Here is a 52,905-nt window from a genome sequence, read left to right as displayed (position 1 = left end):
ATATATATATATATATATATATATATATAAGAGTAAGAAAGGGAAATTATTACAAACTTGATTTAATGTGAAAGATGATGATGAAGAACTCATAAATTTTGGGCTTTGATTCTAGGGTTTTGTTTTTATTTTTTAACTTATTTTTGTAAATGCAGAAAATTTAATTTGGAAAGTGATCACTCAATATTCATTAAATATTTATCGGAGTTTAATTCTCGTGTTTGACGAAGAGATATTGTAGATAATGAATTAAGAAAAAATCGAACATTTTAAGATAACTTCAATGATTTCAATGAAAACCCTAGACTGTAAATTAAGATAACTTCCCCTTAATTAACGTTAATTAATAGTTGTAATCGAAATTTTCATTTTCCTCGTCTTTCTTCGTGATTAATTGTTCGAAGGGTCTCTTACTAAACTTCGTAATCTGAATTCTGCACACGTCGTGTCGTATAAGAAGATTAAAAAGATTTGGATCCAAATATTGAAGAAAGAAAGATGAAAGAGCTGTCACAGCAACCATTTTGGGAGAGGGGCGTTGCTTATGCCCATTTATAGTATTGCAGCAATTTTACATTAAAAGTCTATTGAATAGGTTTCTTTATGAGTTTTTCACCGTTAGGTTTCAGAAACTGATCTTAAGTTCTTGAAACCTCAATAAATCTGACCTCGGAAGAGTATATTGATTTTGAAAACCATTTTTATGTGTAGGAGAACAACCAAGTTGACAGATTAAAACCTATTTTGATGCATAGTTTAAAGTACAGCCATAAATGGAAATAATATGTTTCCATTTTTTCGAGTTGAAGAGAGGACTTATCAATAAAGTAGTCCCAGAAATTAAAAACGCACGTGAAGGCCAACGGACAAGAAGAAGATGGAAATGGAGAGGAATGCATTTGCGTAGTTGATTTAAATCCGCACATTTTATTCCTTATTATCTGCTAAATACTTAGCTTAAGACAGTCTAATATCTCCCTATGATGTAAGATTGTTTGAAAAATTGTTTTGAAAGCAAACACACAGGAAGTTAACTGGTTTAACGATGCTCTAATTAATTAAAATTGATTGATTATAAGAAGAAGATAGAGCAAAAGCTGGTGAAGACGACCAGAATTTTGTGAATTGGTAGTGATTTTAAGGGCATTAGAGAGTGAGAGAGGTGTCAAAATCAGTTTTTAATCTTAAGGATTAATTCAAATGGCGTGTAAGTATAGCATCAAGAAAAGTACTTCCAAACCGTCTGCCTTTGTTTTTCATTCTTCAATTCCATGCAGATGGCAAGTCAAATGAAACATTGAAACATACAGTGAAGTAACTATTATTCTAATGTGTTTCTTAACCGATTGAGATTTCATACCCCACGAAATCAAACACTTATCTTGATCCCATCAAAATATGAATACAGTTTGTCCATAAACATCAATATATATATATATATATATATATATATATATATATATATATATATATATATATATATATATATATATATATATATATATATATATATATATATATATATATATATATATTTTGAAGATAAAATTACCTCACACAGTTGTAATTGGTAGGTCTATCCATCCAACAGATGAATTGTATATCTTAACCAAATTGTCTTCTTTCTAATAATTAAACTATAGCGTATACAGAAATATAAACAATGGAACACTTCAATAGCAACACATTTCATCTGAAAAATCTAGGGATTAGTTCAACCCTCAAAGGATGAAATAGAGCTCAATAAATTCACTGAATCGTAAAACCCTAAATAGATCTGTCTTAACTTAATCATATCAGGTTTGAGTTTAGGAAAGGCTATTGACTATTTTTCCCCAACATTAGAATTGTTTATTATCAGTTAAACTAACTGCATATTCTTTAATGATAAAATTACTGAGTTGAGCACAAGGTGTACTCAATTGAAGACACTCATTCAATTGCTTCTAAGGGTTTACTACGTGTTGGAAGTGAAGATTTTTATTGTATAAATCGAAATATCATTGGATGTTTTCATTATCTCATGTTTTTATATAGTTTACATAAAATTTCAGCCAAACTCTCGTATTGTTAAATTATTGTTTGTGTAAATTTATTTTTAAAGTAAGAAAATAAAACATATGTAAAAGCTAACCAAAACATTAAAGACTGAGATGGATGCAGTAGTGGTAAATAAATGTTAGATCTCTGAAGGATCGATATATTACTTATATTGTTTTACTTGAAACTGTTTTGTTTTTTTCAGATTGATTTAACGAGATACCACACATCTGCCAAAACAAGAACGCTTATGGTGTAAACCATGGATATGGATTGCTGAGAAGTTTTACTCACCACTTTTTTTACTACTGTTTTTATAACTAAGAAGAGGGAGAAAAAAAAGAAAATGGCGAAAATTATGAGATAGAATAAATACCAAAATAAAATGAGATATAAGAGAAAAATAGATTATAAAAATGCTTCAAACAATTATACATGCGAAAAAATATATAATTAGCTCATTATAAAAACTATTTTTGGACTATGGTATGAAAATTACCGGTTGATTTTGACGAAGAAAAATGGGAACTGTAAAGGGGGAATAAATTATTTAATAGAAATCCTAGCTACAAGCAATTATTTTCAGTAAAAATGTTAGAAAAATGATTTTGGTCTTCCTCTGTCATTATTACGAATTGAAATGCTGCACATAACTAACTAGTAATAGCTTATGCCTGGTCACAAGTAAGAACAAGTCCAGTCACAATGTATTAATAATACCAGTCATACTGTAATAATCCTGCAAACTTTTAATATATAATAATTATAAATTAATCCTTTTTGTAGCCTAACGCGACTTTTCATGAAGATGAGACTGTCAAAGCAAAAAGATTGACCCCTTTCACCAATAGGATTCTTGCATATATATACCTGAAGACTCTTCAACTCAAAACATTTCTTGGTGCATGCAATCTTGAATGAGTAGTTTATTTATTTTTTTTCTTTTACAGTTGAAGACGTCTTAATAATAGTCTATATTTTGCTGCTCAACAAAGATAATAAAATCAAACCTAATGGCATATTTAAAGATGACCCATCTAAATTAAAGGGGTGTGGTAATGTTAGCTAAGCAAAGTTTTAAGAAAGAAGAAAGTGGAAATTAAGTTGAGGTGGTCTCTCAAATTTGAAAGTGACTACAACAGAACCCTGAAGGTTGAACCCTCATGAATGAAATGCATTCTTAAACCACCATAAAAAGGGGATTGAGTTAATTAAAGGTGGTTACACGACAACGCTTGGTTTCCCAAAATAATCTTAATTAATATGTACTCATGTTGTGTGTTTGTTCCACTTCGCAGTGATGATTTAACAGATATAGTAGTATAGGAGGATTTTTGGTAATACTTTTGTTAGCTGTCATCGACGGTGTATATATATATATATATATCAACTTCAAAACAAGGGGGAGCCAACTTTGAGAATTGGCTTCATTTCAATTTACACTGCAAAACTATTTATTAAATAATTAATCCGACAAGCATTCAATGAAATAAACTTTGTGGTTGAATGTTGTAAATGTCATGTTAATAAGGTAGAACGTACTATCGTGCGACATGTTGTAAAAGTTAACTTTAATTTGTGCACCAGGTCTTTCACAGAAGCTGTTTGTTAAAGGAATCATAAGAAGGTAACATTGTTTTCATGAATTGTTTTGTCAATATATATATTATATATATATATATATTGTTGCTTGATTCAAAGCAAAATATGTAGCACAACAACAGAGAAATAGACCGTTAAAATGATGGTAGCAGTTCTACATCTATCTCTTTTCTCCATGCGTGGTGCGAGTGTGGGGAGAAGCAGGAATAGAAGGGTTTGAAATAGCTTTCAAACAGTGAATGCAAACTTGCATAGGCAAACATCCATTTCCTTCAACTGTCTCTATATGAAAACCATAACACCTTTTCTTTCTCACTCACCTTCCCACGTAACCTAAGCAACCCACCATTTTCATAATCATAACCCACACCCTATATTTGACATCAACACTCCCTCAAAATCCTCAACAAACTACTTTGACTCTTCCCATCCAACTCTTTTTTCTACTCATTTATGAATATAGATAGCAAATACCTCTCTCTCTCTCTGTATAATAATATCATCATATACATATATATATATAGAGAGAGAGAGAGATAGACTCATTTTTGTGCAGCTTGCAGACCCTAACTTTCCTCAGCTTCCCCTTTTTGTCATTCTCATTAAATATATTCTGTTACAACCACGCTAGCTTCATTAATTCAAATGTTGCAGAAATAGTATGCCAAAGTTCATCACACCCCCCATTGGACTTTTTATAAACTCAAGAAGGTAGAGTTAAAAAATAAATGACATAAACTATATGTGGAAATAAAATGAAATCATACCCTTAAATAACCATACCAAACTCCAATATATTTTTTCTCTCTCTCCTTCTCTTGGACCTATCTATTTGTTTTTACATGTTTTCCTGCATGAAGAAATAGCTGGTTCAATCTGAATTCACTCCTGCAGCCATAGATTTACATCAACAGGTTCATGGAACACTTTGCCGTGTAATCCGACATGAGTGAAGTAACCCACAAGAATGTACTTTTGTCATAGACTTCAGTTTCTTGCTCTCGTAGGCATACAATATATGTATATATTATAAGTATTGTATTTATTATTATTATTATTATTATAAGTATTGAGTGTGGAATTTTATTTTATTATTATAGGCCCACTGAGGTACGGTTCGTTGGCAAATTAGTGGTGTTGTTTCTTGAATGTCTCGCAGTTTCAGCCAAAAGCGACGTCCCCATTCTGCGCTGTGATAAACCTCCAAAATGTATAATTAGTGGCATCAGACAATGACACTTCACCTACCTACACAGCTACCCTGTTCGTTGTCCGTTTTTACTTTATCAACGCTTAAATTCCCTAAACTAATTATGAACTTATGTTAGTCCTACATATGCTTAGAGTCAATTCCTCAAACAATATATGTGCAAGTGCAACTTCCCCCATGGCCTTTCATGAGCCAATTCAAATTTACAATTAATTAGGGTTTTCCTACACTGTGTTAGTTTAGAACCTACCCCTTCATCCTGCTTCATAACGTTTTAATTAGTTTTGCTCATTTTTTCATCTATTTTATCTCTTTATTAGTTAAATAAAATATCTTGTCTTGTAATTATATGATAAAGTTATGTAAAATTGAGTAGAGATATTATTTTTTCTCTTTAGAAGGTGATGGGATGTTGAAATCAAAGTCGGTGAAGACTTGTACTATTTGCCGTCATTGTGTAGAACTAAGGATACTACTTTATCATTTGATTGAACAATTTTTTAGTATTGGTTGGTTACTAGAAACAGATCATGTGACTGTGTACACCAGGCATGCTGAATGCCTTTTCTTGCTGTCAACTTGGCACAGAAAAATTATTCTTGCACTCGTCTTTTTGTTTTTCTGAAAATCAGGGCAAAGAGAAGTAGTATTGTCATAAAAATATTGAGAAAAAAGAGATTTATACATTCACAGTATCCTTTTTTCACTTGATAATAGACTGCTAGTGTAAAGATTTTATATATACTGTTAAATAGATCAGTATTAAGATGTTGTTGTGTTGAATAGAGTGACATCTTACCTACCGATTCTAAGAACCACCCTTTTAAGAACGCAAATCAAAACATAGTTCTCTTCTGACATCATTAATGTACGCAGAGTGAGCTTTGATATATAGTGATAAATATTGTATGTATGTGTTCATAAAACTCTTTAATCAACCTCCCACTTACTCAATGGATATCGGTTTATTAATCTCATATTTGATTATTTCTGCTGAGTCATATGTCTGTCTAATCATTTTCGGTAAATTGGCAGATGGAGCAATTAAGAACAGGTTAATGGGACAAGTCTTTGTAAAGCAATAGAATCCAGTTTTTAATTTTACCTGCTGGTTTTCTGTCAAAACAAGTTTTTCTGGGAATTTATTCAGTTTTAATGTCCTTACAGTATTTATCAAAAGCTGTCACTATTTCATGTTAAATTTCATAACTTTTATTTGCTTCAAAACCATGAAAGCGATACTTTAAGAACATCAGCTTTGTATATGTGCCAAAATCGAAGAGGACACGAAGAGCATAATCATAACAATAGCTGCATAGACTTTGACAAATCATGATATTATAAAGTGAACTAGTGATCTTTTTCGAAAAAAGTTACAGTGGTTCGATGGCGAAACTATCCTTGGTCAGGAGAGGAAGAGAGGAAGACAGAAAAAAATTACTTCAGATTGATGATATAGATAACAGAGGTAAAAGGAAAATGTCAAATAAATATTTATTCAGTATCCATATATAATTGATTTTTCATATATATATATCATGAAATAATTAAAATATTTAATTAAGTATCAAAATTATTCTTTTAATTGAATTCTTAAATTTGTATTTGTTTTTCAATTGGTCTATTGCTACATTCCTGAACCTAATTAAAAGTAAATACGAGTTCATCGACTCAGTTAAAATTAAATAGTTCAGAGACTTCATTAAAAGAATTCAATAGTTCAGGAGCTACTAAAATAATTCTAAAAGTTAAAATCCATAAAAAGAGAAAACATATTTTTGTCAATTTTATCAGATTATAAAGTATAATCTTTATCAACTATTATGCCATCATATCTCTATCAATAAATATTTTTATTAATTCATTCACTAAATTATAAATTTATATTATCTTTACTTTTTCGGTTAGGTTTGTTAGACTTAAACATCTAAGTGTATTCCAAAGAAATTATATTACTTTAATTTTAATCTATGACAATAAATTACGTATTAAATACTCTTTGATTAATATAAACGTAATATGCATAGTTTATATTATAATATAATTATTTTATAAACTAATTTATTCGCATACGGTTATAATCATACTATTATAAATATGTTAAAATTTTAGATGAAATTCTTTATTTTTTTTTTAATTTTAAAAGTAAAATTTATGTGAAAAGGATTAGAAATGTATTTAATACTTTAGGAATTTGGGAAGATGTACTTAAGCCTTGCTTTATAATTTGGATTTTATCATGAGTTTTAAACCCAAGTCTATTCCTTTTGGATTAACCTCGTCAAAAGTTTGGGTTTCATTATATCAAAGATATCTGGGCCTTAGGGCCCACTTTTATTAAAAAGAATAAAATTGTCTTGGTGTTATAGCACTACGGAATTGAAGTTTTGTCATATTTATAGCATGTGTTTTGCTATACACAATAAGGATTCTAGATTTGCTGACCACAATTACAAATTCTAATCAAAATTTAGGGTTTAGAATTTAATTAAAATTCTATTTTACGCATATTAAAGGTATAATAAAAATTGGAGGTCTGGAAAAATAAATGTTTGAGTAAGAAGTCATATTAAGTGTTTAATTTATATTATTTTAAAATATTGATAAGTAAGATATTTATTTATAATCATTTTTTCGTTTGAATATAAATGAAAAAAATCGGACAAACACCAATTTTGGTTAAACGAGATTGGAATTTTAGTTTTCTGTTTGAAACCTCAACAAATTTAAATGTTTTGTTTTTTACAAGTTCACATTTTAAGCCTTATTTTCTAAAACTTTGAAAAAAAAAATAATACATATATACTTGAAATTATGAATTTTAATATTTTTTAAGGGTTATTTATAGTTATAAGCTTTAATGTTAAATTAAAATTTGTTTTTGTCCAAAATTTTAATACATTTAATCTTCAAACTTAAAAAATAAATAAATATAATCTTTTAAAACAATTAGCATTTGAGTAATTCACACATTTTTACACATGTTGGCTTTAAAGTTAGTTCAAAAACATATTTGACACGTAAAAAAAATTAACGTCATTTAATTTCAAAAAAATTATTCATTTATTTTAAAGTTTGAAGATAAATTAATTATAGTTTCTGATAAATTTTAATTTTATATCAAATTTTAGAAACTAGAAATATATTTAATTGTTTTTTTTAATTTTGAACTCATAAAAGTTTACTTATGTCAAATAAAGATTGTGTGGATATAATTGTTTGAACATTGATCTATTGAATGCGTAAATTTAGTATATTTTATTTAACACTGAATGTGTAAATTAGTTTTATATTACATTGAGCGAACTCAGATTTTTTTTAGATTCAATAAAAAAAAAAATTGTTAAATCAACATATGTAACCTAACAGTTTATTTTGAATTTTACTTTTCACTCATGATTTTTTATGTTTTTATGAGACTTTTACTATATTTTTTCATTAGACTATATTATTGAGGAATGCTTTATGTAATATTGTTGATTATAACTAGCTATACAATAAATGTCATATACACGTATTGCTTAATTGAGATAAACAATAAAAACTAATTGTTTTAAAGAAAATTGGAATGTAAAAATGATTTATACTACAAACGTGATTGTGTGTGAACTTAAAATGACGATTCCCATTATCAATTGCCGTCATATATGCTTGATATGACCATAATTTTAATATTGTTGAAAACCTCTATTTTTTTTTATTTTTTATTAGTATTGTCAAAATAAGTTATAACTCGCGGGTCAATCCGACTCATTACGCTTTGAATCGGGTTTGCTTTGGAAAAATGTAATTTTTTTATGCGAACTAGTTTTCAATCCGACTTATTTAAAACTCGACTCACTGGATTGAACCCGTGGTGAACCGGATTAACTCACCAACCCACCTAATCTAATTTAATTATTTATTATTTTGTATTTCAATATTATTAGTTAGCATTTTTTTATTATATTGTAGATAGTGATAAAGAAGATGTTTCAAGAGAGAAAAATATTACAGATTTATCTATTGAAGACTCTAATATTATAAACAGACAAGTGATATAAAAATTATCAACATTAAAAACTTATTTGTTCATCTTTTGTATATGTTTTTGAATTACGCTTGGATTGTATGATTTTTTTTTATTTTGAATTGTCTCTGGAGTTTAACATCATTTTAGAGTGACATTTATTTAGATTTGAATTAAAAAAAATTGTAATTTTTTATTTTATAAAAACTTATAATTAAACGAGTTAATGAGTCAAATTGTTTAACCCGCCAACCAGTGGTGGATCGAACCAAGTTTGAATTTTTTGAACTCGTTAATAGATTACAATTCCCCAATCAACGAAGCCTAAAAATTCACAAAAAATGATATAATGTTATTGCATTTTTATATGCTTTGTTTGTTATAAAATCAAAGTATATAAGGTGATTTCAAAAGTCAAATATCTAGTGAAAGGTGAGATTAACACTTGGCCAATAATAATCATAAATAAACTAAATAACGTTTTAAGGTGTGATTGGACCATGACTAGACCAACAAAAAGATAAAAATCCACAATAATTATTACAAATAAAAGTTGAAGATATCACACATGCATTACTTTATTTAATACCATCTCGATCAAATATACTTACTAACTTAGATATCAAAATGTTTTTTACAAGTATCATCCAAACGGTATTGAACAAACAAGAAACCTTTGAAATTGAACAAACCAAAAACAAAGAAAAAGACAAACAAATTGAACAATACAAAAATCAAAACCACCCGTCCGATTATGCATAAACATGAATCATAGTGCTTCAACGTTTCTAATCTTTCATCTCTTTCACTCCAACTTTCTCTCTGTCGTCTCTACTCTAGCCCCAATTGAAAAAAATCAGGTTAATAATTTTCATTCTCAAAACTAAAAAAAAAAAAAAAAAACCCAAACCTTTACTCACAAATTTCATTCCTCTCAACCCTTTCTCCTTCATCTCTTTCATTCAAACATTTTTCTCTGTCATCTCTACACTACCCCCAACTAAAAAAACACTAATTATTAAATAAAATGGTTAGAGAAAAAAATACTTACATAAATAAAAAAAATTAAAGCACCTAATTTTTTCTTTATATAATTTTAAATAAAATTTCAAGATTTAGAATTTTTATTTATTGTTGAGAATTTTATTGTATTTTGATTTATTTTTTCTTTAGTAAAGGAAAACAAGTTAATGAATTTCTACCAAAAAAAATTAAATGGCCACAGAGCAATGTTACGTAGTAGTATCAGAATGTAAAAGAATGATGTTCATAAGTCTTTGTGCAAGTTGTGCCCGTCGGCGGTAATATATATAGTGAAGATAATGAAATTAAAGAGATTTTGAATGAACTTTTTTCGGAAGGTGAATATGTCAATGACTCAACTCTTTACAAAAGTAAATTGTTTAATAATGAGTGCTTTTTTAGTTGGGGCTAGTGTAAAGATGACAGATAAAATGTTTGAGTGAAAGAGATGAAGGAGAAAGGGTTGAGAGCAATGAAGGAGGTGAGTAAGGGTTTGAGGTTTCTATTTTAGTTTTGAGAATGAAAGTTATTAAAATAAGGCAAGTGTTTCTGATTTTTTTCAATTGGGGCTAGAGTAGAGATGACTGAGAAAATGTTGGAATGAAAGAGATGAAAGAGAAAGGGTTGAGAGGAATAAGAGAGGTGGGTAAGGGTTTTGGGGTTTCTTTTTTTATGTTTTTAATTTTGAGAATGAAAATTATTAAAATATCCTTAATCTTAAAACTTAGAATTCATGATATAAGGGTATTTTTGTCTACTGAAACCCGGTACACATTGCTAAAATGTACCAACTGAAAAACAGGCGTACGCAAGTTAGCAAACCCGTATATATATATATATATATATATATATATATATATATATATATATATATATATATATATATATATATATATATATATATATATATAATTGTAAAGAAAGAAAATAGAAAAAAAAATTGTCTTATTAATTTTGAATAAAATATGAGAGATATATAAGAGAATATATAATTATGCTATTTTATCCCTATAAATATTTTATAATAATGTAACATTATTGTTGCAAATCAGCTATAATAATAACAATATATTCTCTCAATAATATTGGGATATCATTTATTTTCTAACACTCCCCCTCAAGTTAGAGAATGAATATCAAGAACTCCCAACTTGCGCTTCATGATACAGAACACTTCTTTTCCCAGTGGTTTGGTGCACACATCGGCAAGTTGTTCAGCTGAAGGTACATAATTAGTTGCAACTGAGCCATCTTGAATCTTATCACGAATGAAGTGACAATCCATCTCTATATGTCTAGTTCTTTCATGGAAAACCGGGTTAGCTGCAATGTGTAAGGCTGCTTTATTGTCACAATATAACAGTGTTGGTTTAAGATGCAATATCTGTAAATCTTTCAACAATGATCGTAACCAAGTTAACTCACAACAAGTACTAGTCAATGCTCTATATTCAGCTTCTATTGAGGATAAAGAAACCGTCTTCTACCTCTTTGTTCGCCAAGAGATAAGGGAATATCCCAAAAGAACAAAATAACTTGTAGTTGATTTTCGGGATACTGGGCAACCTCCCCAATCTGAATCACAGAAAGCACGTAAAGATAAATCATTTTGTGAAGGGAAAAAAAAGCTTGACCTAGATTATTTTTTAAATATCGTAGCACACACATTGCAGCTTTCATATGAGGCTTGCATGGAGCGTGTGTGCATGAATCTGCTCAGTATGTGTACCGCATAGGTGATATCTGGACAGGTCATTGTCAAAGAAAGGTCACTCGAAAAAAAAATCAAGGTCTAAAAACAGATGACACCACCACTGATGAACGAAAGGGAAAGGTCTTCAACGCCCAAACTATTGGCTTGCCGAGAGGCGAAACGAGTCCCGAAACGAGTGGAGATGACCACAACCGAGAGGGCCACAACAATGGCGAGGCGAGGCGACCTGAGAGGCTAAACGCCATATACGATAGTGATCGAAGATTGGGACCAGAGGAGAGAACGCGTGAGACGAGAGAAGAGAAACGAGAGAGCGAGAGGAGGGTTGTTTCATTAGACTGAAAAGAGAGAGAACGCGAGAGAGATAGACGAAACCGCGAAACTGAAAAATTCATATTTCAACTTCCATCTCTGCCCTTGCTTCAGAACGAAAATCATTTCATTTCTTTAATTTAAGACACCCAATGAAAATATGACACTTGGGTAGTGTCAAAGCAGTGTCAAAAAAGGGTGTCTAAATATCATTTTGCTTTACAAAAATAATGTTAGACAACTCGTTAAGATTATGAAAAAACATATTTGGTGTCTAAGTTGGAAATATGTTTTTGTATTTCAATTCAATTTTCATATTGTAAAAGATTGAAATCTTCCTTGTAGACTTAAGGGTTTTACAACATCAATGGGTGATTTAAAATCTTGTCGACAAACATGTTGAAAATAAAGATTTCAAATTATCGACGAATTTTTGTCGCTAATTTAAAATTTTTATTGTAAATAGATTTATTTGTCGATAAATTTGTTGATAAAGAAAGCAACAAATTTATTGCTTGTTAAATATCTTCATTTCCAAATTTCAGAATTAATTTCTCCTTCTAATCTTGATTTTTTTTCCAGGACAATGCTCTTCTAAAAATGGGAATCATGAACACAAAGCATAAACGCAACAATCAAAACAAAAATTAGGAGTGAAAGAATAATACAAACAAACATAACAATTCCATTGGCTCCATCAAATACAAACGCAATAACAAATATTCCTCACACATGTTGAACTAAGAGAAATAAAGCAAATCAAATACATCTCTTTTACAAAAATAAAAACAAAAACACAAGTGAGTTTCCAAATTACTATTACAGGTTAAGGTTTAGGGCACTAGCGGAAGGCGATATACAACAATGATACCAAAGTGTCGACACTACAAATGGTCATTGCTCGCTGCTAACCGAAAATTGCAGAGGTTGTGGAGCGGCAACTCCACGGTGGAATGATTTCTTGAAGTTGAAGGCTTTTAGAAGTTGTGTGTGGCTTATTAAGGGATGCTGAGAGGAGAAATGATCGGGGTAAGTGAGAGCAATGCACAATAACCTATTCCAGTGAGGTAGCGAGCACCGATGACAATGAGAGCAGTCACAACAAATTATGGTGAGCTTAGAGGCACTTATAGAGGCTGATATAACGAATAGGGTTCACGACAAGTAAGACCTGGTCTTGCAAGGGTCTAGCGGCAGTGTGGGAGGTTCTTGTGGAGGTTGATGATGCAAATGAACAAAGTGGTTGCATGTCGAAGTCCTTGGCTCTACTTATGGTCATTGTTCATCGAAAACTCACCAATATTTGACAATTATGACTTGTTTAGAATAAAGGATTTGTTTAGGCTACTGATTGCACTCGTTACCCTGGTCTTAATTAATTATATTGGATAAAGAAAAATAAAAACATAAGAAAGGAATAAAGAGATTAGAGAAAATTGAAAGAAAAGTAAAAGGAATGAGAAAGAAGAAAATGAACAAAATCACAATATCTACAACAAAACTTTTATTAATAATTATCGATAAATTTTATTCACAAAATTGTTTCATTAATAAAATTATCATCAATTTTATCAATAATTACTGAGAAATTTTTTATTTCATAAGTAAAATTTACATTAGAATTTTATCGGCAGATTTTAAATATTAAATTTTAATCATTATAAATAACTTTGAAGTTATGTAATATAAAAGTAAAAGTTATTTTTAACTTGGTAACCTGAATTTTTTTTTTAAAATAATGTTTGAATTACATAATTTAAAAATCTTTTTTAATTCTCAAATATTATAATTTAATTTGAAAGTTATTTTTTATGAAAGTGATCTTCATATTAACAAAATGATTTTTTTTAATACACGGGAAGAAACTGGCTGCTAAAAGACATTGCATGTCATAGGAAGAATAATTAGGCTACAATTGTTGAACCTTAAACCTGTACAACTTTGAAATTTGTCCCCTATTAATCTCTAACAAAAAACAAAACCATACATGTATTTTGCCTATTCTTTGTTTTGTGTCCATCCTGCTGTTTAATTCTACGTTAGCTTTCTATGATTTCTTAATAATCGAACACTGTTCAAAATATACAACCTTTGACGCGTTTACTTTTGACTTTCTTCAACTTTTTTTTTGAAAAAAATGGTTATATTTTGATCAGTGCTTATCATTGTCACTAACTCACCAATGTGTGCAAAATATACAGCGGTTGATGGTCAGCGACAACCTAATTTCTATGTGCTTTCTTTCTTTGTCGCCAAGACTTTTTAGTGTGAACTTACACATTATCTGCTATGTATTAATTATTATCATTATTATTAATTATTATTACTGTTATTATTTTTTTATTATTAGTTATTATTATTAAGTTTGGAACTGGCTTGTTTATTTATTTATTTATTACATAGTTTGAGTTTAACCAGTTTACAAGTGTGATTTGACCAGAAAACATTTTAGTAGCTTGTTTTATAAGAAAAAAAGTTATAGATAAACAAATAAATTTAACTAGGTTAACAAACCCTAAAAGGATAATAGATATTAATTATTATATAAATTATTTTTTATTTTTAATGACTAATATTAAATGAGAAAAAAAAAAGTCATCATATTAAAAGGTATCAGATCCACAAAATATCGCTAACTACTTATCTTGTCATGAATAAAAAATAAGAAAAAGTTGTATAAGCTAAAATAATTAAACAATAAACTATGTCAATTAATATCGTTAAACACTTTTGTAGCTTTATAGCTATTAGCCTATATGTTTTCTCCTAAAATTAAAAATTAATTTTATCATTTAATAAAAAAAGGAAAATAAAATTTTAACACCATTTTTTGACACCCTTTTGACACTGCACACGTGTCAAAATGTGGTTGGACGATTTCAAATTAAAAAACAAACTTTGGTTTTTTTTCTTCCAAACATACCTCTGTCTCAACTTTTTTAATTTGAAATCATCCAATCACATTTTGGCACGTGTGCAGTGTCAAAAAAGTGTCAAAAAATGGTGTTAAAATATCATTTTCCATAAAAAAAAAAATATAACAACTAAAAAAATTCAAACAAACTTGAGTTTGAACTCATTACCTATAACATGAAATTCAAATTTTATAAATTAAAAAATATGATGTAATAAACTTGACTAGAAGTAGCCAACTTTATATTTATCATAATCATCTTAAAATTTATACTAATAATAATTTATAATTAAATAATATTATTAAAAAAAAAAGGTATGTATTAGTTCAACTTATATTTTTTATTTCCATTTTTCTTAATTCTTTAAACATTTATTTTTCTTTTGTTGTGATATGCATGTATGTACAATTGATCAATCATTAATTCATATGTCCAACACTTTAAAATTTTAAATTTATATTATTTTTTAATGTAAAATTAATATTAATAGTTAAAGATATATGTTATATTTACAAAATATGTACTATTACATTAAATATATATTACTAGTATTGCATAAACATGATTTTTGTCTGCTCTAATAAGATGTTTTCCCTAAAACCTATCAAACATAATCTTCTAAGTTAAAAGGATTTCAAAAAATGAAATAAGTTCTTTCTTATAAACGAGTTAGACTTATTGAAGCCATAGGTCCTGAAAGTTGGCCTGATCGATTTCCATTCCTAAATGCCAATGCTTGGTTTAAGTTCAAATATATGGTTGGTTTGGTACAACCCATATCTTGAATTTTGATGAAGACTAAGGTTTTGAAGGGTTATTTTGTTTTTAATAGCTGCTTATGCTGAATACTGCTCAAATTCTCTAATTTTCTAAAATTAAAACACTGAAATTGCAAAACACATTACTGATAGAAATTTAAGTATCTATGAACCTTGCATAACCCAGATCAATGAACCAGAAACTCTCCTTAAACACATTAAATGAACAACATGTGTGTATGTTTGATGATGATGATGAATGAGTATTTAATTTTAGTGAGTTATTGTTATTTGCTTATCCCACAATCCAAGTCCCCCGATTTGGTTTATTTGGATAAGATGGGGCCCAATGATTAGGACTTGGTATTATTAAAAGTAAAGTTAGTGGGTAATACTCGTTGGACCCATTCTGCAATTTCAACTATATAATCATTCTCAGTTAATTATATTAACTCTCCATTTGATTCTTTTCATACTAACTACTGCATCCACCCATTTTCTTCATTTTTCATTTTTTTAAATATTAAAATACAACTTTAAAAATTTACCAAAAATAAGAAATATCTTTCAAAAGGTAAACTTATATTCTAACCATTTTATTTAGTTAGTACCCTTTTCCCTCAAATATGTAATTTTCATTTAGAGGAAAATCAAAGTCTTGCTATATGCAGGAAGTAAAGTCCAAAGTTAGGAAAGAAGAGGACCCTCCTAACTCTGACTCTGTCAACAAGTACAAAATCTTGCTCATTTCACCTTACTATATTCAATGTTTTAGCTATTATAAAATTGAAAGTTGTAACATTCCCTTCCATCACATTCCACGCCTAAAAATGGAGCAGTGACGTTATATGACGTGAGACCCTACGTCAATACGCACAGTAAAATAAATGACAGACTTATTTCTACCATACTTGATGATTGAGAGAGAATGGAAGATTCGAAGTCAGTATTAACATTAAGACTAGACATATTTAGAATCAAAGAAACGTAGGTGTAAAGGAGAAGCAACATTCTGCAAAATGCAACCAAGTCTTTTTACTTTATAATCAGTTTTCCACTTGCTTCCCACTACCAAATTCCAGAAGCTCGCCTTTTCTTAAATTAAATTACATATCATAAAGAGACTGGTCAAACAATCAACAAATAATCTTTAAAATAAATACTCATAAAAATATTTCCTATATCAAAACAATATCTTTTTATTACCCTTTTTGTAACAGTGTTGCAGTAACAGGTGTTGTAGTGACAGAAGTGGTTCCAGGTCTGTTAAGATAACCTGTTACCTAAATTAATTAGTGTGAATGAATATGACTAATTTCTCTTCCCAAGACTTTCCTGTCTTATTACCTATGCTATAACTTCAAAAAATGAAATAAAAAGTTTAGATAAAGTATCCAAAGGTGTATGTTAAACAACGAATGACAGTAATATAATGAGAAGTAATTATAATTAAGTGATTTTAGTAGCATTTATCTTTCTAAAGAGAAGTTTTTTTTTTTTCTTTTTGAAATTATTTGAACGTATCCTTAAAGAAACAAGGAATGTAATTTCCACTGTTTTTCATTAAGGTTGTTGAATTCCTCTTAACTGACTTCCATATTTTGGTCCAATCATTATGAGATTCAAAGGTTTTTTTTCCTTCAGTTCTAAACAGTTAGTTAACAGTATATATAGGTTCTCAAAGCTCCCACTTGTTAATCTTGGCATTTGTCTTATTTGTTGGGATTCCACCAACCTGAACTCCTAATCCACCAACTTTCTTCTTTAGAAAACTGTTAAACTGTGTTATTGCTATTTGGCTTGGCTATATCTCTATGGCACTAGTCAAAGACCTATTCTAACCTCTCTTCTCTCTCTAAACATTCATACTCATCTGTCTGTATACACAGTGGCAGGGTAGGAAGACTGCTATGGTCTGTATGCTTCTTGCTTTCTAATTCCACAGGTACCCTTTCTTTATTTCCATCAACAAAATCTATATGATGTGTTTTAAATACTGAAACTTATTGCTCCTTCTGATGAATGGTACTATATAGAGTGATGCATGCATGTGATTGCAAAAAAAAAAAATGTGAAAGAGGGCTTTAGTCCTTCATCTTAAACGATATTTGTTAAAATTCAATCTTCTAAGAAAGTTTTTAACTTTTCCTTGTACATGTCTCTGGTTGTCTTACAAAATATGCTGTGTATCCTCACTGGATACAGTGGATTTTGAGGCTGGCGATTCTCCCAGATAAAGACAAATAAAGATATAGATGCTATCAAGAGAGTTAGTATTTGCAGTAGGAATTTCATTTCAATTTGATTTCTGGTTTGAGTCAACATATATCATGTTGGAAGAGCAAACGGCGTATATCTTCAATTTGAATGTGTAAAGAATCATCGAACAATTTTGTTGTTTTTCCTTTTGGTTTCCGGAGCATGTGATTTGATTTCAAGAGTGTGTTTTTATTTCTAGAATCTGCAGATTGCAGATAGAAGAGCATAGTTTAAATGATAAAGCAAAGAAGAGGTTTTTAATATTTATTTTACTTTTCCAAATACAGAGGAGGCCACTATGACAGGTATAATGGTATTTGCTATGTTAAGGTGGAATTTTACCTGTCATGTCAACTCATGTTTGACTGGATCCAGTAACTAACTATTATTTTTAAAAACACATTTGAAATTCATTCTCGTGGTTGGCCGAGTAGGATAATATTCAGTACTTGAACAATTTCCACCATGGTGGTTCATCCGAGAATCAAGTAGCACCAAATCCTCTTTCCATTGCCACACTGATATGACTGATTCAATTTTATAGATGAGAAAAGATATTTACACAAGCTATGTGAGAGATATTCTTAATCTGGAACACGATTTTTTTTCATGTAAAAAACTTATGTGAATTTGAACAGGATGAATCATCCAACTGATTTATGATGGCTTTACTATATTTGTTGACTGAGGCAACAAAACTCACCAGTGTTTCTAGAATTTTTTTTCTTTTTCATATTCACATAGATTAGTAGTTCTGCCTGAAAGTTCACCTGCTTTTTTTTTTCTTATTCTTTTGTTTGTCTTACCAGATTATAGTCATCCTAGAAGGTTCAACAAGATTACATCACTGAGCAACTCTGCCTGCTGTACTATTTCTCAAGGTGTGTAAGGAAAAATATATATTTATAGTTCTTATTTACTACAGATTTCAAAGAATTTTACTGGATCATTATTTATGTTTCTATAAGCCTAAAATTCTGCTCGAATTGTATAACAGGCGAATCATGTCATTAGTTAGGTCTGCTGATGTAGCTTCCACATCGTATAAAAATGCCAAGTTCTTCTCATTAAATGGAACTGATGTTAGACCAGGCTTGTCCTCTCAAATTTTTGGTCCTGATAAGCATAGGAGCATGTACATGACAGATTCTTTCTCCAGCGAGAGTTATGAGAAGTACTTCCATGACTCTCAAACAGAAGAACTGATAGAACCATCTAACTCCAGCATCTCTGGAAGTTCAATCCCCCCTGATGTAGCCTCTTCTTTCCAGCTTACGGCCAGTTCAGAAGCTTCTGTGGTTGCCAATAACCCATTTGATTGTTCTTTCATGTCCACAGTGACACACGATGTTTATGAGGCAAACTATGGATCAGATTTGATGGAGAATGAAAGCCTCGATTACCGTGAAAATGATGGTCTAATGAGTTTAAAACTACAAGCATTGGAGAGGGCATTGCTTTATGATAGTGAGGCTGAGGAGGACGAGCTTGAAGAGGAAGACATATTTGAGGCTGTTCAAAGCATGGAAATTGATCCAGACATTGCTGAGTGGTCTGATTCCATGCAGAATATGGTCCTCCATGATTCACCAAAGGAGTACTCTTCTTCAGATTCCAGCATCAGCAGCATCATCAGCAGCACCAAAGAAATATCACAAATTTCTCAGACCCCAAAGCAGCTACTTTATGAATGTGCTATTGCACTTTCAGAAGGAAACGAAAAGGAAGGATCATCCATGATAAACAATCTCAGACAGATGGTTTCAGTTCAAGGAGAGCCTTCTCAAAGAATTGCAGCCTATATGGTTGAGGGGCTAGCAGCTCGCCTAGCCGAATCCGGCAAAAGTATTTACAAAGCTCTGAGATGCAAGGAACCACCTTCTTCAGATCGTCTAGCAGCCATGCAGATACTGTTTGAGGTTTGCCCATGTTTCAAATTTGGATTTATTGCTGCTAACAATGCTATTACAGAAGCAGTGAAAGATGACATGAACATTCATATCATAGACTTTGACATCAATCAAGGAAGTCAGTACATTAATCTAATCCAAACACTTGCTTCAAGGTCAAGGAAGCCACCCCATGTTAGATTGACTGGGGTTGATGATCCTGAGTCTGTGCAGCGATCTGTTGGAGGCCTAAAGAACATAGGACAAAGACTAGAAAAACTGGCAGAGGCACTCGGTCTGCCATTTGAGTTCCGAGCAGTGGCATCAAGGACTTCCATTGTCACCCCATCAATGCTCAACTGTAGTCCTGGGGAAGCACTTGTGGTGAACTTTGCATTCCAGCTTCATCACATGCCCGATGAGAGTGTTTCAACTGTAAACGAACGGGACCAACTTCTTCGTTTGGTGAAGAGCTTGAATCCAAAGCTTGTGACAGTTGTGGAGCAAGATGTGAACACAAACACCACCCCCTTCTTGCCTAGATTTGTTGAAGCCTACAATTACTACTCTGCTGTGTTTGAGTCACTTGATGTTACTCTTCCAAGAGAAAGCCAGGACAGGATGAATGTTGAAAGGCAATGCTTGGCCAGAGACATTGTCAATGTTGTTGCATGTGAGGGCGAGGATAGGATAGAACGATATGAAGTGGCAGGAAAATGGAGAGCAAGGATCACAATGGCTGGTTTCACTTCATCTCCAATGAGCACAAATGTGACTGATGAAATCAGAAACCTCATCAAGGTGATGTATTGTGACAGGTACAAGATTAAGGAGGAAATGGGTGCACTTCACTTTGGTTGGGAAGACAAAAATTTGATCGTTGCTTCGGCATGGAAGTTACCAAGACAATGAACTATGTTAGTAGACACACTTATTGTAGTACTGGTAATGTAGTGTTTGCTTGCTTGTTTAGTGTGTAGAATACTTCTGATATTTCTATTCTAGTCTTTGCTTGCTTCTCCACATGTACACTAACTTACAATCTTAATCTAATAACGAAATTTTCATTTATCTAACATGGGTGGAGGAGGACAAAGGCACAAAGTAATGGTGATCTTTATGTTTAAGGTAACATATATTTTAATTTCAAAATTTTCAGAGAGGAAAAAAGGACAAATATAACATGTAGAGGTGTCAATTTGTCGAATGGTCTATGCGCAATCCTAGTCCATCTTTGAATATGTTTTCCTTTTAGGAGTCCCCAAGTGAGGAAGTCCAAAAATAGTCTTAATCTCTAAAGTTATATCCTCAAACGGGTTAGGGTCAAAATTAAGGTAGACTTGATCTCATTAAAAGATTTAATTAATTCTTAAAAACAATATATTGAGTTTAAGTTAAAAATTGAGCTGAGTTGTCTTATGTCGAAGGCTAAGAGGGGGTATACTAAGCCGAAGGTAAAAATGGATCATTTTGGACAGAAAAATGAAATAGACCGTCATAGAGATGAGTTGTCTTGGATGAGGATCGAAATGTGTCGGTTAGGCCAAAGGCTAAGACAAGCTAACAATTGAAACACGTGAAACTAGGCTGAAGGTCAAGAAGAGTTGGCATGGACTAAAAGTTGAGATATTTTGGCTTTGTTCAAAGGTCGAGTCGGGCAAGGCCAGCCGAAAGTCGACACATGTTAGCCCAGGCCAAAGGTCAAGACCGCTGACATGGGTCGAAGGTCGATATTGGCTGGTCTAAACTTAAGGTCGAGATAGACCGACCAGAGTCAAAGGTTGACACGGACTTACCCAAGCCAAAAGGTGTGATGGGCTGGTCTGAGCCACGATGGAAATTTGGCCTAATTCGGCCATAATCGAAATTTGGCTAAATTCAATCCAGTCTGTTGAATATGGTTAAATTCAGTTGAGTCTGTCTTGACAAAAATTTGGCTGAATTTGATTGGTCGACCCCTATAGAAATTTTACTGAATTCCAAGTCAACCACGAGCAAAATTTGGGTGAATTTGACCTACCCGAACCTAGCCAAAATTTGCCTGAATTAGACCTAATCAACCATTCCCAAAATTTTGTTGAATTCGGTCAAGTTGGTTCCGAGCAAATTTCAACCGAGTTAGTCATGGCCGAAATTTGGAAAAATTTAATAGAGTCACCCACGATGAAAATTTGGTCGAATTCAAATAAGTTCACCTTGATCGAAATTTGCCAAATTCAGCCAACTCAACCCTAACCGAAATTTGGTGGAATTTGACCGAGTCAACCTCGATTGAAATTTGGTCGATTTTGACTGAGTCAACCTCAACCTAAATTTGGTTGAATTTGGCTAATTTGGCTTTGGTCGAATTCCTCTAGGTCGATCACGAATGAAATTTGGTTGATTTGGCTAAGTCGTCTTACCCAAAATTTGGTCTAGTTTGATGAAAGGTCACAATTGAAATTTGGTCAAGTCAATCCTAAAAGAGTCTCGACTGAAATTTGGTCAAATTTAACTAACTTAATTCGGAATTAAATTTAACCAAATTCAACTTAGTTAATTATAATCAAAATTTGGTCAAATTCGATCGAATCTATCTCAACTTAGAAAGAAGGTTAAGATAGATTATTCTACGTTAAAAGTCAACACTAATTGGTTTGATTGAAGATTGAGACATTGATCCTAGCAATTGAGGCTTTTGTAGACATTCTTATCTCTAGACCTTTTCAATGAAAACCTTTTAGACTTTTATAGGCATTTTTTTTTGTCTTGTAGACATTTATCAATGGGGGCGTTTTTTACTTTTTGAAGACTTTTTTTTTTCCTGTGGGCTTTTGTGGGCATTCTCCCTTATATTCTCAATTGAAAACCCCAGTTTTTAAAGCTATTTGCTAGGGTGGACAATCAAACTACTTAACTATTCTATTAGATATGCCCTGCTATTGTAGATGCTTGAAGAGTTATAACATCTTAAGGTTCACATTCAACAATGCTTCATAATGATTGAAATGATAAAATGATAAGCATTTAAGCTCTTGAAAAAAAAGTCATATCATTTAAATGTTTCACCAAATGTCACGATCCATACTTAAATTATGAGAGGCGCATATAACTATAATTTATTTGGCCTTATCAACCTTTATGTAATACAATATCAAAACACAAATTTAAAAAATCAATGATATATTGATTTAGCTGTTAAACCATGCAAATATATATATATATATATATATATATATATATATGTATATATACATAAAGCCAAATCCAATGATAAAGTTCCAAAACCACACGTCACCACTTTACTAAATAACTTGTCTAACAAATCTAGATGTGATGAAACAAGTATAAAATAGAGATTCTAGTCTAGTCCAATATAAAGAGATTGAAACAGAAAAGAGAATTTCTAAGTTTTCATGAGGGTTGAAATCAAAATCTGAGTAGGAAGTTGTACTTTCATGGATGTATTCATCTGATGATACTTTGATCGACGTTAATAATGTCCTAGTAGAAGTTAACTATAAACTATTTGATTAAAGTGGATTTAATTGAAAGATACTTTATTTTGTAATTTATAAAAATTAGTTATAAATTTTTAAATCTCTAAAATGGTTTCTAATACCTATTAATGGTGATATAACTAATATGCATTTGTATATTAATACAAGATTTTTTGTAATTACAAATAAATATTTTTAGTAAACCTAAATTATCATTTGGATTTTGTTAGAAGTGGAAAAATATACCAATCTGGCCCATTTCGGCCAGTTCGTTCTTGGTTTCCAAAAAATAAATGACTAGACTAAGCAGGTCCATCATAAAAAAACGTGTCAGCAATTACAGCACGTCTCATTACAGAGAGAATTGGTGGGTCCACTTTTTCAAAATTTTTATTTTTTTAAAATGTTTTAAAATTTTTATTTTTAATTTTTTTTCTATATATACTTATAAATAAATAATTAAAGTATATTTAATTATATAAATATTTTCTAAATTTTAATTGATTAATTAATATTTTTTATCAGATAAATTAAAATAATTATTATATTAAATTACTTTATTATAACTAATAGTTTGAATTCAATTTAAAAGTATTAATAATTTGAATTATAATGATATATAGAAAAATTAATCTTTTTAATTATTTTTATTTTAAATTTTAAGTTAAAAAAATTAAAAAACAACAATTGGTGGTCTAAGAGTGAACTCGTCTATTTTTGACTTGTCAATTTTGATGGTTAGACAACCTGAGTAAAAATGGGTTGGAGGATTAAAAGTTTCAACCCAACCTACCTTGTTTTGACAGGTTGACAAATTGGCTCGTCATAGTCCATTTTGACACTTCTAGACTTTATAAACGAATTTTAGAATTTAAATTACCAATGAATATATTCATCGATAATCATCCGTCAGTAAAATTAGTCCATAAGATTCATCAATAAATTATACTTTGATTATCGATGAATATTTTTGTTGATAATGTTTGATGCTTTATTTTGTCAATAAATTTTAACACTAATTTGTAATTTCTATTATTGTCAGACTTTTTCACCAATAAAATGAGCAGTTAATTCTCTATTAAGTTTGATGAGATTTTTTTTATATATTAAAGAGAGATGTGTGAAAAGAAGAAAAGGAGAAAGAAGAAGGAGAAAAGGTGAAGGAAGAAAGGCATTAGTGATAGTGGTGTAATGATGATGGTGGCCGGGGTTGGAGGAGGAGTAAGAGGAGAAGAAAGAGAAAAAGGAAAAATAGAAGGAAGAGGAAGAATAGGAGAAAAAAATGAGAGGGAGGGCTCCAAGGTGGTGGAAAAAGACATAATGGCAGCAACAACAATGGTAGTGGTAGAGGCACGACGAGGAGAGGAGAAGGATGAGATACAAAAGAAAAAATGGAAAAAGATAAATATGAGGAGGAAGAAAAAAACATAATAAAGATATATACCGATGGATTTTAGTAATGGCAAAAAAAGTGTCAAATTAAGAGCAATTGATCATAAATTTGATGGCAAAGCCTAGTCCTTTAACAATGAGGGTCTCATTTGTTGAAGTGTATATTGAAATGAGATATTAATGTCTTAAATAACTAGTTGCTCGTTAAGTGGTGTTGGGTACCACCTCCTTACCATTGGGTGAGCTTATTCTAGAAGGTCCAACGTTAGGCACTCAAACCCCATCACTAAGCAAGCAGAGAGTAACATTGGTGTTTATGAAGACCTGTGTTGAACGGCAGGCCCCGTGGGTGGTGCCTCTTCATCTGGCATTTCATCTTCAAGTGTTGGATCTTCTCAGATCCTATGATCCTAGCTCTTGGCCATTGTCCTTTTCAAGTAACATTCCCTCTGACATCATGTATACATCTCCATCAAGTCTCCTCGTCGTTATGCTTCTCAAGACTATGAGACTATTATATAACTATGGAAGGATGACAAAGTGGCATAAATTTTCATTGTGTATCGAGACTCTCACCTAGATCATATATTGAATTTATGGGCTAGTGTGTTATATATGATTGAGATAATCTCGGACTAGATAAAGCGACATCATGTTGACGAGAAAATCTCTGCTAAAGCTAATAAGGATCAAGCATAACTAGTACAGGTTAAGGCATAATACATATTAACATAACCCTAAACAAATTAACAAAGGTAATAACCAAGCTAGCCAGAGCCCAACTAAGTAAAAGCCCATAACACTAAAAGTAACATTGTTCATAAGATAAATAATTTATGATATTTATTACCATCTGATGCACTACCGAACTTGAGTGTAAGAGTTTTTTTTGTAGATATACCCCAATTCAAATTAAAATGATGTCAAAATTTATATACATCTAAAATATCTTAAAACAAAGATAGAACATCTTAAATTAAAAACTAAATATAATCTTCTTATAAAGTCTTAGGAATGTGATTTGGACTCTAAGAATAAAACTTATTCTCAATCAAGTTTATTAGTGAAAGTAAATTAAAATTATATTATCACTCTAATCAAACCACATTAATTTTTTCTAGTTTTTTAATTCTTTCTTCTTCTTCAATTGCACTTTATATTCTTGTTTGTATGTAAATATTTATATTCTTGTTTATATTTAATGTTTGTGGGATAAATGTATAAACTAGGTGGCTTCTACAACAACTATTTTACCTAAAGTCGTGATACAAATTTATAGTTTCATGTGAAAACATAATATTTTATATATGAATCGTATTTGACAGCAGAATTTACTTATTTACATTGTTTTATAAAATATACTCATGTGAGCAAATTTAGAAGAAGAAAAAACACTATTTTAATGTTTTGACTTGAAGTGATAACATCCTGTGTATGCAATGTGTTATCATACAAAAAAGATAGTAATTAGCTTGAATTAATAAATCTAACAATGCATGTTAATATAGGTTGATATTAAACCAATTCAAAGAATTTTTTTAACACTTGGTTAACTATTTTGCAACATTATATATATATATATATATATGTCTCTCCCTCCTATATTACAAATCAACAAAAGTATAATTGATGAATTTATGATCTTGGTCCATCATGGATAACAACTTGTGGAAAAGGGTTGGTCATTTGTTGAAAAACAAGTTCAGTGATTGAAGAGATAAGGTCCTTCAACCACCAATTTGTCTGCCCAGAAAGAGAGTTTTTCATAAACAGAACTCAGAAAAAGAGCCTTCTTTTCTTAAGATTGAAGAGGGCCAAATTATTGGCAAGTAATTTTATATGATGAGAAATTATTATTCACATGTTATAGGGACCATCAACTTTATGTTTGTTGCCTTTTTCAGTGGTTCGGTCACAATCATACTATGAATTTGAATCAGATATTTGCTTTTTGTATCCATCAAGACAACAATTCTGAGGTTGCAACTTATTCTCTCATGCTGAAAACACCCTTAAGATCATACAGGAATACAAATCCAAAAATCGATTAAGATAATCATTTATTCTCTATATACATGTTCATTTCTTTTTCCAGACTTACATTTTAAAGTTCTTCTAACATTTTCATCATTATGTATAGCAGTTTCATATTGTCAGAAAACTAACAAGAATTAAAAGATATAACAAGAGGTATTCGTACGATAATTAAAACGTAATTTTTTTAAATATAAAGATTAAAATTACTAGACTTCACTTTAATTTTATATTAAATTTGTGACTTTTTCTAATTTTTGAAAATTAAACAATTAGAGTGTATCTTAATATGTCGTCAACCATTAATAATAAAATATTAATATGTTATCAATAACAACATCATCAATTACTTATTAATATGAAATGGTAAATTAGCGATGCAAAAACAATGTTCTTTAGTTGCAACTTTTTTTTTTCTTTCATCCCAAAACCACCATTAGAGAGGTTTGAAGAAAGTCTAGTTAGCAATAGCAGAGACGGTATGATCCATATGTGATTATGGAACGTATAAAGTAGAAAAAGGTTTTCTATTATGTTTTTTTTTTTTGTGTTATTTTTTTATTATATTTTTAAAATTCTGATTTTGCTATATTAAAAAATATATTTTAAGATATATTAAATGGACAACACTGAACATAGAATCCATATTTTAAGAATATAATCGAAAGATGAAAGATGGTGTATGATGTGGGTTGATAAGGATGCTTACTGTTTATGAATAAGATTGAGAGTGGAAAAGTGGATTGGTTGATTCCTATCCTAACCAGTTCTGACCTAGTATTTCTTTTGATAACCACATGATCTCATGGAGCTCATATCACATCAATTCTAGATTACTAATTTACCCAAAAAAAAAAAAGTCCTATTAATTATAAGTTTATGCATATCTTGTAGACTAAAAAATTTAGGTGTTGATTACTGTTTAGTGTCCTTTTGGGTTGCTTGATGGTAATGCAGTCCTGAGTTTCTGGTTGTGATATTTGTTTGGAGAATTTGTAGGTTTTAGTGGGAGAAAAAGGTTTATTGACATCCACATGAATTTGAGCCTTCTTAGAACCTCACAATCTTGTAATAATATCCACATACGGAGATAGATAGATAATACATAATGAAACCGAAAAGTGGAAAAGCTTATCCAGAAGTTGAGGAGTGTATTTTCTAACAGAGCTTTAGAGAAAAGCACGTTGGTAGCTACCATGGCTTTGGAGAAGTGTTTAGGAGTAACCACAGTGCGCACAGCCACACCCCACCTTTCTCCGTGCTTTCCAACTTCAAGGGAAAAGCTGGTTTTCCCAACTCACACAGCTTTCAAGAAATCCATGTCAAACACAAAACTCTCATACCAATCTCTCTATTCAACCTACCGAAAATCCCGTTTTGTTTGTAATGCTCGTGAAGCAGTAAATGAAGGTAAGTGATTATCTCAGATGCAAGCTTTCAGTCTTTCTATTTATTGAATTGTACTGAGTAACCTTCTTTCTACATGCTTTTCCATTTTAATTCGTATTAGGAATTTCAGCATGTGTTTAATTCGATAGTCTACTTTCCAAAAGTACCTTACAAGAGCTATGCTATATCCACCTACAAGTGTGAACTCTCCTAGCAGTACCTTGTTTTCAATGTTTTGAATATTTAAAATGCATTCAGTATTTTATAACATGGTGTTACAGGAGTTAGAATTATTCTTTACTCAAACATTAACATGATTTAAAAATATTTATTGTAGATTACAATTCACTAGATATTATGAAATTTTGTGGGTGTCATTATCTATTAATGAATTCACTTATTGGAAAGAATGTTAAAGACTTAACTATGTTTTCATGGTTTTGGGCTAATTAATTAGACTTGGCATTGTTAAAAACTAGTGGCAGTTGCTTTACGAAGAGCTCCAAAGGGCATATAAGAAAGCATTTAGGTGGAAGTTGTAATTAAGTGATTCTCTTTCTGTGTTGTTTTGTATGATGAAATAATACATGTGCTCAAACATGGCAGTGAAAGTGGTGACTGACTCAAGCTGGAACAAACTTGTGATAGCCAATGAAACCCCTGTTCTGGTAGAATTTTGGGCACCGTGGTGTGGCCCATGCAGGATGATAGCACCTGTTATCGATGAGTTAGCGAAGCAATATGGTGACAAAATTGCCTGCTACAAGCTTAACACAGATGACTCCCCAAACATAGCAACTCAGTACGGCATCAGAAGCATACCAACAGTTCTGTTCTTCAAGAATGGAGAGAAAAAAGAAAGCATAATCGGTGCAGTTCCCAAGTCTACTCTGTCAGCGACAATTGAAAAATATGTTGATTTATAAGCTGGTAGTGCCAAATAATGGCAAGCATTACAATGCCAAATGCCAAAAATGAAAGGACTGTAAAGGGAGAAGTGATAATAGTCACATTGCAAATTTCATTCTCTTTCATTTTTTTTCCATGCCCTTATAAGGCAATAGATAGTGTCTGTTTATATGTTCAAGAACCATCTTTTCATCAGTGGCTTGACACTTGGAAGTAATACTTGTACTCCTTTTTTTTCATTTTGTAAAGGTTACATTGGATAAACAGACCTCATTCAACGTTTGAATGTTGATTACTTCCCCGTGCTTAGGAACTTCAAATTGATCATTGCTTGGAACAATAATTTACAATTCCCCCAACAACCAGCTGCTTTTTGAATCCCAAAACTTGTCACCTTCCTCAAGCGAGTGCGTATATCAAGGATGAGTTTGTGAAAAGCTCGCAAGAAATATTAATAAAAAAACGTTACACTTGAATTCACAAGAAAAATGAGCCCCATCAGCCACACAACCAGCCAACAAATTTTCATTTCTTATATATAAAATCATATATTGGCACAGTGGCCTACGCCCTATCACTACCCAACCCAAATACTCTGCCATCATCGGGGGCCGATGGAAATACCATTGCTCATGTTGCATGAGAAGCTTTCAAGAACCACAACATCCATACCATCCACAACGACTCTCAAGGAGAAGGTTTCCAATCAAATTGAAGATTATTAAAACCATTTACTGCCCCTAGCCCACTAAGTAGTTGGTTTGATAAATCCTGTTGATGATTCATAGCTTGATCCCGAGCAAGAGATGCCATTCCCCCCCTTCCATTCATGATTGAATTATTCACCACAGCAGCTCTCATTCCATTAGGCATAGCGGATTGACCAAGAGCCATTGTGCCGTAATTACCAACCCCGACACCTGAATTACTGTTCATTGACCCATTACCCATCAAGCCATTGCCACCACCATTGAGCCCTGTATTGGCACTCACTGGCAGAATACCATTTACATTTTTCACATCATTTCCAAGAGAACCAACACCGATCATTCCTCCTGTGCCATTAATCTGAGAGGACATCATCATTTCATGTATGATTTTCTGGACTGAGCTTTGAGTATCACTAGGGTCAGGATCACCAGAAATAGATGGCTGCTGCTGTTGCATGGAAATATTAGCTGCTGAGTTAGTTGTATTCATGTGATTGCCCGATGTTAAAGTAGGGTGAGATGTTTGTGGGGGGTTGTTAGAAGAAGGCGTTGGTGATTGAAAAGGGGATGAGTTTGGCTGGACCTGTGGCACTGTATTGGAGGAACCTGGGGATGGAATCTGAACGGAACTACCTCCATATGGACTACTTGCATTGTTCATTGAACTTTGTTGTCTAGAATTCATTGAATTCTGGTGGAGAAGTCCAACGATAGTACTTGTGGTAGTTGATGTGGATGCTGAGTTGACATTGTTATTCACACTGACCATACCATTGCTAGAAGCAATTTGCATGGCAGCAGCTTGTACCGAGTTTTGATCACCATTTGAATTATGGGTCAACATTTGTTGCTGTTGCTGCTGCTGCTGTAATTGTTCTTCATGCTGTTGTGCTTGACCACGAGGTCCAGAAGAACCATTTGTTCTCCGAGGGAATTTTGCCAAGCTATCTGAGAGATGAAAAAATAATAGAAAGAAAGAAATTTCATTAACCTATTATCATGATCAAACAACTGGAAATAATTACTAAGAAAACAAAATATTCATGAGATTTTGAGAAAACAAGATACAAGTTATCCCAAAGACGTAAACTTTCCCCCAATTAAGTGAGAAAAAAATTACAGAACAATAACGGAAAGAGTTAGAGCTCATTTTCCCAATTAGGTGCAGGGATCAAAGAAAGATGTCACTGCAGAATTAGTTTCATATAATCAATGTCATGTTAAACAAAAATGGTTCAATGCTTGGGGCAAAAAAGCACGAAGGAAAAGGTTTGCTCCTCAAGAAGTTCAGTCAACTTTCATCAGTATCATGACCTCAAACGTACCAAACTTCCTATTTGAAAATATTAAATGAGTGTATCTTGTATATCTGTGCCCCCCAAAATAGACACAAAAATATCGTAATGTTAGGAAGTCAGAGACATCAATACCAAGATACAGAAACAGGATTCAAGAACAAAGTAAAACAGCTAACAAAAGGAGATGTCTTTGCTCCCAAATAACAGTCATGAATCTCAAGCTGAAATAGCCTAATAGTAAACTCAAACAAATAAATCTCTAGGAAATGAACTCCAATTGTCCACTCTTGACTCCCTTCAACATCTATTTATCATTATTATCAAAGCAACTACATCTCCAAGCCAGATTCCAAAGCAAAATAACAAGAGGGACTACATTGCAATTTCTCTATATGCATAAATCAGTTCGGTAGAGTATACAGCAATTACATATTGATATTTATTTCTCTCCTGGACATAAAAGGTAAATTTCGTGCAGGCTAAGACTTTATTCAAGTGACCAAACAACGAGACTTATATCAATCTTCCATGAAAGTTACCTCCACTATCCCTAAAATCCAGAGACAGACCCTAACATTTAACAACAGTCGTTAGTAGGCTTTTCAAGTACAACTATACATTTACAACTTGAATGTCCAGGACCACCTCTTAACCAGATCATGAACAATCAATCATCTATCATTTGTATCTTTGACAACCTCTTTGTCAGAAGGAAACTTGCATTACCAGGCGTCGCTTAGAAAGGTTGGATGCAAGCTCCTCATATATCAACCAAATGTATGTTGAGACAAAAAGTTATATCCAAAACACAATTCTAAACTGTAATGTATAAAAGTCAAGTATGAAATTAAATGCATCACAAGGCTTGCTATTTCTACACAATGAAATTTTTTAATTGGAAAATAGAAATAGCAAAACCAAAATTTCAACAGTACAAGGAACAGAGTTCTCTTCTCAAAATAAAGTGTTATTTACAGACACACTCGTGTCCAGACTTAAAAATGAGAAATAAACAAGGAAGTTATTGACTTACCCATAGGTCCAGTCTCAGTTTCCCTGCTGTAATCTATCAAGTCTTTCATACTATTTACAACTTCTGATATCTGCAGTATAAACAAGAAACAATAAACTAAGTTTGTTGTATTCACTCTGTATGAATAGAATTCATTGGAGATTATTATAAAAATGAAACTCAATGTTCTGATAAATGCATCATTTATTCTCTTGTAAATACTGAATTTAGCCCTCGATAATCCCTCTTCCAGAAGTCTAATTATCTATAACAATCTAAATGCACCATCAAACATGGGCTGCAACGCATCTCTCAGGAGATCTTATCAAAACATGAATAGAAACCAGCATAATTGCTATATTTGCAGTCATATTGAGAGAAACAAAACAAAAAAACAAGGTTTCCCTATTACAACAACCAAGGCAAATGGGTTGTTCTGTTCACAAATTCAACAGTCAAGGATATGATGGTAATAGCAAATCATAGCCTATGACTCCACCAAATTGTAAGATTCATAAATATTTAAAAAATATAACAAAATACACAAACATGTAAAGTGAAATTAATAGTAACAATTACATTAAAAAAGAGAGGTACATAGTAATAAATTAAGTTAATATTATAATGATTGGATTGGGTTAGGTTGTATGACCCAACTCCTTTGTGAAATGATATATATTATATATATACATGGGTTAATAAATATTTGACCCAAAAAAAATTTTTTGGATGCGGCGTTTCCATACTCACCTTTCTTCTTTTGGGTCCAGTAATAATTTGAGAGAGTTTCTATTTACTAATTGCACTTTAAATATTTTAAATTAAATGTGCTAAAATTTTAGGTTAGAAACAGGCCCATTTCTAACCCACTAAAAAACCCTAGGGTCATCTGTCTTTACTCATGAAAGTAGAGAAGGCCACATCGTGCCACTGTCAACCACGTAAAATGACCCTAAAATCAAAAACACGCTCCAGCACAGAACAAAAGCATCCTCCCTGCACAAATCAGAGGACCACTGCCACCATCACCGCACCACCACACAGTCACCACCGCACAGCAAGTGCAAGTCATGAACGCAGAGAGCAGGTGCACAGAAGCATGGGCGAATGTGAGAGGTGCAAAAACAAATTGCAAATCGAATCATGATTCAACTTGTATCATGCAATTCGAACACGATTCAGGAACAAAAATGATTCATCATACGATTCATATTGTCGAGGGACTAAATCGTATCGTACAATTTGTATTGTGAATCGTATTATACTTACTACTCACAGACACACTGGTTCCGGAAAAAGAAACCAAGTGCAATTTGAAATATTAAAAGGAAATAAATACACAAATTCCCACAATAAAATATATACTAAAATTAAACACTAAAAGTATCCGGTGTTAAGCAATATCTTAAGAATGGAATACTACCTGTAGGCAGCGCACATATCTCTTTGTGTATCCTAGATCATTAACCAATGGTACTTCTAAGGCTTTAGCCAACTGACGGGCTGATGCAACAAACCTGGAAAAGAAGTGTATAAAAATATTAAAAGAAAGAATACAAACTTTCATGAAAAGTAAAACCTAATTAAGACAAAAAGAGGTCAAGTAAAAGGACTAGTGCAATTAAAATTATAGACAGTAGACAAAACAGAAGAAAATAGAATATACACGAATTGGAAATGAATGTACAAAAGCATGCAACACATCCCAGAGTTTCGTGACAGTGAGACTCGAGACACCAATATCTGAAATAAAATAAAATACAAAAATCTATATATTTGAAATAGATTGGCCTAACATGCAAAAAAAATTCATTTAAATTTTAATTTTGAGACAATAAAAATATATATATTATTTCAATAATGTGTTCACACTTAACAATAAATTTGTTGTCAAAAACTATATTTAAAATTAAAGAAATTTTTATAAGACTCAAACTTCAAGAGGGGGAGGGGGAGCTACAATACAAACAAAAAGACGGTTTCAGCTTTGCACAGCAAACATTTAAAGTAAAACTAGTCACTTGAACATTAAAATACTATCTGACTACCTTCAAAAATCACAAACATTACACAACACAGCAAATGTAATAGCAATCACCAGATAAAAGCAAAAGTTACACGAACATAATCTAGCCACATGCCTAAAATAAAAAACAAATAGAAAACATATGGCTCATTCCATTGTTGAGGTTGCAGAAAATGATGAATTCAGATCTGAGAACAGTGAAGGCAGCAGAGAAGCTGCGGACAGTAACTGTATCAAGATCAGGAGGACGGTTACAAAGATGTAAAATGTAGGATCCTAACAAGGGTCATAAGATCCTACCAAAAATATATTTCAATGTAAAAATATGATAATGATAGTATAATTAGATAATATGTGAAATAAAATCACTGAAATTCAGTTAAAAGTTTAAATATTTATTTTACAAGTACAAGAGCTGGATCCTGAACGCAGATCATAGACACAGGAGTCAAGTGAAGACTGAGAGACCGAGAGAGGCCAAGAGACAGAGGATCGATGAGGGGTAGACGAAAAAGACAGATACAATTTGTCCGGGTCTATAAAAGGGGGAGAAACAGAAACTGTTAAATTAGGACAACAAAAAAATCTATTAAAACAAACTTGGGGAAAACCAGGTCACCTAACCCAACCCAAAAGTGGCAATACCAGAGAAAGAACCAATTATACCAATTCACTCCGATCCTATTAGGTGGTTGTTTACATCCTACCACTTCATGATCTTACTCAAAATCCAGCTTGTTAACAGGAAGCAAGATTTCCAAATCAAGCAAACTCAAGATTTTAATCACAATCCTGACAAAACTGCTTCACAAAACACAGAAGAAGCTGACAGAGAAGGTCATCAATGAGACTCCAATGGAGAAGGTAAACTATAGCTATTTTCTTATGTTGAATCTGAAACTAAAAATAATGTTTTTTATGACAAGAACACAGTTCTTATGTAAGAACAGTTCTTACATAAGGAGCCCAATGAACTCCGATAGTGGTGCAACCTAAAAAGAACCAGTTCTTATTTGTAAGAACAGCAGAAGCAACTCCAGTTAGAGCTGGGCTAATGTAGATAAGCATGGCCAAACATTCATATGAATCCCTATTCAGACAGGTAACGAAAGTAAGTCGTGCCCCCATTCCATGGTCTTGTAATATGAAAGGTCCAATATAATTAAAAAAAATATATTGTTAAGTTTTAAATAAAAAAAAAAGAACACAATTATTAACAAAAAGGTTAATAGAAAAATTGACTTACATATTGCAGTTGTTTTGTAATTCTTGAACAGATATATTTGGTGTTGCATTTTGAGTAAAAGCCTGGTACTTTTGTGCAACTGCTCCAAGCTGGCTAACCTGTATATCATAATAATAATAATAATAATAAGATAATAAAATACCATAATGTATAATATCTAAACTAAATGCTTAGCAAAGAACTATTCTGTCAAATTTTCTACAGTACAAAACCAGCATTACAAAAGGCATTCCTAACAGAATAACAATCATACTACTAGCAACAAGACTATATCCCAGCATAGATCTCATCAAATGTCAATCTGGAAACTAACTACACACCTACAGTAACGGAAGAAATTTATCAAGACTAACAAAAACCAACAAAGAGAAAATGGGCTCATTAATCAATATCAATCAGCAAAATATTCTTGTCTTTTTAAATAAACAGATAGTGCAATAGTTGTAATTACAAAGTCCAGTCAGAATGTATTTAATGGCAACCTGTGGTATTAACAATCTCCTGGGTATGAGCTCCTCATGGCGCCGAGCACAAAATTCCCAAGAACAAATCTGCAAATGAAATAAAAAACATGAAAATATTAATCTGTCTTTCATATAAAGAAAATCAATAATGACAATAACATATAAGCTATTAAATTATTTTAATGTTAATATTTCTATATATAACCTTCAGGTCTGGAGAGAAAACTATTCGCAGTTGACCATCACGAACAACACGAAGTTGCTCAAAAACACTTTCTTGTATTGCTTTAGCATAATCTAGTACAATCTGACCAGAGGAATTATGATATTCACGAGGCATGTCAACATAAAGTAGTTCTTCCAAAGTTCCACTTTCATACTTTATCTTGAAAAGCCGGGGAAGAACCTCAACAGTTGCTTCTGGGAAAAAAAAAATATGACCTTTCAGAAAGGCAATAAGCACCACACAACCATTTGCAAATACTTCACATATATTTTAAGATGGTAACATTCAAACAGAAAAGAACCAAAAAGTAGACTGAACAGGGATATACAAGAAAAATAACCTCAAAAACCAAAACTTACCAAAACCACGTCCAGGCTTGCGATTACATATTTCGCAGTGCCATACATCCTGCAAAAATTTAAAGAATTCATCTGTAATGTTAAACTGCCACTTAGCAACAATGAAACTACTATATTGAATACCAGAATCTAGCCATTGCAACATTCAAAGCAATTTGTTACTGAAGTCCTAAAGAGACATTATATGGAAATCATGACAACAAAATCGCAATAAATGTACAATCAATCATGCAGTCAAATGATTAATTCATAAACTTAGATAGGGTTATACAGGATAACGAATTAATAAGACAAACAATTTGATTTATAAGGTTTTCTCTAGGAACATACCTGAGGGAAAACTCCAGTTGTTTGTCTTCCACTTCCATACATAGAAACACACCATTTCTTCTTGGCATTAGGAGCAAAATATTCAGCAACAAACTTTCTCCAGAACTCAATATTGTTATCCTATATGAGATCAAATTGAAAATATCTCTTAATAAGACATGATATGCAAAAATAGAATAAGGTCAATACATAGGATCATAGTCGGTTCTTACTTCAGGTCTATGTTGTTGCTGATACATGTAATGTGTCAGCCGCCTAGCACACATCCCGGGTTCATAAGCTGGTTTCACAGATCTCATTAGCATGTTCTGCTGTTGAAATTGCTGTGGTAGCTGGGAACGTTGCTGAGGCATTGCCTTCAAGAGTTGCTGCTGCTGGTGTTGTTGTTGTAACTGTAAAAGCCTGTGCTGACGCAAAAGATTGATCTGGGCAGCAGTAGCCTGGGATGATTGACTTGACATGTGGAGGAATTGCTGTTGTTGTTGTTGTTGCTGCTGCTGCAAAAATAATGGTTGATCAGAGTGTTGAGGCTCCATTTTAACAGGTCCCAATGTTCTCATTGTCTGCATTTGTTGTGGCTCCAATTTAACTGAAGAAAGGCTCCTTAAAGATTGCAACGGCTGCTGCTGCTGTGCAAGTTGATCGTTGTTTACCTGGGGCTCTAGCTTTACGGGTCCCATGCCACCTATACCTCCTCGAATTGATTGAAAATGCTGCTGCGGAGGCAGCTGCTGTGTATTTAGAGGACCAGAGAACTGTTGCATTGACTGCTGACTGTGTTGGAAATTTTGAGGTTCGAGCTGTTGGGAATGTTGTTGATCAGGCAACATCTGGTTACTAGAAGGGTTTGAAAATTGTTGACCCTGACCTTGACCAGAGGAAGCAGCATTTACTATATTTGACTGTACAAACGTGGAAGAAGAATTATTGAAGCTCATTCCATTACCAACAGTGGAGAGTGGATCTGTTTCAGCTCCAGTATCAATTGTTCCACGTTGGCTACTTCCTGGACCAGATAGCCCAGGATTTGGAGCTCCATTTGGGAAAGATTGATTCAGTATGGAAGTTACATTGGACATATTTCCTAGAATGTTCATGTTGTTGAACTGAGTACGCGGAGACACAAGTGAAGGGAAAGATGTCTGCGACGGCATGGGACCCCCTTGAGCTCCTAGCATTCCAGAATTTGATCTTAAAAGAGAGGGTGAAACAGACTGGGCACCACCAATGGGAGTGGGTGGCCCCGGAGGCACCATCTTTCTATGTCACGGCCTTCAAGCAATCACCTAAGCATAACAACTAAGTTACTTAAAACACAAGTTCAACAAAGTAAAATTACACAACAGCTTGTGAGAAACTGGGCACGCTCACAACGCTCAACCCAGAAAGTACTACTTCAACCCCGAGTTCAAGGCAAAAGTCTTCTCTGTGATCCAACAGAAGTACGTGGTGCTGAGTTTTATCAAACACAAGCCATACACCAAAGAAAACCAAAACCAAGAAACATTCTTTGATTCTGAACATTACAATTGCGCTAGCTCCCTTAAAGGAGCAACCTCCAAACAGCTCTCGCATGAATCTCTGTACAACACATGACTTCTCAGATCCAACCCATCCATCAGTGCACACAATAATACCCAAGAAAAACCATTAACAAAAAACAAGGCCGAAAATTCTCAACAAATTATATTATCACACTAAACACTACAAGAAAAAAAAAACTAAAAATTAAAAGAAAAAAAAATCAATTAAATTAACACACATCTCACACCAAAATCAATAAAACCCGAAGAATTACCATTTTTTAAAAGTCCAAGCTTAATTAAAAAAAGGGGGAAAAGTGTAAGGCATAAACTTCATCACAGTAGTTACAAAAATAGCAGCCGATCGAAGCTTAGCTTAAGCGAATCAGCGATCCAGAGCTACAAATGAGACCAATGGGATGCGGTATTAAAAAAAAAAAACAGGAACAGAAACATAGGTGAAAGGGTCAAACGTCTGAAGTGTAACGTTAACAGTTGCCATGACTCACCGAGAGTTGAAATTTGCGAAATTGAACAGTGACAGAATCCTGTGAGTGATCAACAAAGTGAGAATGAACGAAAAGCGTGAAACTTTGCACTTGGGGTTTACGAGTTCGCATCCAGTATAAGTGTCTAGGGTTTTCTCAGTGCAGAAGCAGCAGCATCTTCTTTAATCTCAGTGAAACGCACTGTTGTTGTTGCTGCTGCTTCATGGCGTGTGTTCTAGAGAGAGAAAATGTAGAGAGAGAAAGAGAGAAAGGGTCATTGCGGACGTCAAGATTGTATTCGATCCGATTGAATTTTCTTCATTCTTTGGTCCTTTCTTTTCCCTTCTATTCCTTTCTCTCTCTTCCTCCTCCTCTCAAAACATGAAGTCAAATACCATTCCACTCTCGTTATGCACATGCACCATGCTGTTGATCATCATTCATAATGATGTTATCTCATCATCAATATCCTTGTGCATCAGTATCATCATCATTATCTCTAGCACATAGGCGCAATGTCAAATTACTTTTATATCCTTTTTATGTTATTCTTTTTACCGTGGTCGTCCCTCTCCAGTTTAATGTGTGTCATGTTTTGTGCCAATTAGGTGGATGATTGCTTTCACCTAACCTAAAATCTGTAATTAGCTTAATTAGTTTTTGTGTTTTAAACTGTTTTTTTTATAAGATAAAATTATTACGAAAAAGGGTATAATAGGATTTTTTTTAAAGTGTAAAAAATTAAGGAAAAATGACATTTTAACACCAATTTTTTACACTATTTTTATACTGCACACATGTCAAAATGTGATTGGACATTTTTAAATTAAAAAATATTGAGGTAAGGACATATTTGGAAGAGAAAAACCAAAGTTTTTTTTTAATTTAAAATCGTCCAACCACATTTTGACACGTGTGCAGTGTCAAAATGGTGTCAAAAAATTGGTGTTAAAATATCATTTTCCAAAAATTAATAGAAGTGTAGGAGAATTGCTCACATATTTATAATTACAACTGTCAAAATGAGTAATTCGGCTTTACCTATTATGGGTTGTCAGTTAGTGAGAGCCAAATGGATTGGCTCAGAAGCTCACTTAATTATAATTTTTTAAAATAAAAAAATTATAAACTTTTTATAATACAAATCTAAACAAATTTTAATCACAAATTTCACTGCCAACATGGTATTTAATTAATTTTGAAAATAAGAAACTTAAAAAATATTCAAGAAAAAAAAAATAAATATATTTTCATAAAATTAAAATTAAATTTTAATAAAATAAAATTAGTTAGGCGGGTTGGTGGGTCAACCCGATCCACTACGGGCAACCCGTATGAACCGATTTAAATGAGCGGAATTGAAATTTAATTCCCATAAAAAAATATAATTTTTTCAAACTCAACTCAATCCGAACCCATGGTGGGCCAAGTTGACCCCGAGTTATGACCCATTTTGACAGCTCTATTTATAATCAATATTTTTAATTATTTTAGTATAAATAAGTTTTTAATGAATAAAGATTTTTAAATATATAACTATATTACAATGAAAGTTATATTAAATATTTTTAAAATATAAAATTATATTTAAGTTTGGGATAATCAATTTATATTTAAATATTAATAGAAGGGATTCTTTTAGTTTCTAAAAAATATAAAATTGGAAAAGAACATTTCCTATATTTGATTTACCTTTTAAAAATATAAATTTTAGAAAATATTCCTTATGAGAATGATTTTGTAAACAATGCTCTCATATAAATATTTTTTATTTTGTAGTAGCATGATACTTTACTTTGGATAAAAATTTAAATTTTTTTATACGGTATCCAATCATTATAATAAATATAATTTTTATTTTCCAAACTTATCATCAATAAAATATTTTCTTCATGATATAATTAGTCTATAATGTTTGATAGTATCTTTTTAAAATTGTAGTTTTATTATTTCATTTATATTTTTCTTTCAAATTCACAAGATATAATTGTGTACCAGAGATGAAAGAATGTCTCTAAATTACTCTTCAATCTAGGTAAACTCTTGATCCACGTAATAAAGTATGTTCATTTCAAAAAATGTCATTCCTCCTTACAAAATTTTGAATGGTGTTTAACATTGATATTGAAGTACATGACGAACATAAAGTCAAATTAGATTAAATCTACAACAATCAAATATATTCAAAGAAAAAAGGAAATGCATATATACCTAAATTGAAGTTGAAACTTTCTATATGTGTTTTAATCAAGTAAATAAAAAGAATTCGAAACTATCGGACAAAAAAACATTGTTTAGATTTAATAAAAAACCATTAATCCTACGTGTTAATCGTTTTATAACAGATTCTATATTTTCTTCATAAAAAGGATTTCTTTTTCTTCATAAATAAACTATTTTTTTTTAACATTCCAAATAAAATTAAATTTTATTTTAAGGTATACCCAATGTTACGCTAATACATCTTTTTGAAATGTTTCCTAATTTTCATTTTCTTTACCATATACAATATTACCCGAAGACCTACATCACTTCATATATGTATATTTTCTTCATTAATGCAAAATCAATTTATAATAATGGTTATTATACTTATAAACCAACATAAAAAAACGTGGTTTTGGTAGAGAGTAACTATTTTATTACAATTCAAAATCATATTCTATTGAAAGTCGTGACTTACTGACTTCAAAAACAGATATTTTTAAAGATTATGACATCTCAAATATTATATAAAACATACAATATAATAGGATTTAGCTATTATAGTACGAGAAAGCAGTTAAGAGTTTATATGTGACAATATCAAATATACACTCATCCGAAATATAGGCAAAATTTTACAAGTTTAAGAGTATTTCCCAAAAATACATGATATATCTAAAATGTCCTAAGAACTAAGAGTAGCAGCATCGGTCTCCTCCAACGTCTGCTCCAAGGAAGCCTCATCCCCCTCTGCTCACATCCAAGTAGATGATATCGCAAAGAGAAAAGGACACAACACATACAACACACACAAGAGTAAGGGTAAGCTAGGTTTCCAAAAGCATACAAGTTATCATGTAACATAACATAGAAACCACATTCATACAAGTAATAAAACAAAACATCTTAGCATGTTATGACACAACTAGACTCGCCCGGACTTAGAATGAATATCGATCTGGGGCGGGTTGTGCACTTGTGGTGGCCTCTACTGCTTTGCAAAGTCATTGCCAACGAGTTTCACCCTACCACACACAAGTGTTAGTCCGTTACCGCGCAATAGGCCTCCAAGAAGCGCCTAAACTAGGACCTCCCACTACTCTCACCACATGCGTCAATCCTCTCTAAGGGAGAATGAAAGACCATTAGAGTGTTTGGATAACCCCCCATGAAGAAGCCTCATATATTCATTCTAAACACTAAGATGATCTCACCTAGAGATCTTAATTTCACTTTACTAACATTCCAACGATCATACATCAAAGTACAATAAACAATTCCACAATGCATCACAATTCAATTAAAATATAAGCAATGAAAGTAACTAGGGTGATCTAAACCTTGAGACTAGAGAGGTCCGCAACCTAGTTGTGAACATTTCCACAACCTGTGGAATTACTTCTGGAACTGTGGATTTGAAATAGAGAAGTCCACAAGCAGATTGTGGATTTTTCCATGGGTTGTGGAATGGTGCAGAGCAAAAACTAACCTCTCATAGATACACTTTACATCTCGACTTGGACAATTTCCCCCTACATTCTATTGACTCTTAAGATCTCCTATGCACCAAGCTACATTGAAAAACACTCTCCTGACTTAGATTTGCTACCTCAATTCAATTTAGTTTCTTTAAACTACTCAAACTCAATTAAACTCAATTTTATACCTTTTAACACAAATTTTCTACAACTAACAGCTTGAACAAGTGTTAATAGACCTAACAACAGTCCCCAAACCATCACATTTATTCCATACCACTTAATTCAGAATCTTACTAGTGAAAACCCTTGAAAATGAACCAAAAATCATACAAAACACACTCACTAGTGGAAAAAGACCCTTTTATAACGTACAAATTTGACCTTTTATAACGTAGTTATTGTAGATATAGTTTTGGGCGATATAATAAGTCTGCGCATTTTATAACGTAGCAGAAATTTACGTTATAAAATGCTGAATTTATTATAACGTACTTCCGAAAATACGTTATAATAAGTTCAACATCTTATAACGTAGTTTCTGAATTACGTTATAATATGCGCAATTTATTATATAACGAACTTCCACTTTTACATTATAATATGCGCAGTTTATTACAACGAACTTCCATTTTTACGTTATAATATGGGCAGTTTATTATAGCGAACTTTATTTTTTAGGTTATAATATGCACAATTTTTTATAGAGAATTTCTAGTTGTCCATTATAATATGGCAGAAGATATTATGACGTAAAAATGTTTCTACGTTATAATATGTGTGTTTTAAAAAAAATTGATTGTTTATTTGACATCCAATGAAATTATAATTTCCTGTATTATCATCTTATCCAATCTTATCCAATCACTTTATAATCAATATCACTCCAAATAAACAAATTTAATGAAACAAAATAGAATTCATTTCAAACTTTAAATAGTCTAATAATATTTAATACATCGTTTGTGCATGAAAGTATATATTAAATCCAAATGTACATATACTATNGAATTGTAGCCAAGTTTNTACTAATACTTAAAATAAAAGATGCNCAGTTCCTTCTAATNTCGTCAATGACTGCANCTTCCATGGGAGATGAATCATTAAAGATCTACAAATAAAATAAAACAATAGAGTTAAAANAATATTGTAATGAATAGTTGGATAAGTATTTTGTTAGTATTTTAATACCTCTTTCCATGATTCAATAATGTTTGTACAAATAATGGTATGCATGTGTTTCATTACATAATACCCACATTCATAGCTGCCCAGTTGATGTCGACACTACAAATTAAATACAAATAATCAAGACTCGTCATTCAAACCAAGGATACAAAATATCAGATTATACTCTAGTTAGCCTTTGGACCATGTAACTTTGTATATTTTGCTAAACAAAATTTCAGAAAACCAACAACACAGCCAATTCCTCACTAAAAGGCTAACAACCAATTCTACATCAGAATTTTGCTATCATAACACTCAAACAAGTTTTACTCCACTTACTAAGACTGCCCCAACAACCCATTCCTACCCAAAACTCGTGGCCCTCAATTTCACTACCCCACTTCCTCCAACCCAGCCTAAAATACCATATTTAACTTAAATTTTTATCTAGCAATTTGCACAACAAAGTTCACATCATTCTAGCAACTCAATTCAGTATTTTTCCTCATTCATACCAACTCAAATACCACATTTTCACAGTTCCATATTTTTAAAAAAATCAAAGAGCTCACAACTTAACACACATCCTTACTCAATTTCAGTTCAAACTATATCAACATCTCAACACAATTTCACACATGCATTAATTCACAAATTCAATTAAGACCTAGCTCATGCACACTCTATACTACTGAACAACATCAAAAGCCCAACTTCCCTTACCTCTTAATTGAACAACCAAGTTCCCGAACACTACAAGAAAAATATCATTTACATACTGATTATTACATACGGATCAAAATCCGTATATAATAATTTCATTACATACGAATTTTATATACAGATTAGTTACATACGGATTTTCCGTATATAATAAGAAAAAAAAATTATATAGGGATTTTCCGTATATAAGATCCGTATGTATAGTGGTGCCTTTTGATGAGAGTTTTCCTAAGGATGAATTCGTATATAATATTTGTATCTGACTAAATTCCTCTCTACCCGATTGTAAAATAATTAATAAAAAAGATTAAAAAAATTAAACCCTAATAGAAGGAAAAACAAAGTTGGAAAGTTGTCCTCAAGCCCTTCTTCCCTCTTGATGCTCCCTCTCGACCATTGTTCTCCAGTTTCTTCTCTGGCGTTCGTTGTCATGGAGTCGTGTTCTCATTGAGCCATTCTTCTCGTGCTTTTTTCCCTCCATCATCTGTAACCATCATCTTCGTTCATCGAACGATCATCTTCGTGGCTCAAACCCTAGGAGTCCCTGCCTCCAATCGTCGTCTTCAAGTTGTGGCCTCCTTCGTTCATTGAACGATCATATGTAACTTATATACGGATATTACATACGGATTATCCGTATGTAACTTATATACGAATATTACATACGGATTATCCGTATGTAAATTACATACGGATTATCCGTATGTAAATTACATACGGATTATCCGTATATAACCTTATCTACGCCCTTATTATATACAGATTTTTTGCCGTATGTAATCCGTATATAACACCATTTTATATACGAATTTTGGAAGTTATATACGGATTTTGGCCGTAAGTAAGAGCGATTTTTCTTATAGTGGAAGACCCTACCCACACGCTTGCACCTCCAAAATGCTAGAATTTCCTATAGATCATCAATTTGATGATAGGATACAAATTTTAGAATCTAGTAGAAGTTAGAAATTGAAGGAAAGTGCAATGGGCTACATGCAACTAGATTTGTTGCATGCTCACAACCCTAGAGTGAACGGAAAAAGGGCTTCACTTACTAGTTGAAGAAAACAGAATTTGGTCGGTTGAGAATGTCGTCCTTGAAACCTTGATTGCCTAGGTAGCTTCAAATGAACAAGTCGACGGATCAATCTTGAGTATTGCTAGAGAGAAAGTAAAGCATAAAGGAGAGGATTTGGTTTTTAGAGAAAGAAAGTATTTATGCAAAATGAACCAAATTATATCTGAAAGTTTTATTTATATTTAAAAAAAAACCTTAATTCTATTAGTATAATACATCTCTATTACCCCTTAATCCTTTTCCCAGGTTATTACAAAAGTTATTTCGTAGAAGTTATCATTTATTCAACATTTGATTTAGTTTTTTTGCTTAGTATATTTATTAGTTTTAACTGGATAAAATAACTAGATAAAACATTATGAGCCCAATTAAACTTTTTTTATCTTTTTTATATATTTTACATAATTGCTTATTTCTTTTCGAGTAAAATATTCTTCTTCTCCCTTGTGTTTTACACATTTTCGATTTTAAAACTGTGTTTTAGAATTCTATACTTTATATGTTTTCAACGTTACACAGTTCAGTCCTTGCAATTAACAATGTTAATAATAATAACAAAAGGTGTGAGGTGACATTAATGTGATATTTAATGCTCAGTAAACAAAACATCCATGTGGCTAATTTAGTGGAATTCCGATGTTTGACTTCATGTCTGACGTCTTCCATTCTTTATTAAAGTTGAGTTTGTTTTAAGCTGTTCATATGATTAATGATAATGTAAAATGTGTGTGATTTGGAGATTTTGAAGTTAGTGGTTTAAACTACGAATGCAAAAAAAAAAAAAAAAAAAAAAAAAAACTTAATTATGATTTTTATGTTGTTGTCTGCTGTAGTAGTGTGCTTATTATGTTATGAAGAATGTGAAGAAGTTGTCAATAGAAGACCTGAGTAACAAGAAGAACCAACATCTACTAATGGAGATGTTTTGAACTAGAATGTTCCTCCGAATGAGAACAAATCAACTGCAAAAATTTGATATATATATATATATAGAGAGAGATATCCTCTTAATTTATAATATGTTTAAAATGAAGTTTATACTTACAAATCAATTTTATTAGAATAATAAATTAAACTTAAATTTAATTTCTGTTATACTATTTGAATTTATTCTAACCAAATTTAATACACATATTTTGTTATCTAACTTTATTTTGTCGGACTATTTATAAATATTTATGTTTTAACATGTTACATATTAAAAATTCAATATAAATTAAAGATAAAATTAACCTAAGTTGAAAATCATCCACTTTTAAGAAGTAAAGATCAACCATATATCTTAAAGACAAATACTTAATGTATTTCAATATAATACCAATCACCTACACCATTATTACAAATTCAACCAATTAGTTTAAGTAGACCCATTTAGCCATACCGATTACAAAATAGATAATTATTTCGTCTAGAAAATTCAAGTGAATCAAGTCACATTTTACACACAAAAAATATTTTTAAGTGAAAGAAATTACACAAAATAAAAATTGTAATTTGTGGCTTTTTAATAAGGCTTAATACTATTGTTAGTCTCTATTTTTGTTAACTTTGTTTGATGTGAGACTCATTTTTTCGAATGTTTAATGTAGTCTCTTATATCGTAATTTATGTTTAATTTAGTTTTTTTGACTGGCGACGTTTATATCGTTAACTGTAAAAATGTCTACAACACCAATCAGTGAATTACATTGCAATTATTCGCTGACGTGGCTAGGACCAGAGTTGACTAAGGATGGTCGCGCCAATAAGGGCTTGACATGTGACAACCCCTTTCTTCACCTAAAAATTAGGGTTTCAGATTTGCATATGTAGATTGGGAAAAAGCTTGCTACAATGTCATCATGGGAGAATAGGATGAACTTCGTGATAGTTGGTTTGCTTCTATTCTCCTGCAGGTGAATGAAGAAGGCGCGGTGAAGAAGCTTGCGGAGAGGCAATGGTGCGACGGTTGAAGATGATTGCGTGATTTGGCTTTGCGTTTCTACGACTTGGGTTTTGCTCACAAGAGGTTGGTGATGATGTTGGTGGCTCTTCACTATTGCAGCGTGAATCACGCTTCTGGTTTGAAGGAGATTTATGGTTCTCTAGGTTTTGATCTTTTGTGCTTCAGGTTGATGATGGCTGGTGGAGAATGAAGAAGCTTCACGAAGATATTGCTCAAAGGCGTGAGGAACTCGCGATTCGATTTCGCGATGCTTGTGGCGTAGCGTTTGGAACAACAGTGCGACCAATGCGTGATATGTTCGCGAAAGATTTCTGGTTAGAATTTCGAAATCTCTAATGATGTAGGTGCGAATATGGTGGCTGGTTGTGAGCTTGGAAGGTCATTAGGGTTAGGGTTTCTAAATGTAGGAGATGATGATGACATATTAAGGGTGATGTGTCAAAGTTGTTAACGATTTAAACGTCGTCAGTAAAAAAGGCCAAATTAAACCTAAATTATGATATAAGGGACTACATTGAACATTCGAAAAAAATGAGTCCCACATCGAACAAAGTTGACAAAAATAAGGACCAACAATGATATTAAGCCTTTTAATAAATAAGGTTAAATATGCTTTTAATAAATAGATTAAATTTGGATGTAAAGTTAGAATTCATTTATATCTCAAATTTTGATAAATTTTGGTCTACAAACTTGAAAAATAATAAATATATTTCTTTTAATCCAACGACATCAACTTTGTTTTGCATGTTAATTGTCGTTCTACACTGACATTTGAGTTAAAATATGTCAAATGGTGTAAACAACTCAAACGTCAGCCTAAAACATCATTTAACATGTCAAAAATTATATATTTTTAATGTTTGATCACCAAACTATATCAAAGTTTGAGATATCGACGAATTTTAATCACTATAAGAAAAATCAATATTATCGATAGCCAAAATCTGTCAATAATGCTCAAAATTCGTCGATAAATTAAAATTATAAACAGTAATCAATAGCCAAAACCATCAATAAAATCATCATTGGTAAATTTTGACAGAACAAGAATTACATCGGTAATTACTAATAGCAAAATTCATTAGTAATTTACCTATGAAAAAACTTTTCGATAATTACCAACAAATTTTTTTCGTCAATAAAATTTGCCAATACATATTGTGATCTATTTTATCTTCTTCCTCTTTCCTCATTCTTCTTCTTCATTTCATCTTTTGCTTCCCTCTTACATGCCACCCACACAGACCCATCAAGCCACCATTATTACACTTTGTCAATGTTGAAAATGACCCTCAATTGCATCATATTGTGCTTCTATCTCACCGTTAACCTCACTAGAGATCGCGTGAACATGCATCAACAGTTACAAATCAAAGCTCCATCCACACACGCCGCAATAGAGATCGCGCATTTAAACTCCAACCATCACACCAAACCTGCGAACTAGATCACACCACCATGTTTGAAGTGAATCTCTACCATAAGCACCACCATCGTGCCTCTAACATCTCTTCCTTATCTATCTTCTTCTTCTTCTTATTATCTTCTTCTTCTAACTCACCTACTTAATTTACAATATATTTCTGTTAGATTTAGAGATGGCAAGAAGACGAGACGAGGTGAAGATAGGCTTCTTATACCCTTTCCCCAAAGAAACATTAATCTCCACCTAATATCTAAATCTAACGGGTATAAAATTTTTGTCACATCCCATTTCCACCGAGTGATGGTATACATTTGTACCTGTGCTCGTACCTATTCCTTCTTTCTTACTTTTTCCATTTAATTAATTTTTATACAATAATAAAAAATTCTTGCAAAAAAACATAATATTATTAAATATTTAATATCAAAAAGACATTATTCTCATTTCTTAAATATCAAATATTTAAAAAGAAAGTATAATTGTATCCATTTCAAATTAAAGTATCAAATAAAATTTCACGAGAACCAAAACATTTAAACGTTAATGAAATAAAGTTGATAAAAGTTTTAAAAATATGTTTAAAAACTTACAAGAGGAATACAAATATTCAAATTTAAAAATATTTTATATGTTCCTTCACTCCCATTATTTAATTTCAAATGAAATCTATTTTTCTATTTACTGATAAAAATTATAGTACACCACTTGAATGAGATCGGACAAAGAATAAAGATTAAACTAATAATAATTGAAATTTAGTATAAATCTTTTGCTTTTTGATTATATATATATATATATATATATATATATATATATATATCTTGGATGATGATAAACAAGTTTCATAATAATGACATTAAATTATTACTTAATTATTTGTTTGGCCTCCACTTTGGTTGAAAAATTTCAAGTTGATTCTTATTAAACTTTTTTATTTCAATTGCGTCCCAACTTTCAAAAAACAAAAATAATTAGCAACAAAGTTAATGGTATGTCGTGTGCCAATTTGTGTTTTTTTTTGTTCTTTTTTGTTGAATATAGTAAAAATTATGTATGTGATTGATCTCCTTTATAATAGAAGAAATATGGGCTAAGCCCAAAATACAAATAAGAAATAATGACAAACTAACTAAAGATAAAATATAAATATAAAATAAAGATAAGGTTTAAACCCGTTTTTGGTCCCTAAGTTAAGTTTTCATGTTCAGTTTAGTCCCCGTTTTTAAAAACGTCAACCTTTAGTCCCTATGATATGAAAAATGTATCAATGCAGTCCTATTCGTTAACAAATCACAAGTTTTTCATTAAGTGATTTGTCGTTCATAACACCTCCCGTTAATAAATCACGAAATATTGGATACCTAGATATGAAAACTTGTGATTTATTGTTCATTAAGTGATATCATGAAGACTGATTTGATACATTTTTCATATCATAGGGACTAAAGGTTGACATTTTTAAAAGTGGGAACTAAACTGAACATCAGAACTTAACTTGGGGACCAAAAAAGGGTTTAAACCTAAAGATAATATATCTAACACTCTCTTTCAAGTTAGTGCATACAAATCATATGTACCAAGCTTGTTACTAATATAATCCATAAAGACCGAGTGAAAATATTTGCTTCTGCACTCGAGTGACACAAAATTGCTAATGATTTGCAAGACGACATAGAAGACGAAATATCAACCCAGAAGACTCCCCCTAAGCAACAAATCTGGGGGGTGGTCCATGTAAACCTCTTCTTGCAAATCGCACTTGAGGAATATCACCAGTGGATAAAGTGATAATTGTTGGAGAGTCACCACGACTATAAATAAACTTACAAAAACCATATTTTCCATGGGAAAAAAAACATATATGGACAAGTCAAACACAATGGTTACAAAAGAGAGGTAAGAAGAAACAACAGTGGAAGAAGCAATGGATAAATAGGAGAGAGAAATATTAAAAAATTCAAGATTCTTCAATCAAGGCACAAGAGCAACCTTGATGCTCTGAATAGCTGCTTGAGAGGAGACGAGACGTGCAACAATGCACGATGAACCTTAAAGAAGAAAACGAGTGACCTCGACGCTCTTAATTGCTACTAGACGTGCCACAATGCATGACAAAAAAAGGAAGCAAATCCATAACTTTAAAAGGCGCTGAGAGCGCGTAAGAGCTCCAATGAAGGCGTCATCGATGGCATAATGGTCGCTTGGCCGAGACAATCAAAACCATGTGATTGTCAGTCGAAACTAGAATTTCGGTAGTGACAGCGGTAGACGATGGCAATGCCGGCATCGTTAGATGGTACGGTCGCCCGCAACGACGAGTGTAATGGTAAAGACAACAAGAATTTTTTCCTCAAAAGAACCAGACTTTGATACCATGTATAATATAGTGAAAATTATGTATGGATTTAATCTCTCTTGGGTTGAATATACACATAGGGTCCTCTATATATAATAGAAGAAATATGGGTCAAGCCCAAAATACAAATAAGAAATAATAACAAACTAACTAAAGATAAAAGATAAATATAAAATAAAGATAATATATCTAACATTTTTAATAATTTTTTAATTTTCTTTTAGAATTTTTTTTCATGTGTCAAGTCCTTAATGTAACACGTGACATTGTTAGTGTCACATGACAGGGCAATGTTACATGTCAGTGTCAAATATCATTATCTTTTAGTCTCTATACATGTTTCTTTCATTCAATTTAGTCCAAACTTTTTTTTTAATAAAACAATATTGTCCTTCTCCAAATTGAGACCAACTTTATTATTTGTAAAAATATTATATAAATATTTTTATAAAAAATTCTTTTTAACATATTACATTACATTAGCATATATCATTAATCTATGTTTCTTTATAAGATTAAAACTAATTAAGTATAAATGTATTTAAAAAAAAAGAGTATGTATTAAAAACTAATATATTATCATACTTTTCTATAAAAATAAATTAATTTTATACAAATAATAAATTTGATCATCTTTTAATTAGGACCAATTTATTATTTATATAAATGTTATGCTAATATTTATATTAAAATTTACTATAAAAACATTATTAACAATTGGTTAATAATATACAATAATATAATAGGTTAAAAAATAATTTTTATTATAAAATATGAGTATAACATTTATACAAATAATAAACTTGATATCAATTTGGAGGAGGTGAATATTGTTTTATTTTGAACAAAAATGGAACTAAATTGTATTAGAACAACACTATATAGGAACTAAATTAAAATCGAAACAATAACATTTGATATTGACATTGACATATGACATAATCTTGTCATGTGACACATCATGACCTTATGAACAACAAAATATTTTCTAAAATATTTAATAAAAATATTAAAAAAATCGCATATTGATACACGCATGTCATTACCGTTAGTAATTATTTTAAAGGACCGAATTAAGACACTTTTTTCAAAAAGTTGGAACACAATTGAAACAAAAGGTTTATTAATGATCAACTTGAAACTTTTCAACCAAAGTGAGGACCGAATGAGTAATTAAAACTTAAATTGTTACATTATAGTGATTGATTTTCTTTTATACAATTGCAATGATAGAATTACATTTATGACAATGAGTTAAAATTAAAATAATTATTTAAAAAATATCAAAATATTATTCTACATGATAAAAATACAACAAATAAAAATATTAAAAAGAAGTAAAGATAATCAAATGTGTCTTAAAAATAATTTCATACACCAATGAATGAAATCACATAAAGAAAAACTAATATATAATTAAGAGTATGATAAAAAAAATACCTCAGAGATATAAAAGAATTTCAAATATCAAACTAGTCAAACTATTAAGAGATACTAAAAATTATTATAGCAAAACAAAAATAGTTATTTAAATGAAAAAAAATTAAGAATAAGAAAATAAAGAAGATAATTTTTTTTTTATATTATCTAGTAATTGAATTGAGAGTAAAACATTTTCATGTGAAAAAAAATAAAATATTAAAAAATAATAAAAATATTTAAATATGAGACATGAAAAGTATTTAATTTATATATATTATTATAACTACACAAAAAGATTACCTATAAGAGAAAAAGTATCCTAAAGATATGAATTGATTTCATGGTAAACTAAACAATTAGAATAAAGAGAAAAAAGTGTATACCGAAAGGAAACAAATTATAAAACTAAAGACTAAATTATATATATATATATATATATATATATATATATATATATATATATATATATATATATATATATAT

At 31.4% G+C, this 52,905-nt stretch overlaps 3 protein-coding genes across 7 annotated transcripts; 2 read left to right on the top strand and 1 right to left on the bottom strand.

Moving 5' to 3' along the window:
• Positions 1 to 17,171: 17,171 nt before the first annotated feature.
• On the top strand, positions 17,172 to 20,807 carry LOC106778854 (scarecrow-like protein 1). 2 transcript variants are annotated; one of them, XM_014666851.2, is made up of 4 exons: positions 17,172 to 17,528; positions 17,789 to 17,852; positions 18,652 to 18,723; positions 18,840 to 20,807. In XM_014666851.2, exon 4 carries the CDS (start codon positions 18,847 to 18,849, stop codon positions 20,641 to 20,643), a length of 1,797 nt encoding a protein of 598 aa, XP_014522337.1. In that variant the 5' UTR covers positions 17,172 to 17,528; positions 17,789 to 17,852; positions 18,652 to 18,723; positions 18,840 to 18,846; the 3' UTR covers positions 20,644 to 20,807. The 2 variants fall into 2 exon arrangements, with proteins under 2 accessions (XP_014522337.1, XP_014522336.1); XM_014666850.2 differs by lacking the exon at positions 17,789 to 17,852 and having other exon boundaries at positions 17,173 to 17,528.
• Positions 20,808 to 27,542: 6,735 nt separating this feature from the next.
• On the top strand, positions 27,543 to 29,173 carry LOC106778849 (thioredoxin M-type, chloroplastic-like). Its single transcript, XM_014666843.2, has 2 exons — positions 27,543 to 28,046; positions 28,632 to 29,173. Exons 1-2 carry the CDS (start codon positions 27,833 to 27,835, stop codon positions 28,949 to 28,951), a joined length of 534 nt encoding a protein of 177 aa, XP_014522329.1. The 5' UTR covers positions 27,543 to 27,832; the 3' UTR covers positions 28,952 to 29,173.
• Positions 29,174 to 29,240: 67 nt separating this feature from the next.
• Positions 29,241 to 39,003, bottom strand: LOC106778848 (transcriptional corepressor SEUSS). Of its 4 annotated transcripts, none has more exons than XM_022776331.1 (11): positions 38,638 to 39,003; positions 38,404 to 38,527; positions 36,818 to 37,891; positions 36,606 to 36,725; positions 36,276 to 36,324; positions 35,896 to 36,110; positions 35,709 to 35,777; positions 35,227 to 35,324; positions 33,378 to 33,471; positions 31,976 to 32,045; positions 29,241 to 30,592 (listed from the first exon to the last, which is right to left on the bottom strand). In XM_022776331.1, exons 3-11 carry the CDS (start codon positions 37,859 to 37,861, stop codon positions 29,622 to 29,624), a joined length of 2,730 nt encoding a protein of 909 aa, XP_022632052.1. In that variant the 5' UTR covers positions 37,862 to 37,891; positions 38,404 to 38,527; positions 38,638 to 39,003; the 3' UTR covers positions 29,241 to 29,621. The 4 variants fall into 4 exon arrangements, with proteins under 4 accessions (XP_022632052.1, XP_014522328.1, XP_022632051.1 ...); XM_014666842.2 differs by lacking the exon at positions 38,404 to 38,527 and adding an exon at positions 37,977 to 38,186; XM_022776330.1 differs by lacking the exon at positions 38,404 to 38,527 and having other exon boundaries at positions 36,818 to 38,186.
• Positions 39,004 to 52,905: the final 13,902 nt, after the last annotated feature.

This window comes from Vigna radiata, unplaced genomic scaffold, assembly GCF_000741045.1.
Source record: "Vigna radiata var. radiata cultivar VC1973A unplaced genomic scaffold, Vradiata_ver6 scaffold_184, whole genome shotgun sequence".
Taxonomy (NCBI): Eukaryota; Viridiplantae; Streptophyta; class Magnoliopsida; order Fabales; family Fabaceae; genus Vigna; species Vigna radiata.
Note: the sequence above shows the minus strand (reverse complement) of the source record. Positions and strands in the feature narration are given on the sequence as shown.

Coding starts and splice junctions, on each gene's coding strand:
- LOC106778848 (XM_022776331.1), bottom strand. CDS start 37,861: ATGGTGCCTCCGGGGCCACCCACTCCCATTGGTGGTGCCCAGTCTGTT. Junction 33,472..35,226: donor TTACAAAACAACTGCAATAT/GTAAGTCAATTT, acceptor CTTCTTTTCCAG/GTTTGTTGCATCAGCCCGTC. Junction 32,046..33,377: donor GATATGTGCGCTGCCTACAG/GTAGTATTCCAT, acceptor TTTATACTGCAG/ATATCAGAAGTTGTAAATAG.
- LOC106778849 (XM_014666843.2), top strand. CDS start 27,833: ATGGCTTTGGAGAAGTGTTTAGGAGTAACCACAGTGCGCACAGCCACA. Junction 28,047..28,631: donor TCGTGAAGCAGTAAATGAAG/GTAAGTGATTAT, acceptor CAAACATGGCAG/TGAAAGTGGTGACTGACTCA.
- LOC106778854 (XM_014666851.2), top strand. CDS start 18,847: ATGTCATTAGTTAGGTCTGCTGATGTAGCTTCCACATCGTATAAAAAT.